The sequence below is a fragment of the Pseudonaja textilis genome, chromosome 7 (assembly GCF_049901715.1).
Source record: "Pseudonaja textilis isolate UNSWEBS1 chromosome 7, rPseTex1.2, whole genome shotgun sequence".
Lineage (NCBI taxonomy): Eukaryota > Metazoa > Chordata > Lepidosauria > Squamata > Elapidae > Pseudonaja > Pseudonaja textilis.
The window spans coordinates 56,068,536-56,140,624 of NC_141996.1; the positions used below are offsets into that span (position 1 = coordinate 56,068,536).

General features: G+C 37.0%; 1 protein-coding gene across 1 annotated transcript; it reads left to right on the forward strand.

The window, feature by feature from the left end:
- Positions 1–1,460: 1,460 nt before the first annotated feature.
- On the forward strand, positions 1,461–51,039 carry EFHC2 (EF-hand domain containing 2). Its single transcript, XM_026713651.2, has 15 exons — positions 1,461–1,698; positions 2,913–3,101; positions 5,904–6,054; positions 11,209–11,432; positions 21,805–22,056; positions 22,849–22,959; positions 23,427–23,565; positions 30,852–31,017; positions 31,809–31,951; positions 33,237–33,433; positions 34,891–35,024; positions 38,452–38,649; positions 39,582–39,674; positions 46,652–46,757; positions 49,783–51,039. The coding sequence occupies exons 1-15, from the start codon at positions 1,513–1,515 to the stop codon at positions 49,876–49,878; spliced, it is 2,385 nt and encodes a 794-aa protein (XP_026569436.2). The 5' UTR covers positions 1,461–1,512; the 3' UTR covers positions 49,879–51,039.
- Positions 51,040–72,089: the final 21,050 nt, after the last annotated feature.

The window sequence follows — 72,089 nt, forward strand, 5'->3', positions numbered from 1 at the left end:
GCTCCACATAATATTTAGTAGAATGGAAACACCTACCCTCCTCCCAAAATGAACTGGTAGCCAAAAAACATGTAAAAGCCCCCACACTGTTAAGGAAATTCCACCTGAAATACCCTCACAAACTATCCTAATCCTTAATATATTACATGTTTTATGTCTTCCAGGTGGGTTTTCCATTTTTCTGAGGAGGGCAATATGTCAGATCCATGTATCTCTCATTCTTTGATGGAAGAACGGGATGGGTCCCTGGTGCCAAAAAGGTTGGGGACCTCTGAATTAGACCATGCAGGGTCCCTAGAGGAGAGCCCTTATAAGGATTATGTATTAATAGAAAAGCAAATAACTTAGCTCTGATCCTAAATGCTAAAGCTGCTGCACAAAAAAACAGAGGAGCTCTGATCAACTATCACAGCCACAACCCTCCAGTGTTGGAGCACCCAGAACTTCTGGAGACAAGCAGGTCCACTGGTTAATTGTTCTCACTGTCAAGAAATTTCTCCTTAGTCTTAGTTTGCTTCTCTCTTTGTTCAGTTTCCATCCATTGCTTCTTGTTTTGCCTTCTGCTTCTTTGGAAAATACATTGCCCCCACCACCACTTCTTTGAGGCAGCCCCTTAAAAGCCTATTGCCTATCACACTCTTGGGCAAAGCATGTCAGCCATTTCCTCCTTTCAGTGGTCCATGAAAGTACATCTATAGTATGTCGATAATAAAGTCAAAAAAGGGTGAACAACATTCTTACAGAACTATAGATAATGTTGAGGCTGGGTGTGACAAGGAATGGCTGGGAAGGGAGGGGCAGGTGAAGCACCTCTTGACGTGAGTGACATTGAGTTGGTCACACCCAGTCAGTCACATGATCACCAAGTTACACTCACAAATTAAGCCACACCCACAGAACCAGTTGTTAAGAAATTTGAATCCCACCCCTGGGGAGATGCCTTCCAAAATAAAAATTGAAGGAATCAGAATTTCTGAAGTGAAGTCAGCTGTATTTTATATACCAGGTTATATACTGTAATACCGTGAGACACCACATAAAGTAACTGTAAACGTAACTGTAACACAAGGATCTTCAAACTTGGCAAGTAAGACTTGTGGACTTCAACTCCCAGAATTCCTGAGCTAACATGACTGGAGGAGGAATTCTGGGAGTTGAAGTCCACAAGTCTTAAAGCTATCAAGTTTAAAGACCCCTGCTGTAATATAATCAAAGGGTTACCTGTTGTTATGTTCGTTTTCAACAATTGGCCTATGTCAATAAAGATGTCCATTTAATTAATTTTTGACCTGGGATGGTAACAATCCCTTGGGTATGCACGATGAAAAGGAAGAAAGACCTTTCGTAGCAGTCCCGTAGCTGGAACTTCGTCTACCTCAACAGAAAAGCACTAACAGCCCAGCCGTCCCGCCTCCCACGCAGGTTTTGCGGCAGAGTCTTGTGTCTGCAGGGGGCAGCATAGAGCAGGGGCGAAGCGAACGCACTATTCCCCGCTACCCTATGTGACGTCAAATGGGGGTCTCCAGGCAACTGGACTCCAAACAGCGCGGGTGCGCTTCCTTCGGCCTTGGTAGCGCGGAGGGCGACCAGCCAGGTTCGGGCAGCAACACCAGCCCTGAGGCGGCGGGGGGCGCGGCAGGCAGGACCGGCACAACTATGGCGCTACCGCTCCTGCCCGGGAACTCTTTCAACAGGAATGTAAGTAATGTTGAGTAAGACCCAGGGACCACCGGGAGCTCACCTGGTTTAGGTTTACAGAATGTTTTGCGGGGATGCCTATGCACCTGTGTAAATTTCGTTCGTGAAACTAATTCTAAATGCCCAATAACTGCCGTCCAACCAGAGATAGAATCTCTTCCCTTCAGAAGGCAGACTCAAACTCTGTCTTTGATAAGGTCTCAGATTACTTATAGAATTCTTCAATGTTGTATAATCTCGGCTTGCTTCCTGGACCTGCACCATCTGGGCAAAGAAAAGGCTAAACCTTATTGGAGACCCTTTCTAGAAAAATGGGTGACATAACAGGAGTTCTGCACCCAGGCGGCAGAGAAGGTGGATGAATCATTTCCCCCCACTCTTTTTTCATTGCTAAAATTGGCAGAATAATGTATGTATACCCTGCCTTTCTTAGTGTACAATGCTTTCTGATATAAGGACATGACTAAGTCTTATATTGAGAAGGATTTTACAACTGATTGGCATTACAGGTTAGAGATTCAGCCAATGTCATTCCTTGGTCTGTTACTCATTTATGCAGATATAAAAAACCCTTATATTTTAAAAAGCCAACATGCTCCAGTAGTCCTATCCTTATTTAATATTTGAATTTACCCAAAGTGTAGCTGTCCACTTTTTCTTCTTTTTTTAGAGCCATGGTACAATTAAACGTTTCAGAAATACCTTAATAGATTTTGCCTCTTGCATCATCAGTACTCCATAACTTTAGTAGTTTCTTAAGTCACTGGTATTTGTGTGTGTGTGTGTGTGTGTGTGTGTGTGTGTGTGTGAGAGAGAGAGAGAGAGAGAGAGAGAGAGAACATTAAAATACATATGTATATTTTCATATCCATTCCCATTCATATCCATTCCCATTGTTATTAACAGAGGTAGCACTTTAAATCTGCAAAGTCTGGTCTGTTTTGTTACGTGATAAATTTTAGCACTGGTTTCCTAAACTAAGGCATAGTATTAAGATGAACTCTTAATATTATGCAGTCTTGCCCCACCTTTATCTTTAAATGTGATTGAAACATACAATATTTCAACACTGATGATAGAACTGACTGCTATCAGGTTATTTCAGAGTTTTATGGATTTGAACAATTATGGTATAAATTATTTTGTATATTTAAAACATTTTCCTTTCTTTGTTTTTTAATAATTGTCTTCTATTTATTTCATTTTGATTGCAGCTAGGAAAAGAAAAGTTCCATAAGTCTCAACATTGGAGTTACTGCAATAAGGTTTCTATGTTGGTGGGAGAAGACAAACCTGGAATAGGAGGAGAACCTTTGCTTGGACAAAAACTAAAACCAAAGTATAGTGTATTTCCTAGAGGTGTTGGATGTGATGCACCTTCATGGGTAGCATTTGATAAACAGGTAACTGATTTGTTTATTCACACTGATCTGCTGCTGTGGGCGTTTTTGTTTTTGTTTCCATTTTCAGTAATTAATTGGATTCTAAAAAAAGTTAACTGAAAAAATGAAGGAAGAAAGTTTATTGCACCCCATAAAAAGCATTTTGGGAGAGCCAGAGATTGGCCATTGCACATCAGATGAGATAAAGTGGAGGAGTTTCTAATAAGGAAGATAATAGTCCAGAACTGGTGGAAGTCTTTGCTATTAAGTTATTAAAATTTGGCCAGGCTGCTAGACAAATTATGTGTGATTGAATTAAATACACAAAACATTTTGGAGGTTGGACAACATGTAGAAGTACCTGCAGAAACAGTTAGAAGTCAAATTTTCTAAAGCTCTTCAACAGTTTTGAACTATATATAAATAACTTCTAGTCTGTGTGGGTGGGTGTTGTTCACAAATCTTTTGTATAATTAGAGAACTGTACACCCCAACATTGCAAACTGTTAGATGAAATTTAACAGATTTATTCAGAATGAAAAAGATGCCCAGTCCAATTAATAAGAGATTCTTTCTTCTTACTTGCTTCACCTCTGTTATTTATTTTACTGAATTTGTACACAAATAAAAGTTTTGTTATCCTGGATACTCTATGTGCAAAAGTACACTTGGCATACATTTGCTGTTTTATAGATTTTATGAATTTTATAAATATTAGTTGTATCTCCAGCGTTATCTCCTCTTGTGCAATAAATATTAAGGATACGTCTAGTTTGGGGTTTTGACTGTAAAGTTCTGACAGAAAGTAATCTAAATTATAAGAAAATCTCACTGTACCATGAATGCATTTAGTACCTTAAAAATTGACTGTCTCTCAGTCTCTACTTCCTCATCTAGAAAATTAAGGTATCACAAATCATATTTCTGTACCTTCACACTCTAGCCTGGATGATTGGAAACAGACTGTTATGCTTCCTGTGATTAGCAAACCCTCTAATCTAGGATTGCCAAACACAGTTTACTGTCTTGCTTTTCAGATCTTGCTGCAATCACACACTCTAATTACAAACTACTAGAAAACAATGGAAAAGGGCTATCAGCCTCCTGTCCATGCTTCTTTCCAAAATGTGTTTGGTTGACCATGTGTTACACAGAATGCTGGACAAGATAAGCCTTTAGCCAGATCCTGTAGGTCTTTTTATTTTTATATAGACAGAAGTATTCCATTTGTAATCCAGCATTTAAGAGTTTGTATCATGAAATGCTCACATACTATTCTTTTTACTCCTAATTTTATATTTTCAAAGTATACAAATTGAAGGATTATGATGATTAGAGAAAAGTTTGCATTTCATGCATTATAATAATACATAAAATGATGATCTTAATTTTCTGTTTGTGTAATGCTTGCCGCACAAATGTAATGTTTGCAGCATTGAATGTAATGTTTACATTTACAAACTAGTTCAGCCAAAGTGCTTTGCAGTTAAATCATTTCCCAGTCTGAAAAAAATCCCCTATGGGACAAAATTCATATAAATCCAAAAAAAGTGACTTCACTGCACTGTGTATTAGGATATTAAATAGTTAAGACACATATGGGACAATTCATGCTTGAAAAGGTTCCTTATAAAACATGTTCATTAAACTGTATTGTGGAAGCAAGCCAAACATAATTCAGTTTCCTGGAGTGTCCCCAGGATTTGGCTAATCTCCATTCTCCCTGTTTCCCACCATGTTTTTTCTCCTTATATAGAATTTCTATTAATTTTATTGAAAAAGAGAGAATTAACATCAGCACATACATGCCAAACACCAGGCAGGTGGTGATAAATTGTTTCCAAAGCTCCATACTTAAAAGAAAGAAAGAATATTTCAAAAATTCAGAGATTTGAATTACCAGAAAGTATCATCTGCAATGTTTTTTCCTTGCTAATATGAACATTTTTCTTGATGAGGCTTGTGATTATTTTCATTTGATATTGGTAATGCTAGCTGCACGGTGTTTAATTAACTATGTACAGCCTGTCTAATTAGAAGATAAAATCTATCATTAAGGGTAAATTCAGACAAAACTCTAACTTTCATAATCTTTTTCTTGCCTACATAGCTGCTGTCCCTCTTATCTTGGTAGCAGAACATGCTTTGGTATTCTTTCAGTAAAGCATTCTAAAGGATTTCTTCTTTCCTGCAGTATGCCATCCTAATTGCATGCACTACAAAAATAAAATGCCATCATATTAAGAGTTTTTAAAATAATTTATTTTCCAATGAATATTACAAAACCAGAAAATTTGCATAGCCATGTCTTTACAGTATCAGGGCAATCATACAGTGACATTCAACAGAGTTCGTTTAATTTTTTTATAATTTCTGTTGTTGTGTCCCTGACAATTAAAAACATTGTTGACATGGGAATTTTATGTTGATTTTACTCCTTCCTTCCTTCCTCCACTCCCTTCAGAAATAGGAAGATGTAATACTGATTGTCATTCTTAGATTGTTGAGCTGTTATTTGTGTTGTATCTAAATGTAAGAATCTAGATAAGTAATCAATTGTATAATCTAATCAATTCAAGTGTTATGATCCTGTATAAAAGATCAATACAACTAATTAAAATATCTCCATAATAAATACAAAATAGTATAGTTCTTTGTTACAATCCAACTTTTCCACTCTGTGTGTGTGAGTGTGAGTGTGCATGTATGTACTTACTGTATATCTATGCATATACTCTGTGTTTGTGTTTGTGTGTGTGTGTAGTAGTAGTAGTAGTAGTAGTAGTAGTGGAATTTATTTTGTCTGTCTGTGCTTTTATGTAGGTATTGTCTTTTAGTGCTTATTTTGATGAAGAAGTTCCTGACAAAAATCAAGAGCTGTATAGAATAAGACATTGTAAAATATATTTCTATCTTGAAGATGACACAATTCAGGTTGTTGAACCCCAAGTGAAGAATAGTGGAATTCCACAAGGTATTTTATAACATTTTTATTACAAATGTTTTAACAGAATGATAGATTTGGAAGGAATCTTGGGTGGTCTTCTAGTCCAATCCTCTGCTCAAGCAGGACACCTTATACCATTTCAGACAAATGGTTGTCCAATCTCTTCTTAAAAACCTCCAGTGATGGAGCATAGACAACTTCTGAAGGCAAAGCCATTCCACTGATTAATTATTCTAACAGTTATTTTTTCTGTTCTGAGAGTTTTTTTCTTTTGCTTGCCTAATAAATTTTCTCAGAGTCAAGAACCACTTAATTATGTTGAGCTTCAGCCACAATATAAAATTTAGTGGTATAGGCCATAATTTGTTGCAATATACAGAATATAGTTTCCCAATATAATTTTGTGATGATCCTGTGATTAGATTCATGTGTGAATTATAGAAATGATATTTCATATGAATTATAATTGTGTTTTGAATCTGAAATTGAAAAGATAAAGTTTAAATTTTATTTACCTTTCAGAGTCAACAATTTAAAGTTGATGACATCGGTTAAAAAAAATGCATCATACTAAACCTAATAGGAACAGATTTATGTTTATGAACACAAAAAAGGAAAGTTGCATGGTTTTTTTTCAGGAAAGCAATCCCTTTTTTATTCAGTTATAAAGAAGAAAACCATTTTTGTTTATTGGCTTTTTAGTTTTTAGTATAAGGTTTATAGAAATATTTCTGAGTTTTAATACAGCTGTAATACCACCTTGTACGATAGATAGATAAGTAGATAGATAAAAAAACTAACGAAGAATAGAATAGAATAGAATAGAATAGAATAGAATAGAATAGAATAGAATAGAATACTTTATTGGCCAAGTGTGATTGGACACACAAGGAATTTGTCTTGGTGTAAATACTCTCAGTATACATAAAAGAAAAGATACATTCGTTAAGAATCAAGAATCATAATGTACAACACTTAATGATAGCCATAGGGTACAATCAGCAATCAAATCCTACTAGGAAACAGTCAATATAAATCATAAGGATACAAGCGACAAAGTTACAGTCCTACAATTACAAGTGGGAGGGGATGGGTGATAAGCAGTGATGAGAAGATTAACAATAATAATAGTGCAGACTTTGTAATAGTTGAACAGTGTTGAGGGAATTATTTGTTTAGCAGAGTGATGGCTTTCGGAAAAAAAACTGTTATTGTGTCTGGTTGTTCTGGTGTGCAGTGCTCTATAGTGTCGTTTTGAGGGAAGGAGTTGAAACAGTTTATGTCCAGGATGTGAGGGGTCTGTAAATATTTTCACAACCATCTTTTTGACTTGTGCAGTATACAGGTCCTCAATTAAAGGCATGTGGGTAGTAATTGTTTTTTCTGCAGTCCTAATTATCCTTTGAAGTCTGTGTCTGTCCTGTTGGGTTGCAGAACCAAACCAGACAGTTACAGAGGGGCAGATGACAGACTCAGTAATTCCTCTGTAAAACTGTATCAGCAGCTCCTTGGGCAGTTTGAGCTTTCTGAGTTGGCGCAGAAAGAACATTCTTTGTTGTGCTTTATTGATGACGTTTTTGATGTTAGGTGTCCATTTTAGGTCATGTGATATAGTAGAACTTAGAAATTTGAAGGTCTCTACTGTTGATTCTGTGTTGTCTAGTATTGTAAGAGGTGGTAGTATGGCAGAGTTTCTTTTAAAGTCTACCACCATTTCTACGGTTTTGAGTGTGTTCAGTTCCAGATTGTTCTGGTTACACCACGAGGCAAATTGTATAACCTCCTGTCTGTATGCAGATTCGTCATTGTCTCGAATGAGACCAATCACTGTTGTGTCATCAGCAAATCAGTAGTTTAACAGATCGATCATTTGAGATGCAGTCATTGGTATCTAGGGAGAAGGAAGTGGAGAAAGCACACAGCCTTGGGGGGCCCCTGTGCTGATTGTACAGGTATCGGATGTGATTCTGCCTAGCTTCACCTGCTGCTTCCTGTCTGTTAGGAAGCTTATGATCCACTTACAAGTGTGTTCAGGTACCGCTAGTTGGTTTAATTTACTTAGAAGAGTGTCTGGAATGATGGTATTGAATGCTGAACTGAAGTCTACAAAGAGGACCCTTGTGTAGGTATTTGGAGATTTAAGCATCAGGCGGAGGAGTCTGTTGGTCATCTGGCTGAGGATATCCCAGAATTTCTGCTTGCAGCAGTATTCATCCCATGTTTTGGGTTTTCTTTCCTAATCCTAACTCTAACCTGAACCTAATCTCAATTAATGTTTACGGTTTTGCTAAAGACAATGTGCTAAGAAACTGAGACACCGAGGATCCTAGGTCCAAAATGATATGGTGACTTAAGGTCAATTGCTGTCCCAGTCCTAGGGAAAAGGTAACGGCAAACTACTTCTGAAAAATGTTGCCAAGAAAACTGCATGGTTCAAGTACTTATTACAATCAGGACTGATTTGAGGATGCACACTTTAGACACAAAAGGAGAGGGTTGTGAGGGTAAGTAAAGCAGAGCTATTTAAATCCATTTGCTGTGCTGTACAATTATATAATTGTGTTTGAATGAAATTTGAGAGAAAATTGTTCAGCTAAGGATAGTTTTCTGGAAAAAGTTTTTAGGTGGTCTTCTAATTTCAGAATTTGATATGATTGCAGAAAAACTTCTGTATTGTGTATTCTGTATTGTGGTTTTATGTGTATTTAAATAAATCCCAATAATGAAGTAAGATTTGCTTTTAAATAAATACGCACAGGAGCAGAATAACAGTTAAATTTAACTACCAAGAAACAAACCATCAAATTTGTGGCACAAATAAAAAACAAATCCATCTAGAAATCAGAAGACATAACTTATAAGAGATTTAAACTGACCTGATAAGACAACTATGACCAGAAAGCAAGGATTTATAGTGCTATTTATTGGATTTTAAGAAAATAAATGTATTTAAGAAATATGTAGTACAGGTAATCCTCAACTTATGACCACAATTGAATCCAAAATTTCTGTTGCTAAGTGAGAAATTTGTTAAGTGAGTATTGCCCCATTTATGACTTTTCTGCCACAGTTGTTAAGTGAATCACTGCAGTTCTTAACCTTGGTTGTTAGTGAATCTGGCTTCCCCATTGACTTTGCTTGTCAGAAGGTTGCAAAAAGTCATCACATGATCCAGGAACACTGCAACTGTCATAAGTTTGAGTCAGTGGCCGAGTGTTTGAATTTGATCACATGACTGTGAGGATGCTGCAATAGTCATAAATATGAAAAATTGTCTGAAGTCACTTTTTTCAATGCTGTGATAACTTTGAATCGTCACTAAATGGAATATTGTAAGTCAAAGACTCCCTGTATTGCATTATCATATGCTCCCTTTTGAAGAATTGCTTATCCCAAACTACTGATACTCAGAATTGCAGTGAGACGTTAGTAACAATTGATTGTGGCAAGTGTGGACATCTGCTCTCCTTTGAAGCCAGGAAAGGAACAGAGGGATCATTTCCATTTTTGTCCATACTATATAAGCATTAAAATATATTAGACAGATTAAAAAATACTCAGAAGTATCCTTTTACTTATTCTTCCCTAGCAACAGGTTCCTCTATGTGCTATAAGAAGCTAATATATTAAATATATGTGGAATTATAACTAAAATTTCATCTCCAGTTAATTATTATTTCACCAGGAATTAAAACAAATCACTCCTGAAATATTGAAGAATAATATGTTTCTATTTTATACTTAAAAACTCAGTTTTATGATAACCGTTTCTATAAAAAATATATGTATTATTAATTTACCATAATAATATAACTTATGCATACTTATCTACTCTAACTGCATTTCCTGGGGTTAAAAGGGTATGGGTGTTGGCCATATTCCATGAATGTTAGAATGATATACAAAGGTGAAGAAAGGAAGGTAAAAGTAAGTTTTGACTTGTAACTATTATTTCAGTAGAGATAGGGATAATTCTTGCTCAGGACAGGATCCTGAATAATATTTTTGTAGAATATGCAGCACATATATGCATCCTGTTCAGAAATACAACTAAGCTTCAGGGGAAGAGAGCTAACAGGTTCTTATATGCATACTCATGGTAATTTTTTTTTTAAAAAAGGCTTCTATTACTTATTTTATTATATACTGAATCTTTTCTGGGAATTTTGACCTTTTCCCTTAAGACGTTTGGTAGCTACTTTATCTGAATTTTGCTTTAAAGATAGTCATAAGTAGTAATATGCTGTTGGATATTTATTTTAATAAGGGTGTTCTCTATATCTTCCCCTAATCTCACAGATATTAACCACAATACCAATTCTCCAAATGATTCTTGGACAATTTAACAGACAGGATAAAGACTTGCTGTTATTTAGGCAGATAGGAATTATAGTACCTCTTTCCAGCCTGATAAAGGGTTTCAAGGGGGCTCCAACTACATTTGAAAAACATAGTTAAGATCATACACTTTAATTAGAAACCAAACAAAAAATGTATGAGAGCAACCCAGTACAACTTACAACCACAACTGAGCCCAAAATTTCTGTTGCTAAGCAAGACATTTGTCAAGTCAGTTTTTCCCCATTTTACAATCTTTCTTGCTACAGTTATTAAGTGAATCTGGCTTTCCCATTGACTTTACTTATCAGAAGGTCACAAAAGGATCACATGACCCTGGGATGCTGCCAAGTGTCTGAATTTTGATCAAGTGACCATTGGGATACTGCAACGGTTGTAGTTGTGAAAATGGTCATAAGTCACATTGTAACTTCAAAATTACAATGTAAGTTGAGGGTAATCTCAAGGAATGCTAAAATAATTGTTTGAAAAGTTACATCTTTACCTAGTAAGCTACTGGAATCAGAGGCAGGAAATTCTATAAGTTGCATGCAGAGTTCTGAATGCATATAGAAATAATATATCAAGGAACAAAACCCTGATATACTGTTTTTATTGATGATTTTCTGAGAGAAATCCTCAGATAGGAGTTTCAAGTGGCATAGTCCAAAGGGGGTTTCAATAATTGATGTTTTGATGTTTTAATTCACCCTATATAATATTTCAGGCAAAATTTCTATTACCATGTAACTATTTTGAGATTTCATGTGAATAATGTTAATATAAAGTTCCAGTTTAGTAAGTTATAGTAAGTAATATTAATTGTGCTTTTCTTCAACATAGGAACACTTCTTAGGCGCCATCGGATTCCACTCCCGCCTCCTAATGAAGATCAGTTTTATACTGTTGATTATTTCAACCTTGATACTGATGTCATATTTTATGGCCAAAGATATAAAATTATAGACTGTGATCAGTTCACTAAAAATTTCTTGAGAAAGATGGGAGTCAAAGTAAATCCCCCATTGGAACGTCCAGATGATCCCTATACGAAAGGACGCCAGAAGGTTAGATGAAAGAATGGTTGACAAAACTATTGTTTGTAGGGTAAAATTAAGAACAACTTGTACATAACAAACAAGGAAAATTTCATGTTAGGAAAGAAATATTTTAAAGAATCCTTCTTAAGAAGAGGTCTTCCGTTAATAATCCATATTTTATTACATTTCTTGTATTGGTTTGCATATATTCCTTATTAGATACTTATTCCCTCAGAACATGACCAGAAATATAGCTTAACATTGTGTTTACCATCACTATAAATAGTGCTATAAAATTTAGTGCTTGTATCAATGAGTAAACCAGATTAAATTGCAATATCTTCATACTTTGTCCATAGTTTTCAAAGAATATCAAGGATATGTTAGATAGCACGTAAAATCTCTTGTAAAAATATTAAATGTTGCCAAGGATGTTGGTGTTCAAAAGTACTGCAGATAATAAAGTCCCTTTAATACTTTTTTAAATACTGCAATCTTAAGGAATGATTATATACAGTGCAACCTGTTTAAACGAAACTTATAATGTACTATAAATGTTTCTTTAATTTTGTTTGATTGGAAGGCCCATGCATACATTTTCCCCCAACACATATCAGCATGGAATATAGTGAGCATAATAGCAAGCCTCTCTTCAATTGTAGCAGTAATTATTTTACTTTACTGATAAAAGGCACTGATTGAATCTTTCTACTGGTAGTCTACATTTTCTTTGAGAATTTTCAGCTAACACCAATCAGCTATGTAGCTTGCAGGGACTACAGTGTTTATTGTGTGGCAGCTGACTCTGTTTTAAGATATTGTTATTCTGCCCATTTTATATTTCATATCTCATTATGATATGTGCCCTGGTTGTTCATTTGTATAGCTAAGGCAGCAGAAATATCTGGCAACATCAAAGGCAACTGGGCAGACCTTCTAAGATAGCAGTGATCACCTTCATATAAGAGAGGGGGTTAGAAAAGGCATCTAAACATTGCCTGACCCTCAACAACATCTGGCTAGTTAACCATAGCTAGCTTTCCTCTCAGCAAGTCCTGATATATAATCATTATCAGCAGCTATTTACCAAGTCTCACCAGCACATTTGAAGACAAGAAAACTTTCTATGAAGATGAAGGAGATGAATACCTAACCACATCGCTGGAGACAGGGAGTGGGGTCTGGGGCCAACGGAGCCATGATCTACCTCAACCAGGACTGTCGGAAGGTTTCGGAAGGTTCCGAGAACAGAGAACTTGTGGGTAATCCCTAGAGTGAGCAGAGAGACTGAGCGGAGAGGCCAGGACACCATCCCGAGCGGAGATCCCAAGACTCCATTCTGTAGGACGCCATTCTGAACGGGTGAGATTTGAAAGAAACGAGACTGGCAGATAGTGAACAGTGCGATTCCATGCAGAGAGCAGATAGTGCTAAGAGCCGGAATGAGCTGTGATTAGATGAGAATGTGATTCTGACACTTACAGAGAGACTGATTCTGAGAGAGAGCCATTTTGAGCAGCATAGAATGAATGGCATGGAATGAGCTGTGACTGGTGAAGAGGGGGATTCTGAACTGCAGAGAACGAGACGGAACTGACAGAGGGTGATCCTAAACATCTGAAAAAGAGCCGGGACTGAGGAGAGCAGGAGAGTGTGATTCTGAACAGCCATGAATTGCAGAGAACTGAAGAAACTCATGGAGAATCAATAGACACTATCTAAGAGGAATAATCTCCTAAACAATCTCCATTTAAATCACCTAGCTGATTAGTCAGCCTGCATTTAAATTCCCACTCAGCTGATTGGAAAACCTCCACTTAATCTCCACCCAAATCTCATCCATTCCAAACTCCCAAGTACATCTACTTGGGAGAGTTCATTCAAATCTTCTCCATTCAAATCTATCAAGCAGCAACACTTCCTCTTTAAAAACAAAAACAAAACAAACAACGTGGCTTTTAAGGAAAGACAAATGAGCTTTTCACTATAACCCTCCAATACTTCACTACCTCCACTATTTCGTTACCTCAAGACCAATTATTGATAGATAATGCTTTGTCTAAAATAATTGATTTATCATTTAATAGAATAATAATTAATTGTTAAATGACCACTAATTTACTGATTTATTGAATTGATAGAGATTTAATATTATATCATTGATTATCTAGTTGATTGATTGATTTTTAGTAATAAGTAATCTTATTTTTGATCTGTTCTCTTATCAATTAACATTAATTACCAACATTCATTAAGTAACTGTCTACCTGTCACATTAATTAGCTATTGTAATTGTTTAGTGTACTATTGTCATTGACCATGCCAGCCAAAAACTCCAAACCCTCCACTACAAAACAACAACAAAAGAATAATATCTCTACCAATGACCTCCCAGACTCCTGCACATGCTTCAAATGTCTTGAAACCATCAATGAAAATGAAAATAACATTGAATGCCATCTATGTGACAATCAAGCCCACCTTGCCTGCTTAAACTTAAACAAAAAACTAGCTGATTTCCTAAAAACATCAGATACATTCCCTTGTCTATGTCCATCATGTTTACCTAAGCTAAACAAACTAAGTACCCTGCCTGACAGAGTTGAAAACATAGAATCATTCATTCACTCAATAGAAGAACGCTTAGCAACACATTTTGAAACAACTATACAAGCAAGCCTAATCTCTCTTGAAAAAAATATACAGCACAGATAAGTGAATACCTATCAGCTCAAACTCAAATCCCAACTCAACAACCACTATCACAACTACTACCTCAACTACAATCATAACTACAACCAAAAATAACCACTAAACTACAGCCACAAATAATCACTATCCCATCAAATAATTCCACAAATGCTATCCCCTTACTCATCAGAGACATCATGGAATGTGATCAGAAACGTCCAAATGCCATCTTATTTGGTCTTGAAGACCCCAACGAATCAGATGATATCACCAAAGTTCACAATATCATAAGCAACTCAAATAAAAAAAAACATCTCTCCTGAACATATCATTGAAATAACCAGAGATGGCCCTGAGTTCAAATACAATGAAGGCTCGGTGGCCCCAAGATTTTGTAGAGTGGTTTGCAAAAATGAGTCCAGCAAACGTATATTCATTCATACAATAAACACCATTGCAAAAACCAATCCCACCCATAACAAACTCTGTTCAAGACCAGACTTATCTATACTGCAAAGAATCCGCTCCTGTGAATTCCGCACAGAACTCAAGAAACATCTAGACAATAGAAAGAAGGACCTGTACATTGACTACTGTGCTAAGTCAGACAATGCACAACTCCCCATCCAACCCTACCTCATCCAATCCACCATCACTCAAAACTAGGCACGCACGCTTCTAACTACCTCAATTCCAACAACAACTGGCCTTAAATGCAAGCTACTCAATGCAAGAAGCCTTGTAAATAAAATACCTGAATTTCTCCTCTTACTAAATATGGCTAAATTCAACATCATTTTTGTCTGTGAAACATGGCTCAACGCATCTCTCCCTGACTCCATTACCACAGTAAGAGACTTCAATCCAAAAAGAAATCACTTTGGCGGAAAAACAAATCTGGTCACGTTGCCAACTTCAAAAACTGATACAAAAATTTATGCCACCAGATAAAGACTGAATGCACCGATTATCACATTAAACAAGAAGAAAACCAATTCCTCCTGTGCTTTCTACAATTTTGTAAACAACAAACGAAAAGACTCAAGGTCCATCCCACCCCTGAAAGGACCTAATGGTAAAGACTGCAACGATGACACTATTAATGCCAACCTCTTTAACATATTCTTCGACTCAATATTTGTAAACAGCAATGGATCATGCCCAGTATTTCCTAGTCGAACCACAGACAACTAATACGTATAGATTTTACAGAAGAAAATGTTGAAAAAGCACTATGCAATCTCAAAACATCTATATCTATTGGACCAGATGGAATATGTGCCTACTTCTTGAAAAAGCTATCCACTGCCATAGCTGAACCTCTAAGCATAATCTTTGAAAAATCTTTCAGGACAAAAACTATGGTCAAAAGCCATGGTCATCCCCATCTTCAAAAAAGGAGATGTCAGCCTAGTTGAAAATTACAGACCAATCTCTTTATGCTGCGTCACCTGTAAAGTCATGGAATCAATTATTAACCAATCCATCATCCTCCACTTAGAAACAAACAAGCTACTCTCTAATAAACAATTTGGTTTCAGGAAAAAACTATCATATAATCTGCAACTCTTACACTGCAAAAACATATGGACTACACAACTTGATCAGGGCAAAGCAATAGACACAATCCACATAGACTTCTGTAAAGCCTTTGAATCAGTGGTACAAGCAAACTACTCCTAAAACTAAAATCTTACGGTATCTCTGGACACCTGCATAACTGGATAGAAGCATTCCTGTCAAACAGACAACAAATGGTCAAAATTGGGAGTGTCCTATCAAATTCTGTACCTGTCAACAGTGTGTCCCCCAAGGCAGTGTTTTAGGACCAACTCTTTTCATACTCTACATAAATGACTTCTGTGATCATATCAAGAGCAACAATGTTCTCTTTGCTGATGATGTAAAGCTATTCAACACCACAGACAATACTGCTACCCTTCAAAAAGACCTTGACTATGTATCAGAATGGTCAAACAAATGGCAACTTCAAATCTCAACAAATAAATGCTCTGTCTTACATATTGTTAAAAAAAATCAGAAAATAAAATAAAGGCTGAATAGTCAAGACCTTGTTGATGGATCCAAACTCTGTCAAGGATCTTGGAGTACTCATCTCTAATGACCTAAGTGCTAGAGCCCACTGTAACTACATAGCCAAAAAGGCTTAAGAGTTGTTAACCTAATCTTATGTAGCTTTTTCTCTGGTAATATTACACTACTAACTAGAGTATACAAAACATTTACTAGACCAATGCTCGAATACAGCTCATCAGTCTGGAACCCACATTACGTATCTGATATTAACACAGTTGAGAAAGTCCAGAAATATTTCACAAGAAGAGTTCTCCAGTCCTCTACTTGTTGCAGAATACCTTATTCCATCAGACTTGAAACTCTAGACCTAGACAACCTAGAACTACGCTGCCCTCGTTCCGATGTAAGTATAGTACATAACATTATATATTGCAATGTCCTTCCTATCAAGGAATACTTCAGCTTCAACCATAACAATACAAGAGCACACAATAGATACAAACTCAAGGTAAACTGCACCAAACTTGATTGCAGGAAATATGAATTCAGCAACAGAGTGGTCAATGTCTGGAATACTCTACTTGACTCTGTGGTTTCTTCCCCAAACCCTAAAAACTTTAACCTTAGACTGTCTACTATTGACCTCACCCCTTTCCTCAGAGGTCTGTAGGGGGTGTGCATAAGCACACTAATGTGCCTACCGTCTCTGTCCTATTGTTCCTTTTTATTTTTCTTATATGTATCCATTTCATGTATTCATAACTATGTTTATACTTATACCTGTCATCTTATAATCGCTTGACAAAATAAATAAAATAAATAAAGATCTGAATCAAATTATTTGAATAAGCTTTGACAGTGACAAATTCATCATTTCGGGTGATTTCAACAATAGGTTGAAGATAACTGGGCCAGATTTCTTGTTACATTTATTATAGGAGAAAATGTGGGCCAGTTTATATTAAAGGGAAGCAGAGGGAAAATAGGCACTGGAGATGAATTAGATTAAAAAGAAGAAAGAGCTGAAGGTTTCTCTTTAAGACCTATTGCCTAAAACTGAGTAGCTGTTGATTCAGGGAAGTTGATTCAAAAATTGTAAGAGGAATTTGCATATGTAAGATACTGCTGAATGTTTATAATTACTTTGTAAAACATAACGCAACAGAATCCCCGTTATATGAATCTGCTCAAATGTTGTGTTCTTGTATATACCCCCTTTGAGGCAATTTCATTTAAATTCTAATCTTGCTGATACTTTTAAACATTTTGGTAGTTGTTTTATTGTTCTGGAAGGGATTGTAAAATATGTAATATATTCAAAGCTGCTTGGTTTTAAACCCTAGAACTTAATAATAAACATAAAATAATAGCTACCCTAAGGAGCGATATCATGAAATAAATCAACTGAACAGACATTTGTTGGGCTACCCTAACCTACTGAAAACCCTCAATGCTATTTATCACATGGCTGTGATAGCTGTACTTTACATTACTAGAATGAATGTGCAGAATGTTTATAGTTTATCTTGTAATACATGTTTGAATCAATATAATAGCACTACAACTTTTTACACAGATTTTTAATTAGGATTCTCCTAGCTTAAATGTAACTGCACTATGGTAACTGTCAGATTAATTTAATTCCAGTTTCTGTTATCATTTGTCCTTTCCTATGTTGCATAACATTTCCAATAGAACAAAATGAAATAAAACTGATGGAAAAGAGTAAACTTCAAGATGTTTTCTTAAGAGGCAATTGGACTTTTTTTTGTTTTTCTTTGAAGACATTTGGCTTCTCATCCAAGAAGCTTCTTCAGCTCTGACTGTATGGTTGGGAAATGGGAGCTGAAGAAGCTCCTCGGATAAGAAGCCAAACGTCTTCCAAGAAAAACAAGAAAATCCAGTTGCCTCTTGGAAAAAGCACCTTTGGGACAACCATGACCTGGATGACTGAGAATTTCCATAGATACTCCTTTATGCTACAGAATTGTAGATAAGGAGCGTTATAACAAGGGTGGCTGAACATATAGAGTTCTGCGGTCATCATAGTAAATGCCAAGAGATTATGAATTAATTTCTGAAAGCCATTGTTAAGAATAGGGGCAGTGGATTTAATCTAAGTTTTTTTTTAAATCAAGAATTATGGATTATTCCTAATTATACCTTTAACACACAAAATAAAAAAGCAGCTGTTAGGGCACTGAAATATAGTTTTATCATATATTTTTTTTGGTCTGGGAAGGGTCAGTAGTTGCTGATTGAAAGGCTTTTTTATGCTGAACTTCTAACTCTACTGAGAGTTTGCACATATGCACATACATCTTTATTCAGTTTCATACTTATTTATACTTCTGTGATGCTTGTTTTCTCTTAATTATATTTTAACGTTAACTCAACAAAGAGCAGAAACTCTGCTTCCCTAAATGATGTTTCATATACACATAAATAGCACAAATGATGTATCTGGAAATCGATGTCCATAATTGCTTATGCACAGGGGCCAGATAAAAATACATACTGGGTTGACTAGTAATATTTTCACTTTATCATCTGCACACTAGGCTTCTCTTTTCAATTGGTTAATTGAGAATGCATGATCATTACAAAAAATTAAATAGTGGCAGCTGACCATCCTTTTTTTCCCTAAATCCACCTGATTCTGCACACATGCATGCACACATACACACAGAATCTAGAGAATGTTTTAGTACAATTAAATATTAATATATTCAAAACAAAAATATAACCTTGTAAATATCATTTTAAGAAGCAGGGAAATGGCAATTGCCTTAGCTGGCCATTTAGATTAAGTAACTCTTGTGCACAAATATTTTGTGTACTCTATTTACAGCACAATCCCATACTAAGCATCTACTCAAATTATCACTGAAATAAATAGTAAATTTACTCCACAGTAAATGGTTGTAGGATTGTTGCTTAAATGTCTACAGTCTAATGACTGGGAACAGTGGATAGCAGATTTGAGATGGAAATTGTTCTTAATTGATCTGCACATATGTAACCTTACAGAATACATTTGTTTACTATTGCTAATGTTAACATACCTACCGTGTTTCTCCAACAATACGGCCTCCACCAATAGGAACGCCCAGCATGATTTCTAGGCATGAGGTGAAATTAATCCCCGCCCCTTAAATTTAGGCCTATTCAAACCATGCTTTTCCCCGCCATTTCTCACACCGTTCGTTAGAACTACACAAGGTGAAGAGAAATGGGCGGGGGAAGAGTGGGGGGGGGATGGGGAGAAAACCTGCCTTTAGGAGTGCCCTGCAGGTAGCCTAGGCTAGAATACCCCGATAGCCGATAGAAGCTCTCTGAAGGCAGAGTCCCCAGCGCTTCAGGGCGTGGCATGGCTACCCGTGTCCCCTCACCTTTAGGGCAGTCTCTTTCGGGCGATGGAAGCTCCCCAAGTGCAGTCACTAGTCACTTCGATCGGCCGGTAGAAGCGGCCTCAGGGCGAGTGCACACACACACACTCCCCTCGCCACGAGGCTGCTTCTTTCGGCAGACGAAAGCTCCCTTGAAGGCAGAGTCCCCAGCCGCTTTGGGGCGAGGCGTGGCTGCCCGTGTCCCCTTGTCTTTAGGTAGTCTCTTTCAGGCGATGAAAGCTCCCCAAATGCAGTCACCAGCCACTTCGATCAGCCAGTAGAAGTGGCCTCGGGGCGAGCACACACCCCCCTCACCACGAGGCCGCTTCTACCGGCCAATCGAAGTGGCTGGTGATTGCATTTGGGGAGCTTCCATCACCCGAAAGAGACTGCCTAAAGGCGAGGGGACACGGGCAGCCACGCCACGCCCTGAAGCGGCTGGGGACTCTGCCTTTGGGGAGCTTTCATCGGCCGATAGAAGTGGCCTCGCGGCGAGGTACGTGCATATGGGCCGCTCTAGGTGGGGGAGGAAATTAAGTCACCCCCAAAAGACAGCGTAGCCGTTTTTTCAGGGGTCAAAAAAAAATAAGGCCCGGCCTTATTTTGTTAGAAACACAGTAGTATTTTATGGAGCCTTGGTAGTGCAGTGGTTAGAGTGCAGTACTGCAAGCTATTCCTACTGCAGTTTGGCAGATCGAAACCCACCAGGCTCAAGGTTGACTCAGCCTCCCATCCTTCTGAGATGGGTAAAATGAGGACCCAGACTGTTGGGGGCAATATGCTGACTCTGTAAACCGCTTTGAGAGGGTTGTAAAGCAGTATAAAGCGGTATATAAGTCTAAGTGCTATTGCTATTGCTATTTTAGCTGGCATATAAAATAATTGAGTGGCAATATAAATATTAAACTACCTAAATCTGGCAAACTAACTGATTTATTTTCCAAGATAATGATTATATTAATCCATGGAAAATTTAGAGACTCATTAGAGTTATTATAATAGTACAGTGTAAGCTTTATGTGTATTTAATTGATAAATGCTATATCTATTACTGAAAGGAGAATTTACCATTTCCCCCTCACAATCTTTTTGATCTTGTCATTTTTGCCCATTTATTCATTTTATCTCTTATGTTTTGTAAAAGGATCTTAAGGTTCTTCCCATCCAATGATCATTTTATTAATATTTTAAAGCCTGGAATACTATGGTTGCTCAGTCATTGGTAGGGGCTTATAGAATAATCGGCTCCCCCCCTCTTAATTCCAGCACCCCCTCCCACTTCTTCCTCTCTACTAGTTTCAGTGATGTCATAATGTCCAAGGTTAGTGTTCTGAAGAGACAGGGATATTCATCCTGTTTCTTTTAGGTGTTTATTGCTTGAATCCTCAAATTCAGGTTTCAAATTGAAGGTAATATCATTTGCACTGTTTCTAGGGTATTTGTATTGGCTTTCTAGCTTTATCTATGAACAATTTGGTCTCTTCAAATTTTTATCTGTGCTATCTTTTTCCTCTTTGCTGCCATTTCTTCAGACCACTTTCTTCCATTCAAATTGTGTTCCTATTTTCACAAACTGTCTTTTATATAATCTCGTTACCTCCAATATTCACCTAATGTGCTTTTCAATACAATTATTTATTTTGTCTGTGAACCTTCCTTACAGGCATATTGTAGCAAGTTACTAATACTGAAATAATACTAATAGATTTTGAGAACAACCATTTTACTTTATTTTATTTTATAGGCATAATATAGCAAGCTACTAGGATGAAATAATACTAAAAGGTTCGTTTTGAGAACAAGAACCAATACCTACTTGGATAAGAAACTTTATACTACTACTTCAGAAATATGAAAAAAAATGATTACAAAATGAAGAAAATATATCTGACAAAAATGTGCCTGGGACACATTTTTGCATACAAAAAATGGGATTGTGTATTGAGATATTGGAAGATAGTAATGATTTCCAGTTTTTAGATGTAAAAGTTCTTCATAAAAAGAAAAAAATATTGAAACTTGATATTTGGGGTCACTATTGAAATTGTTCCTGGATGGTTACTAAATGTAGCATATATTTCATTTGCTATAAACAAAAGTGAAATATGTATCTGTTATACTGAAATAAAATGTATAGGAAAAAAGAAGTATTAGAAAAAAATTATGATTTTAGCTATGCAGACTGGTCCTGTGGGGTATTTTTTAAAGTTACTGACACACTGAGATTTTTTATGGTCATAACTATAGTAATTTAAAAAAACATTTTCTTTTTTGATCTGCAGTTGATAGATAGTATGACACCATTGCGTCCCTATGAGCGCTTTGATACACTTCGTCAGTTTCTAGAACATGAGGGACATGTTTTACGTTTTTACGGTGTTTGGGATGACACTGAAACAATGTTTGGGGACATTCGAGAAGTGGTGCTACATTATTTTTTGGCTGATGATACGATTGAAATAAAAGAAGTGATACCTATAAATTCTGGCCGGGATGCTGTACCTCTATTCCTCAATAGACAGAAACTACCAAAGGTAAATGCGTATGTGAAAAATATGGTTTGATATTTGGCAAGGTTGGAACGCATTTATACATTTATTTCATTTGCTGTCCATTTCAATGAAATAAAAACATATGTAGTTAGATGGACATAAAATGTAGCTTTTACGTGAAACAGACGTTTAATATCTTATAAAATTTCAGATGCAGGTAGTTTTTGACTTATAATTGGGACAGGAATCTTGATGGTTGAGTGAAGTGGTCTTTAAGTAAGACATGACATGACCACTTTGCTGAATAACTGTAATTCTGGCATTCACAGTTATAATTGTTAAGTGATCTCATGGGTCATTAAGTGAATGAAATCCCAACTAAATAGCATTGGTTGCTTCAGAGAGAGTGGGAAAAACACTTGGACGCCAAATGTAGGCTGAGGATAAGATGGGGTCTTGCAGCACATGCAATTCTGCCATGGCCTGGGAGGCTTCAGCTGGCTTCAGACAGCCTATCAGCATACATAAACATTTTTACATATTTGCGTAGATTTACATAGGCAGGTGGAGGGAATTGCAGTGCCCCAATGGTTGTAAGTGTGGCTGAGCTGCCAAGCTCCTGAATTTTGAGCACATGATCATGAGGACACTGCAACAGCTGTGACTTCAGGCATGGGTTGTAATTCCATTCAATTAGCACCAGTGTAATTTCAGTTGCTGAATGAATAGTCATACATCGAGCACTCTTTGTACTAGATAATCCTGACTGCTCTCTTTAGTTAGTCTGGCAATTACATATATTAATAGCCTGTGTCTTTTTTACCTGAACCCCAGTTTGCTCCAGTTGGAATATATCAGCCTGGTACAATTACAGATCGGACAGTCTTGAATGTGTTTGGAGGGCTAGTTGGAAATAAAGGTCGTTATATTCTGGATAATCGTAAGGTAAGCTATTTTAGACAATTATAATTTACAAAGTTCACTATATTTAAATTGTCTTTCTATGACTGTTATTTGAGTAAGCAGATTGGGTGAAAATGTGAATTGGTAGAAGATGTATACAGTAGGTCACAAACATTTCTGACCACAACCAAATCAGGTTCTGACCCAAAAATTCACAAAATTTTTGAATCTGATCACAAACACATACTTGGGTGGCAGTCAAACGTGACCCTTGACCCAGAAATTCCTGAAGATGAAACATTAGAAGACGAAGAAATCGCCAAAGTTATGGAACAAATTATGGTCATGACCAGAGGTTCTACTGTAATGTAATACAAACATATAATCTCATTCAAAAAGATATTTCTCAAACTGAAGCTTCTCAAGAAATTTTTCAAAATAAAATAACTGTTATAATCATCAGTGTATATATTTCCCTCTTTCTCCTCTCCCCACTCTCCAATTATTAGACAGGAGCTGTGTATCAGGAATTTTATAAAGACTGTGACCTTAGAATAGGAGCAACAATCAATGTTTGGGGACGAAAAATAATTCTCTGTGATTGTGATGAATTTTCCAAAGAATATTATAAGACAAAGTATGGAATCAGTAAGTAAAAATACCAATATTTTAATTTTAAATTGTGTATTTGTCAAGGTTGGTTTTTTAATCCATTGAGAACATTATTGTAATGCACGTTTTAGCAACAACATCTGTATAGGAGCTTAACCAATTAGAGATGAATGCTTTTATCAATATCCTTTAAGGCAAAGATTCTGCCATATCTGGATTTCATGATTGGCAGTTTGCAAGCTCAGATGTGGATAAAAGTCTCCAGGTTTGGAATGGTGTGTGTGTGTGTGTGTATGCGTGCACACACACACACACACACACACACACACACACACACAAAACACATTAAAGAAGATGTTTTTCTCCCAATCCCAGACATCATTGGAGTTTCCCTGTTCAGTGCTCCCTCCCAGCAAAGCAGGAGGTGTAGGATGATACTGCTATGTGTGGAAGCAGAGGAGAAAGTTTGCAGGAAGCAGTTTCCTCTGAATCCAACTTCTGTCTTGACAGATCTCTGGAGAGCAAGAGGAGGAGGCAGGGGAGCAGCACTCCCCAGTCCTGCATGAGAGAGGGAATCTTGAAAGGGAATCCCCATTTCCAATTGTGTGGTAAGAATGCTGGCTTGTTGGGGCAGCCTTCCCTCATGCAGCTCCCCCACCACCCCTCCTCCTCTTCAGAGATCTGTCAAGCAGAAGTTGGATTTGAAGGAAACTGCTTCCTGCAAACCTTCTTCTCTGCACTTCCACACTCAGCAGTGTCATCCTCCGTCTCCTGTGGGAGGCCAGTGAAAGCTGGGAGAGAGGATCCAGAGGTCTCCAGTGGAGGAAGGCGAGACCAGAGTGAGCACCAAAGCCTTGTTCACCAAAGGAGCCTTGCTATCCCTCTCAGGCCACGCAGATTGGGTCTCCTTGCATGGATGGCAGCGTGGGCTGATCGGAGCTCTGCAGCAGAGGGCAAGCGACCAGCTTGGCCCTCGAGCTCCTGGGGCACTGGGATCTTGCAACCCAGCCCCACTTCTTCTTTGGCATGTCCAGCCGCACTTACTCCTTCCTTTAGGCTGCTGATGCTGTGCTCTCTCTCCTTGGCCAGGTTGCTCATGGTGGATGCAGGAGAGCAAAGTGCATGGGTCAGAGGGATTCCCGCTCCCTCTCCATGTGAGGAGATCCCGCTTTGTAAGCAAAGCATCCTCAGTGATAGAATGGGAGAACACCAGGACAGATCAAGAGAAGGGGACAAGGGAATGGCAAAAGGGCAGCTGGGCTGCTGGTGGCCAAGTCCTAATGCAGGACTTTCTTCAGACCTTCCTCCCTCTCATTCCAATCTCCCTCCTCCCTCCCCAGAAAGGCACGAAGGGAGGGGCAGTGGGTGGCAGCGCTGCCAGTGGCCACAGTTTTCCTACACGGGGGGTGGGGGTGGGCTGCGAGGCCAGCTTGCAACTCTGCACCAGCAAGCGAGCCATGGAGACAGCTGGTGGTAGGCGCTGCACTATTGCTGGCCCCGTGCTGATCTACATCAACTTTGTTGCAGCCCACCTGGGCCTTAGATTTAGCCCGTGGGGCCACCCTGGCTGCTAGCCCCCATGCAGTTGCTGCCTGCTGGGCTGGGGCCAGGCTGAGGCCAAGGCGGCAGGGGCTGGTCCCTTGCTGTCTCCAGGCGGCCCCGCAGACCAAATCTAACCACACTGTGGGACGGATCTGGCCTGTGGGCCTTGTGTTTGACATGTCTGCTTTAGATCAATGGGTAGCCCATAGGCTCTGTGTGGCCCCTATACTTCCTTTGGAGCAGTCTACTGAAATGATTTACTATGGCAAAGTTTTTGATGTTTTTTATGATTGAAGATTTGCAGTATACATATCAAGATATTTAATACTGAAACTTGCAAATATGTTCAAAAATAAAGTCCCAGTCATAACATGACCAGGCTCTCCCCATGAGTGCTTTAATTAATTAAGTAAATAAATGCAGCTTCTAAGGAGAAAACAGTTTTGAGTGGTGTTCTGCTCCAAACATGGACTTGAATTTTGACTCCTATTTTATTCTTCAGATGAAGTAAGAATTAACCAGCCTTTTTTTAACTGATTCACTTTTTTGTTTATTCAATGCTAGACAAACTGGTGTCTGACTATCAGATTATATCAGATTGTAATAAAACTTGGTGATGGGAACTCTATTAGAGAAACAACAGCCATTGCAAAACCTAAGTTCAAGTCCTTTAAGTTTGAAATGATTTCTCTTGGAGAGTTAAATGTGAATTTAAATAGCCTGCTGCATTGAGAATTATTATCTATACCAGTAAACTATTTGTTTGAGCCTGATCATCTCTGCATTTTTTTTATTTCTACTGGGCACTCAACAACCGAAAACAATGTGTTAATTATGAGAAAGATTTATTTTCACATCCTACCCAGCAGCAATGCTTCTGAGAGAATGAGAAAAGCAACAGAAACAATTGCTTCTTATTTATTAGAATCTGCAGACTAGAGCAACAAAAATATCCAAGTAAATGAGTAAAATAAATGCATTTGAGAGATTAACACAATGTATTGCTTTCAGCTTTCAGCTTTCAGTTTCAAGCTGAGCTTGTTGTCTGCAGTTGCTGGTGCGAGGGAAGTAGAAGAACTGGCTTTCCATTTTTACTATTGTTCTCTTGGAAGAACCATTTAAATGTAGTTCCTGTTAGCCCAGCTTCAAGAAGTGCACTAGGTGGCACTGTTGGTATGCAAGGAAGATCTTAATCAGCCATCTATTTGTTATGCAAGTCCTGAAATTCAGATTCAGGAAGAAGATAACTGCACATTAGAAAAGTGTTTGTCCTCAAGGAAAATATCCCATTTATTGTTTGAAATATGTTATGTTATGTTTATACCTCTTGGTATAAACAACATAATGCAAAGAAAATAAAAAGCAGTAAGCAAAAGAAATTGAAGTCAGGAGACAAGAAAAGAGAAAAAAGAGCTCTTTAATTTATATAAATCCTGTTCAGTATAACTTCACATCTTTCAGTCTTGGGAAGCTATTCTTTCTTTCACTATGTTCATTTACTGATTCATGCATTGTCTTTTGTTTGTCAGATTTCTAACCTCTCTCAGTCTACACCAGCTCTATTTAATCACAATTTTCTTGGCCTTCTTCCTTTCAAGCCACTCATTTGTTTTGTGATTTAATCTTTATTTATTCTCTTTACTTGACCAAACCATGTCATGTACTTCTTTTGTACTGGGTATTAATTTTTATATTCAATCTTTTCTCACTCTTTTGGATATCTTTACTAATCACATTTTTAATATATCCAAACTTAATGTTACTCAACTATAGAATCCCCAGATATTTGGAGGTTTCATCCTGATGGCTCCTAATGGTTCGATTTCAGTTTCTAATTTTCCATAAAACTTCAGATCATCCACCTAAAGCAGATGTGAGAATTTATTATAACTTTTTGCTGATTTGTATTCAAGATTCGATTTTTTTTTCAAAATCACTGAAAGTGGGATCGCAGCAATGACAAATAATAAAGGTAATAATGAGTCACCCTGGAAGATGCCTTTCCTAATGTTGACAAACCCATATTTTTCATTTCTAATCACCAGTTCTGCCTTCCACTGCTTCATCATTTTTTATAGACATTCTAATGTTTCTACTGACACCAGTTGTTTGCAAACATTTGATAACCCTATATAATAATCAAATGCCTTGTTATAATCAATCCAGACCATATGAAAATTTGCTTTTTGCCTTTTGAAATTCCCCAAAACAATTTTATGAGTCAGAATTTGATCTTTTGTGTCTCAGCTTTTCGTTTTATTTCCTTTTCTATTGGAAGGATGTTATTTTCTTCTAAATAATCTTTCATTTTGCCTGCCATCATGCTGGTGAGTAATTTAAACATTGTTGGCGAGCATATTGTTGGCTCGTAGTTTCCTAGCATGTCGTTGGCCTGTAGTTTCCTTTTACTGGGTTGTTTTGAATCAAATTAGGCTTTGCCAATTATCACAATAGTTCATTAGACTGTTTAACTATAGTTTGCTAGTCAACTATTTGAGCCAAAAGCTATGCAATTGATAATTTCCAGGAATTATCTAATTTTTAATCATTTTCACCTGATTTTTAACAATTTCTGCTCATATTATTGGCTCTTCCATTTAATTTGTAGTAAATTTATTTTCAAATTCTTTTATCCAACTTGAATTCTTTTTGAGTTTCCCATATGTCTTTCCAAGATGATTGTTTCCTTTTTAATTGGTTTTCTGCTTTCAGAATTTCTGTTGCCATTTATACTTCAGTAGAATCACTTCTGGTCTGATTGAAATTGGTGATTTTAGACTTCCAATGTGATGTTGTAATGTGATTGGTGCAGGGGAAAGGGGCTCTGCATCCCCATGCCGAATCCTCTTTGTTGAAGGGGTTCCAAGGGGCTAAAGTCACCGTGTAGGGGTGACAGATAAGGAAAGACACCTGCTGGTCATGAAGAGCAGTGGCTCTCCTGCTGGACCCAGGGTTTTTCCCTCTTTGCCAAGGACGAAGACGAGGCGACCAAAATGGCCACCGCAAAGCTGGGGCAGCCGAAGAAACTAAGATTGTGCAGGAGCAGAATCAAGTGGACAGTGACTGGTGCTGGGTGAGGAGACTTTTGAATTTTGTCTAGGATTTACCCTAAAAGAAAATTAATCCTGAAAAAGAGGCTCTCTGGAGTGCTTTCTAGCGGCGACTAAGAGAGGCAGAGAAACACAGCACCCTGAAAGGAAATCACTAAAAGCTTAAAATATAGAAAGACTGGATGTTTAAATCTTACTGGCAAGACCTAGAATAGTCATTTTAAAATGCTGGACAATTGACTGGCTTTTGGATATTTTGTTTGAAACAATTTGAAATAATACTTTTAAAGTGGATTTTTAATGGTGATTTTCAACCTGAAGGTGCCATCTACTGGTGAATGATATATTCCATGTTATACTCCAAGCATGATAGCAGCCTGGGAACCCTGATAAGAAAGAGTGACACCTGGAGGTCTGCTATATTATTTACTGCTCTATACTTACCTACTTTATGGTGACCAGAGGATCAACCTTGAAAACCTGGAGGATAATTAGTGGAATGACCTTTGTATATTGGAACTATCTAGCAAATTAAAAGGTGGATCTAAGAATTATTGGGAAAATCCCCTGGATTGTATAAATGGAATTCATTGACTAACTGTGTGATATAAAGAACTATAACTACTGTAATCCCTGATGGACAATACTAAGATTAAAAATCTGCTGGCTTTGGGAAGTCAAAAAGAATAGACTCTGGAGTGGTGACATTGATAGAATATTGAATATTACTTGGACTTTTTAAAACAAGGCAAGATGGCCCATCAGGAAGAATTGGAAACAGAAAGAGAAATTATGATGTTACTCCAAAACATTTATGACAGGATGATGAGGAATTCCAGGGAGATAAAGGACTTATTGCATGAAATAACTGGAAAGACTGAAAATGAGCAGCAAAGAACAATGAAGCAAGATAATCAAACCCGGGAAATAAGGGAGATAACTGTAAGCTTAGAAGATGAGATAGAGCAGACGACACAACAAATAGAACAATGAGAAAAGGAGGAGAGACTTCAAAGTTTGGTGAAATAAAATTGGGAGAATATATATTAGGAGATAGAAAAATGGAAATGAAAAAATGGAAAGATATTTTTGGAAAAAAGAGGATTTGGCAGACCTATGTGTGGACGGGCAGTGAAAAATAGTGGGGTTGGAATAGGAAAGATGTAGATAAGGACCCAAGGGAAGAGTATGGAAGGCAAGTCAAAAAGAGAAGAAGTGGAATTTCCAAGAGAATGAGAGACGATGAATAGGAAGGATTTTTATTAAAAACCAATTGGCTGTAACAAAAATTAGAATAGGGAAAAAATAATAATAGGAGAATATTGTTATGCATATTTTTACTTAATATATTTAAAATTAATGTTAGAGGATAAGATCAGATTTTGAAAGAGGATCTTTGCTCAATATGCTATTACTATTAGAAGGATGTAGCAAACACTGAATAATTGAAAAAGGAAGGATTGTGTGTTAATACTGATATGTATAATTACATTAGATTATGTAAGTTTCAATAATGTGGTAATTTTTATCGGTATATTTTTATACCAAAATGAATGATACTCAGACCCTACACTGTCCATGAAATGATATGTTTAAAAAGAAAAAAACCTTTACATTAAAAGAATGAAATAGGTTATTTTATTTCAGTTGGATGATCTATCCATCAGTGTTCCCCACTATTGTTGTTTGCTGCTTTATGATTTCTAAAAAATTGATTTCTTCCATTTTTCTTGTGCTAAGACAATATTTTTTATTAGATTTATCTTGTTCCTTACATTCTTCAGGTTTTACTCTTTCATATTCTTTAAATTACTCACATCTGATCTTAATTTCTTTATTTTGATCTCCACTCTGATCTTCCACTTTGGGATTGCATTGTGATTTTACTTTTGATATTCAAGTTTTCTATAATTACCACTGCTGTAATGTAGGCAAACTGATTGGTCTGTTTGATACATATTATTTTAATCTTTGCAAGGGTCTTATTCACATCCTTCATTATGGGTGCCAGATCTTTTGGGGGCATTACTTTCAATGCAGATAATTTTGTCTTTTTACTGATAATTCTGCATATGTCATACTGTTCTTTTTTAATCCTTGTTCTCTAGGGGAGTGGATCAATTCATAGGTTGGTTCTGATATTTTACATAATACAGATATTGTTATTATAAGTAGTGATAGTAGTTTTGTTAGTAGCAAAACTGCCTGACTCCCAGTAACTCTTTACAAATGTATAGCTATAATATAATAGGTCCTTGGTGCTCTTTGAGCTTGATTGTTTTCTTGCAGACGTTTTGTTGCCCAAACTAGATAACATCATCAATGCTAGTAGGATGATGTCCATCTTCTAGAATAATGTATAGTTATTGTTAGTAATGTATAAGTTTTTCCTGTCTATAAAAAATAGCAATAGCACTTAGACTTAAATACTGTTTCATAGTGCTTTTTAGCCCTCTCTTAGCAGTCTAAAAAGTCAGCATATTGCCCCCAACAATTTGGGTCCTCGTTTTACTTACCAGGTAAAAGAACAGGAAGCAAAGGGAACTATCAATGGTGATCTGTAGGAAAAAGTTTTGCAAAAATTTCTGTTTAGAGAAATGTCTTATTCTTAAAACTTATACTTATCCCATGATTATTTTATTTCAATAGATGTATGGTATATATAAAATCTAAGAGCTAATATTCTAGAACTAGTCTGAAATATGTTGATTTGCTACTTGTGTTTCACAGAGGATTTTACTCCAGTTCCATACAAGACAGCACCTTCTTTGAAAATAGAAAGAATGATTCCTCCATACAATGGTTTTGGATCTGAAGAAGACTCTCTTTGCTCTTGCCTTAGCTTACTTCCTAAACCTCCCCAAAAGGACTTCAGGAAATTCATGGAAAAAGACAGGTATCTGAATAAAAGCGATATTCGGAACCCCTTTTCTCCATTTGAATGAGAGACAGGAAGAGATAGTCATTTTTTTCATAATTACAAATGGGCAATTGTAGCAGTCATATTTCTGTCTGATAGATAACAAATCGTATTAAAAAAGTTTTTATTACCTAATATTGATTTCCTAATATATTTTCATTAATCTCAAATATGAACCATCATGATCCATTTATCTTTTCTGGCCTCTGTAATCATTTATATATCCTATATCATGCTCTATTTTGCAATGTAGTCTGGGATTTACAAAACAATTTTTGAAATTAGGACATCTGGATCATTGTATACTGCATGGATAAGTTTTGTGAATTAATGGAGAAAGCCTTGCTATAGAATTTCCCCATTTGAACTCTTTCTTTATAGAGGACAATTACAAAACAGTATGATTCATGACCATCTCCCCAAAACTTCAGTATCTTGGCTTCTCTAGGAAGCATTCTTAATAATGGGGTATGAGAGTGCGCTTAGTGCATTTGAATAGCATATGAAAGACTGGAAGCTTTCCTAGGAATATTTTTTGAGCAATCAAACGCCTCTTTTCAAAGATATTTATATTATGTAACTATCCCTAAACTCTGAAGGGCTCTAATTTTATCACACTGCAATGCACTTCTCATAGTAGTTTTGGAGGGTCAAGATTGAATTACTATAAATCCTGACTATGGGATGTTTACAAATTGAAATTATCTGTTTCCCCAGGAAAAGAGAAAATGAACCAATTTTGAAAATATTTTCTTCTGCTTTTTCAGACAAGGCCTTGAAAGTAATATTTTGCGGTTCCTTGCACAATATATTACTTCTGATCCCATCGCTAAAGATCGGAAGTTCATTATTTCTTATTTTCTAAGTGATGACACAATATCAGTGTTTGAACCTCCCCAAAGAAATACAGGTAAAAAAGTAATTCTATTACAAGCAACTCTGATAAAGAACAGGATAGAGATTGTCCTTACAACTGTTATTGGGATTGAATTTCTGTCACTAAGTGATGCATCACTTAGCAAAAGCAAACCTTGCAATCCTTGTTTTCTTTGTTAAATGAATCTCACAGTTGTTATAGTGGATATAAAAGTCTACACATCCCTCTTAAAATGTCAGTTTTTGAGATGTAGAAAAAAATCAGACCAAGAAATCACTTCAGATTTTTTCCACCTTTAATATAATGTATAAGCTGTACAATTTAATTAAAAAACAAATTGAAAACATTTAGGGGTGGGGGGAATAAAGTAAAAATAAAAAACTTTACAATAATATGGTTGTATAAGTGTGGACACCCTCTTATAAATAGGAATGCTTTTGGTGGTATGTGAGCTCTTATTATTTGGTCATATATGTTTTCATGGTTTTGGGGGAATGAAATTTTATCATATGTATATACAGATATATAGGCAAATGTTTTCAAGTTAAAGATGTCAGAGTTATATTACATCATTTATTTTAAAAACATGGAATCTGACAATGGAGGGAAAATACTGATTATATCAGGCATGAGAAATAGTCAAGAGAATTATACTCAATGACTGGAAATGTATTATCAAAGGCTGGTTTTAAGAAATCTGTAACATTATTATTTTAAAAGGCTGTTTTTTCTACTAATTAAAAAAATGACACAATGCATTGCATTGGCATAGATTTCATAATATCTTACAAACACATATATAGTATGTATAATCTCACACATTGTTATTAAATTTAATGTTAATTTTCCATTTTTATTGTATTTTTTATTTTATTTTTGTTTAGATATTATAACTTCATATATTTATTGAATATGTGTATTGATTTCTATTTTTTTTTACTTTGCAATAAAATTATAAAATAAAATTAAAATCATCTGAGTTAATATTTTCCTAACTGCTTATGAATCCAGCCTGGTGTAATTCTAGTTTCTCCCAAAGGGATGGTATGATTCTCAGTCTCTCATGAAAACTTCTAAAAATTGTGAGTTTGATCATTGTGGTGAAATAAAAGAAGAATGTTGTTTGATTATGTTAACATCGTGAATATAGGAGGAAATCTGGGGCAAGGAGGAAATGAATGTTAATGATTATTACTTGGGCTTGGCTATGGAGAATTCAGTGTGAGTGAGCGAAATGTATGAGTCTTGTTTCATTTTAATGTGTATTTTATGACTTATATTCAAAAGATCTAGTGTGCTCATGGTTTTCTCATTATAGGAGTAATTGGTGGGAAATTTTTGGAAAGAAGTCGCATTAAAAAGCCTGGGCAAGAGTTTTATAAAAGTGAGCCATCTGAATACTACACAGCTAAGGACCTGTTTGTTGGAGCCAAAGTGTGTTTCCATGGCCATGTCTTTCTTTTGGTGGATGCTGATGAATATGCTTTCAACTACATGGAGAAGCATACAAATGAGGCAAGCTATGTTTGCTAATGCTTATTTGTCTTCGAAGGCATATGTGCTTTTATTATTTTGCCTAAATTAGGATGACTCTGAAGATCTTTCTTTATGTGTTGAGGATCAAAACAGCCATCGCTGTTTGATTTTGTAAAAAAATAATATGCTCTATGAGTAATACATGCTACATTGTGAGTTTGATAAATGCCATGGGGTTTATTTAGTGCCTGAGGACTGAAGTTTGCAGACTGATTTTTCATAATGTTCCAATCCTACCTTTGTTTTAAGAAAGGAATAATAATAGTAACAAAAAGGGAACTACTTGATAAGTCCTATATTATACAAATTTATTTTCCCATACAAAATACAAAGGAGCTAACGCTAATCAAATGAAATCCCTAAGAATATTTGATCATTTTTATGACTGCTTGTTTGCTATAGTATTCATATAATCTGACAAACTGTCTTGCTTTTACAGTAATATTGCCTGGATATGTTTTGTTGTCTTAATTCTTCACAGAACAAGCCAAGAGTTATAAAAATACTAAGTTTCTAAAATACCTTCTCCCGAATACTTGGGGGGGGAAGGTGGGCTTCAAGATGGTTTTTGATTTTTGAAATGGTTTGCCATTGCCTCCTTTCTAGTGTTGACAAGAGTGGCTGGCCCAAAATTACCCAGCTGGTTTCATGCCTAAGGCAGGATTAGAACCAATACTCTTTCAGTTTCTAGCCTGATGCCTTAACCTCTCCATTAAATTGGAACTCCACTAATACTATTGTCCATGCTAAAACTCAGGAAAGAGCAGTGGTGAGATACAAATTGAAACTGCTTGCTTTCCATATAAGGAAAGTGGGAGAGTACGTGTACAGTATATTGGCACATGACTCTCTGAAGTAAATCCTGGCATTCTGAATTACGTAGGACAGAACCGACTGGCTATCAGGGTTCTGACAGATACCCTAATTCATGAGCCTTGAGCTAAGTTTAAAAAGAAATCCAATTATTTATTAGGAGCAACATGTTGTCATTTTCCCAAAAAGGGGTCTTTTGCAGTGGGCTCTGCCCTACGTAATTTACTGCCCACCTATGATTCTGTTTCCCCCCCCTCCTCTCAGGGTGTGTCATAAATCACATTCTCCAATGAAACACTTTCACGGGCTGTAGAAAACATGCCTCTCTGGCTGGCTCTGTAAATCTGGGACACAATCTGGAGAAAGGTATGCATGGAATGTGCTTCTGGTCATAGCAACTGAACTGCTCCATCACATCTCCCCCCCTTATGGCAACTCGAGAGCAAGCCAGGAATGCTTTACAAGTTGACACATTCTTCATAAGTGGTAATTTGGAATTTAATTTAATGGATATATGTCATAAGAAAAAAATAACTTGATGTCATTAGAATTCAGTCTTGCACTATATTAGGTTAAAGGATATAACAAAATCAATGTTGAATCTCTCTCATCTTTTTTTCTAGTATGCTATGGCCAATATCAACATAATCCTGAACAAATTGAAAGTTATAGGAGAACCTCGGTCAAGAGAGATTAAACAGATTTTTGCAGCCGCTGATCCTCAGAACACTTACATGATTGATTATGATGAGTTCAGGTAGGATTCTAAACATCCAAGCAAATAGAAATTTATTTCATTTAAATTTTAATACAGCATATGTGAATTGGGCTGAGAGAGTATTTGACCCAAACTCACCCAGCTGGCTTTCATGATTGAGGCAGGACTTGAACTAACTCGTGGTCTCCCGGTTTCTAGCTGGGTGTCTTAACCACTAGACTAGCTAATCAGGCTTTTCCCATTGACTTTGCTTGTTGGAAGTTGGCTGGGAAAGTTACAAATGGTGATTACAGGATCTTGGCACAGTGCGTTTGTCATAAATACATGCCAGTTGAGTTGAAAAGTGCCTGAATTTTAATAACATAACTATGGGAACAGTGCAACAATTAAATATGTGACAACCAATCATATATCACTTTTTTCAGTGCCGTTGTAACTTCAAATGGACACTAAATGAATGGTTGTAAATCAAGGATTACCTGTATAGAATTGTATTCCAAGGGAATCAGAGATTTATCAGAAGATATTTGATGAATCTATATTGATTATGCTGCTATAGTGAAATAAAGTGTGAAAGTCATGTGTGAATATTATTGAAACTGTGAGGGTTCCTTTTTATTGGAAAGTCATACTGTTCTTGAGCAAATGTGCAAAATAAATCTTTATAAAATAATTGTCCCCTGTTAAGAGTTAAAACAATCTTATTTACAAATCAATACCTTTCAGCAAGACACAGTGCAAACAATTTATCACTATTGGAATACAACTTCTAATGTAGGAATGCAGCTTCAGTTATTGAAGTTGACCATTGTTTGGTTTATCATTCCTTACCACTGCAGAGTTTTAAGAAAACTAGAACTTTGCTTCATCCCTTTTCCTTAGAAGTAGACAGAATAATTTTGGAGACAATACCATCTCCCAATCACCCTGATTCAGATGTTTTGTTGTTTATGATTCAAAGAAAAATCATTTGAAGTGATCCAGAGAAAATAAAAGATTAAAAAACTGTTCCTATCCTCAAATGTGCACAATCTAAATATCAGTAAATAATATATAGTTTAGGATTCCAAATTCAACCAGTGAATTGCGCAAGTTTTAAGTGTTATTCTTGGTTTATTAAACTTGCATCTTTATCTTTATTTGCATATTATAATTCCATATATTTTATCAATATTCTGAAAAGCAATCCTAAACTGAGTAGGTATAAGTTCAGAAATTAACATATTGCCTTGATAATTTTTGCATCTTATTATTTTATGACACTCATGGTGAAAAACAAGCAGTATAATGTGCAGCAAAAAATAGTCAATACTAATTTCAGCAGTATTTCATTTTAAGTAATTTTGGATCGGATTAATGCCTGATTTGACAGTCAAAACTTTCTAGAATGCTTTGCAGGATGGCTGTTTATGGACTATCATATTCTTTTTAAATGGTTTCTCAGTTGGGTTGAGCTTTAGGAATGGAGTATTGTGGTTGCTTTAATCCTATCTGGAAGATCTATCTCAAAAATTCTGGGATTTTTGCTGGGCCCTGTGACCTTTAGTTGTACAATACTTATCTTCTGTGCTATTTAATATCTGTGTTAAACCACTGGAAATGATCTATAACGTTTTTGCTACAGTGCTATTAATTTGAAGAGTTCAAATGGCTGTGCCCCTCTTTTTCAATCTATAAATTCTTAGGAAACTGAAAAAGTGGTGGTAGTTAGGGGATAGGTATGGTTGAAAGACTAAAGTTTAATTAGGACAAAGGTAAGTGTTTCAAATAAGGAATTATTGATTTGGAGAGGGATTCAGTTACTATTGGATGGAGTAATACAATTTGGACCTTCCATCAGTTTAGGCTTATACTTCAACTGTGACTTTAGTTAAGAGAAATGGAATTCATCTCAGTAATATAGCCTATATACATATTTTTTATTCAAAAAGTTCAGTTTATACCAAATTTAGAATTTTGTAAATTTATTTTTATTGGAGCTGAACAGTCAGATTGTATTACACTAATTCAGGACCAGATGCATCAGTCGACAGTACATTACAAGGCACTATTGAAATACTAGTACTTTCTTAAAAGCGCTGAAATTATTGGAGTGAGGTTAGTTAAAAGTCCACACAAAAATCTGCTTATGTTATTTGTTTACTTTCATGTTTATTAAAATCAATAGAGTTGAGAGGGGTAGCAGTAAAATAAGTGTTATCCAATAGAATTTCTTTTCTTTAGGTATACAGATATCACTATCAGTGATTGCTTATAATAGCTTTTAAAGCATAGTTGCTCTCTGTGTTTTGAGGTCTGAATGTTTTCCTCAAAGAAAATTAATCAGTGTGCTCCCTATCTGAATAAAAAGCCATTGTGAGAAATTTAGTCCAGTAATATATTAGTAACGAATATTTTTAAGCAAAATACTGCACACTCTCTCATTGTGCATTTTAAACTAAAAACAGTTTTTTAAATTACCAATTCTAATCCAATTTGTATTTGGGAAATTAAGTTATAAGAACTAAAATGAATAAATATATAATAAGTAAGCAAGCAAGCAAGCAAGCAAACAAATACATGCGAATATATGTAGGTTACTGTTGAAGCTTGGTGTTCAAACAAACCAGCCATCAATCCATGTTTGCACATCATTCATAAGAGATGGTAAAATATCTAAGGCAAAAGATTACAAAAGGCATATTCACTCAGCAGCCAACACCCAAATTAAAAGGATTAACACCAGACAAGCAATTAAGCAGTAAACAATACCCTAAAGAAACTAAATTGAAGAATACCTAACTCCATCAACACTGTCAGGGCAAGTATGCTGTACATATATAGGGAGCAAGCCCTACACACAGTAACACTGATGATGTTACCTAGTCAGGTAATGAAATTTCTGCAAGCAAACAACAAACCTCTTAGAACAACTAGGATGCCACAAATAAACAAATACTTTTTGTATTGCTACATGCTTCCTTCTTTATAGAAAACCAAACATGATACTTTTTACACAATAGTCATAAATATGTTTTAAGTGTCATGGGGGGGTGGCTCACATGGTAAGACGCTGGGCTTGCTCACCGCTGAGGTCAGCAGCTCATCAGTTCTATTCCCGTGAGCAAATAAATTGCGCAGGGACAAGAAAGGAGCCTCCCCCAGCATTCAGGCATCCTATGGGTAAAGATAACACTGCCCAATAAAATCCCTTTCACAGAGGCAGCCAGCCACCTTGGTGATCCCTGGCTAACACGTGCCATATGCTAAATAAATAAATAAAGTGCCATTGTGATACACATAATATAGACATTTTCCACTCCATTATAGAAATAGATATTCTTTCATTTCTGCTGGCATTAGAAAGAGCTGTATTTTATTGCTGGATGATACACACCTAACATTCTGTATATTATACATATACTATTCTAGAAATGCCATTGGATGGATGGATGGATTAATGTTTTATTTTACTTTTCTTTTTTAGAAATGTGTTATTGAATATCTCAGATGGAAAATTATCAGAACATGAAATTATGACTATTGGGCGATATTACAGTGTAAGAGAGGAGAATGAAATGGATGCCACTTATCTTCTGGCAGTGTCCCAGGAAAATCTGAAGAAAAATAACTTTGAAAATTTTGGCCAGCTGTTAGCAGCCTTGGCATACAGTGATCGGGAAAAGTAAGACCTTCTTTCAATATCAAATCTGCATGGTTAATTCTTATTAACCCCAATCTAATAAAATAGGAGCTGTCTTTCGCTCATGTCAAGTCAATGTGTGTTGTGGAAAGTTTAAGTCTTCTACTCTATGTTGGATTGGGCGGATGAGGAAGGAGCGGACCCAGGATAGCAAGGAAATGTAGCGTCATGCATATTTAACACTCTATATCTCAGAGGACTGACATTGGAAATAGTTTTCTCCATGTCAGCCTTCCTGACATGGGAGAAATGAACAGAAATCACTCTCATTCCTGCCACCCTTCCCATTTAAATTGGGCATCATGGATTACAAAGAACTAATAGGGAAACTCTCAGAAGCACAGTTACAGTGGAATAATCACCCTTTCTTCATAACTATACTTCATCACTCAGCCTAAGTGATTAGAGAACAATTGTCAATGGCAACCCTTTGGGTATATAAGACACATGTATGCATAATATAAGACCTTCATAACTGTAATCCATTTGGATTTATCAATACACTGATTTAGATAACTGAAGGTTTTTTTTTTTAACTTTATATTGAACCAAAGCAAAAGTTGAGACTATGAAGGTACTCCTCCCCCAACAAATACATCATATAAGTGATGATATATTATTTGCTAATGCCTGACTTGGGGATGGTAAGATGGGAGGAGTCTTGGCAGGAGATTGTTGGTGGGGGAGCCAAGTAACTGCTTGGTGAACATCAATTTTCTCTAGGGCTCAAAACCTTTAAAGACAGAGGATCAAAAGAAATAGCTGGCACATTTGAACAAGTTTTCCTTTTCCTTTTCCATCCTTTTTCCATTCCTTTCTAGCACAATTCTAAGCATTCTTTTAAACTGTGCTTAATGATTGCTCTTAATTCCAATTTTAAAATTTAAAAAAAGTCATTACTTTTGTTTGTGCAGATGTGGACTGCTGGCCAGTGACAAGTGCAGGACTGTTTGCAAATCCTTCAGGCTACCATTAGCAGATGATCTTCTACGTGCTTTACTGGCTGCGTAAGTCATAATTCCAATGTAATAATATGAATAAGAGTTAAAGAATTTTTCTTCTTCTTCTGAGAGCCACATTCCTTTTCTGATAATGTACCAGAGGCTGTTTCAGGACCATCTCTTTTCTTTCTATCTGTCCATCAACCTCTTCTTCCTCTTCGTTGCCTATTGGGATCAGGACACAGGGCTAAACTACTTGATTGGAGAATATTTTTTTAAACACAAAAAAAGGCCCAGAACCACATAACATTTGATTGATCTTAATATAAATGCTTCAGGCAACATGTCTGAGATGTGATGCTGAAGTAATTCCATTGTAAACTACTAATTTTTATTTTGAAGTAATTTCAATGAGAGATGGACTTTGAAAAGAGGAATGACTGCCTGTGCTAGCAAGCCATAAGGTTCCTAGGGTTCTTGCTCCTGTCCTCCAGTTATGAGAATCCTACCTCGTCTTAATCTATTCAGCAGGAAACATCTAAACCTTCTTGTCAAAGATAAGTCACTTCAGCACCACTCTAAGGAAAAAAAGTTTAAAAATGTGAAAATAGCAGGAATGGAAATTTCATTTTCTTGCTAAAATATATATCCAAATGTTCAGCCTCTCTAAACAACAATAGATGATTATTTGGAAAATGGGAGAAAAAGAAATATTAAGGGAAAGCAACAGTCCACACTTACAGAAAGGTTTCCAAGCAAACACATAAAAACTGGTCCCATGATTCTCAGGAACTTATTGTTTATGTTTTATTGAAACCAGCAAGGTAATCAATGTTTAAGACAAAATGGTGAGGCTACCATTTATATCTTCTTCTGTCCCAGATCTGTGGGAGAGTCTTTTGCACTCTTACAGGGTTCAGTTCCTTCTTTTAAATCAGAGATTGATAGGGAAAATGAAGAATCTACTATATGTCTAAAGAAGATTTCAAATGATGCAAATTTCTTTCCAAAACTGAGAGGTAGTCACAGCCAGTTTATAAAATAGTAGCAAAATATACAAAACTCATTTTTCTTTAAGTGGGAATGGAATTACTGATCATGTCATCCCTTTAACTAAAACCCCTTTTAATTCTGAGAAAAACTATTAACAGATTAACAGAGTTGGAAGCAACCTTGTACGTCATCTAGTCCAACCCTTCGCCCAAGCAGGAGACCCGACACCATTTCTGACAAATGGCAGTCCAATCTCTTCTTGAAAGTGTCAAGTGATGAAGGTCCCACAACTTCCAAAGGCAAACTGTTCCATTGGTTGATTGTTCTCTCTGTCAGAAAATTTCTCCTTATTTCTAGGTTGAATTCCTTGTCTGGCCTACTGGTGCTTTAGAAAATAGCTTGACCCCTTCCTCTCTGTGGCAGCCCCTCAAATATTGGAACACTGCTATCATGTCTCCCCTCGTCCTTCTCTTCACTAGACTAGCCATGCCCAGTTCCTGTAACCGTTCTTCATCTCCAGTCCCCTAATGATCCTGGTTGCTCTTCTCTGCAGTTTTTCTAGAGTCTCAACATCTTTTTTTATAGTATGGTGACCAAAACTGGATGCAGTACTCTAGGTGTGGTCTTACTAAGGCTTTATAGAGTGGTATTAGTACCTCACTTGATCTTAAGTGTATCCCTCTGTTAATGCAATTTAGGATTGCATTGGCTTTTTTGGCTGCTGTTGCACACTACTGGCTCATATTTAACTAGTTGTCCACTAAGACTCCAAGATCCCTCTCACGGTTACTGCTATTAAGCCTGATTTCACCCAGTCTATATGTGTATTTTTGGTTTTTCTTGCCTAAGTGTAGGACTTTACTTTTCTGTATATTGAATTTCATTTTGTTAGATAGGGCCCAGTGTTCAAGTCTGTCAAGATCCATCTGGATCTTGAGCCTATCTTCTAGGGTGTTAGCTATTCCTGCCAGCTTAATATCATCTGCAAATTTGGTAAGTTCCCCTTCTAGTCCCTCGTCTAAGTCATTTATCAAGATATTGAAGAGTACTGGGCCTAAGACAGAACCTTGTGGCACCCCACTGTTTATTTTCCTCCATGTAGACTACTATTAAAGATTATCGTTGAGTATTGTTTGTCAGCCAGTTGCGAATCCATCTAGTGGTGATGCTATCTATCCCACTTTTTTCTAGCTTACCAAGAAGTAGGTTGTCTACTTTGTCAAATGCCTTGTTGGAGTCTAAGTATATTATGTCCACAGTATTTCGCTCGTTTACTAATTTAGTCACTATGTTGAAGAATGAAATAGGATTGGAATGTTAAATCTATTCAGTTTGGATGAAATGGCAATCTGCAAGCAATTCTGCCCTTTGTATTGTTTATATTCTAATGTTGTTTCTCCCCAGAGATTCTTTTGCATATTAATGCTATTTTCATTTTGACTACAGCCTCGTTATATCTCTGCTTAATATTTTTATTATTCAGATGGGTCATGTGTGTATATTGCACTTTAATATGTTAGCAAAGTTGAAACAAATGAGAATATTGTTTAGAAAAATGTGCTATTAATACAGCTGCTTCAGAAGAAAATAAACAATGTAAAAACAGCTTGAATGAAAACGAGGCCTCATTATTGAACTTGGGCTATTTCGGCTGAAATTAGTGCAAGTATTAAAGCTATATATCTCTCATCACCTATTATTTTGAGCATACTATGTAGTGGGGGATATTCAACTCTTCAAGGCAACCCAATTTGGGTATTCATTCAGAACACCAAAGTGCTGTGATGCATGAGATAACTGTTGGCTTGTTACATTTCAGAAATCTCCCTTGTACACTGTGTGCACAATTATTAGGCAAGTGAGTATTTTGACCGTATCATTTTTACACATATTTTTCACTTCCAACCTGTATAAACTTGGATGCTTAGTGGATATAAGCATATCAGGTGATGTGTATTTATGTAATGAGAGAGAGTGTGGCCTAAAGAGATCAACACTCTATATCAAGGTATGCATAATTATTAGGCAGCTTCATTTCCTCAGGCAAAATGGGCCAAAAAAGAGATGTAACTGACTCTGAAAAATCAAGAATTGTAAAAAATCTTTCAGAGGGATGAAGCACTCTTGAAATTGCTAAGATATTGGGTGTGATCACAGAACCATCAAATGTTTTGATACAAATAGTCAACAAGGTCGCAAGAAATGTGTTGAGAAAAAAAGACACAAATTAACCGCCAAAGATTTAAGAAGAATCAAACGTGAAGCTACCAGGAACCCATTTCCTCCAGTGCTCTCATATTCCAGAACTGCAGCCTACCTGGAGTGCTCAGTAGTACAAGGTGTTCAATGCTCAAAGACATGGCCAAGGTAAGAAAGGCTGAAACCCAACCACCACTGAACAAGGCATATAATTTGAAATGGCAAGACTAGGCCAAGAAATGTCTGAAGTCAGATTTTTCAAAGGTGTTATGGACTGATGAGATGAAAGTGACTTTTGACGGACCAGATGGATCTGATTTGTGGCTGGATCAGTAATGGGCATAGAGCTCTACTTCGATTCAGACGCCAGCAAGGTGGGTACTGGTATGGGCTGGTAGTATTAAAGATGAACTAGTTGGACCTTTTGGGGTTGAAGATGGACTCAAAATTAACTCCCAAATCTACTGCCAGTTTTTAGAAGACACTTTCTTCAAGCCAGCGGTACAGAAAACAGTCTGCATCTTTCAAGAAGACTATGATGTTCCTGCAGGACAATGCTCCATCGCATGCATTGAAGTACCCCGCTGCGTGGCTAGCCAGTAAAGGCCTTAAAGATGAAAGAATAATGGCATGGCCCCCTTCCTCACCTGACCTAAATCCTTTTGAGAACTTATGGGCCCTTCTTAAATGGGAGATGTACAGTGAAGGAAAACAGTACATCTCTCTGAACAGTGTCTGGGAGGCTATGGTTACTGCTGCACAAAAAGTTGATCTGCTGCTGAATGGAAGACCTATGGCTTTATTGAAAAGAAGGGTGGCAATATTGGTCACTGGTGGTTTGTTTTTGAAATGTCATAAATGTTTATTTGTAGATTTTGAGTCATTTATTATTCTCACTTTAACAGATGCAAATAAATGACTGAGATGGGCAAATTTTCATTTTTCATTTAGTTACATAATAATTCTACATACTAATAGTTACCCAACTATTGTGCACACATAGATATTCTCCCAAGAAAGCCAAAACCTCATTTTTAGTTTCTTAAATATTCAGGTTTGAGGTTTATTAATATTTTGGATTGACCGAGAGCACTGTAGTTATTCAATAATAAAATTAATCCTCCAAATACAACTTGCCTAAATATTGTGCACACAGTGTAGAACCATGGATGACAAAACACTAAGTTTAGCCCAAGAGAATGCTTTTTTATACAAGATGGAGAAAATATTAGTAAAGTAGTAAAGCACTTTTTAAACTATCTCTTAGTAAAGTAGATTGGTAAAGGATTAACGAAGTGGCTAAGTGTTAGAACAGTGAGGAGTCCTATTTATGTAAATCCATGTTGGGAAATTGCAGCTTTATTTCTAAAGTATCTCTCAAATCACAGCATCATCAGGAATTATGTTAGAAGCCATAATAATTCAAATCTGAGCCCATACATTTCTTATAGAAGAAGAAAGTTTTTTAGCTAGGACTTAACCTTAACTGGATTTGAGATTCATTTCTAAAGATTAATTTTAGCCAGTACTTTAATTGGAAAAACTTTATAGGAGCCTCCACAGGGGATTTATGTGCAGAAGCACAGTTAATATACACCAGGGGAGTTCTTATGAGTTCTAGTTCAGGTTCTTAGTTTCATTCCAAGCATAGGATTCTGTTTCATGAAAGGCAAGACTCAGTTCTGAATATAGGATGACACTTTGAATATAAAGATTAATAGAGTTTTTTTATTTCTTCACAGGAAATAATCTTTATCTGAAATGTCTAATGAGTACTAAAATGCTAGTGAAAAAATTGGTTCCTTCATAAAATAAAATAATTTCAGGGACTTCACCAGAGTGGCAAATGGATAATTTTGGCAATTTTCTGCATATTCATCACTTACAATACCTGGTCATGAGCATTAAAAAGAGGAAAATAAACCACTTTAGTCTCTCTATTGAATGGTTAGAAAGTTAGAACAGCTAAAATCCTGGAATGAAAAATTATCTCTGTTCTCTAAATCAGTAATAAAAGAATTGTATCCAAGGAGAATTATGATAAATGTATTGAATATTTAATATGAGTCCTTTGTATAGATAATATAGAGGAATACAACATAACTTTTTATCTCTGTGTGTGTTATGTGTATATATGTGTATACACACATACATACACACGCATGCTTATATACATATATCAGTATATGTGTATGTATAAAAATCTATCTAATCTATCTATCTAGATCCTGAATGAATTCCACAATGTTACAATTTTACAATTACAATTACAAAACCCATTAATTTGTTATATAAAAGCTAAACTTTCTCTGAATTAAATATTATACATGTGTTAACCTGAAAATAATCCACAAATTTCATATTATGAAATATAAAATGGGCCACAGGAATGTATTACATCTGAAACAAAACCAATAATTCAGTTGCCATGGTTATTTGATAGCAATTAAGGAAGAGTGCCTACAGAGTTTCCCACAATCTTATAGCATATTTATTGGAATCTTTTTTAAAAATTTGATCCAACAACTTGAAAATTGAAGTATGTTCCCAGTTATTTCCTGAATTATACAATAGCACTTTTACAGCAGTGGAATGAATATGCGCTGTTTGTTCAGATGTTGAGTATAAAATAACTTTTTTTTAATAGAGAAAGTCCATCTCTGTGTGCTGCAGTTGTTATTTTATCTAACACTATAACAACATTTATTTCTTTAGCTTTAGGCTTATTACTCTTACTTTTTTTCCTTTTTTTTTCCTGAGCCAAACAAATACTGAAAACACAAAAAGCTAAAAATCTATTAATTAAATTGCAGATTGTTAATATAATGTAGCAATCCCAATATTTCTCTATAGGATGATTGCCCCTAATCTTTACTGAAATAATACATGTTATTTCAAAGCACACATGTAAAATTGGTTTAATACCGGTTGAATTTTATTGAATGTATTTGCTATTTAAACAAAGGTTTGGGAATTATTGTCCTTTCAGATTTAATCTTTTAAAATATGGTCATTTATTGGCTCAGTATTTCTGTATGATAAGTAGTTGTTTTTCACAAATGGGAAGAATAAATGTAATAATGTAAAACACGTTCATGGCAGTTGACCAGATTTCCCATCAGCAAACAAAATCAGGAATATTACTTGAGTTAATTTGTTTTTGTTCAAAGGCCACTACCATAATTTACTTCATTTTGATTTTGTTGGCATTTCATTATCTGTTCTTGTAATACATAACTGATATTTCAGTCTTTCTTAAGTAAAAGGAGAATTCTACCATAAAAATAAATTTCTGTCCACTCCTTGTGGTCAAATTATTCGAAGAAACACTCCATGAATGTGCACCTGCAAAGTAAACTCTGCCACAAACAGGGGGCCTTTAAGCTTTTACATAAAATACTCAGACTCTTGGAATTTAGTTTCTGAATTCTAAAAAAGCCTCTTAAGTATCATTGCCTCACTGACAGACCAGTCCTCTCTTGTGACAGCTACGTTTTGAGGGCTAGAGGCCTATGTCAAGATGGTGCTTTGCTAGTTAAATCGGGAATAACAAATTATCTAAGAAATAATAAAAGAAAAACAAGAGGGCTCTGTAAGCAAGCCTGTCTTAAAATAGGGAGATGCTTTCACTTATGTACATATATAATGAATATTTGTTTGCTTATAAGACATAAGTGAACACAGGCTAAAACCACGAGTCTCTTTTTCTCCTTACATTTCTTCTTTTTCATGAGTTCCAGCTATACTCCAAAGATACTTGAATTATTCATTATATCAAAATAAACAATAGGTTAAACCAAATGATAGAGGGAGAGCTAAATAATGAATATATGCACACAATCTGTATTTAGGTGTGAAGATTGCAAAGAACATGTAAATTATAAGAAGTTGGTTGATGGGCTGAACTGGAGAGAGCATCCAATTCCAGCTTTCCAAACCATCCTGATGCCGTTACAGGTAAAGTAAAATATGTATCCATAAGTTTCCAAAAATATAAATCATGATAGTTCAAGTTCTCAAACAAGAGTACAGAATGGTTTGGCTTTACTGCCCAAACATTGCTACTATTTACAAGGAATTTCAGTTTTAATTTTGCACTAGACAACTTGTAACCCTTTGGGTCATCATTTGAGAGATATTTCCTTACCAGATTCCTCAGTACCTTCAAAAATGGCAGAGCTTCTAATGTATTTGAAAGAATACTTAAAATTTCAAGGAGATATTCAGAGATATATGCCTGGAAAGTACCCCTGTTGAACTGTATAGCGCTGTCAGACATCAGGAGTTGATCATAGGAAACATTTTATGACATTTTGTATTGTATCATAAAATGCTTTATGATAATTTTTATGTCAAAAATGTTTCATAAAATTTGTAAAATTTCAGTTGCACATATGTCATGGATTTAGGACAAATTCTATACATCAGCTCATTTGGGTACCTTGGTTGATAATGTTTTCCCTATGCTGCACCCTTTCACCCAATTAAAGTTTACAGGCATGAGAGTTTTAGTAGCATATAGATTTTAAAACTTATTTATTTTGGCTTTATTACAGTATCTTTCTCTCTGTGCTGGACTGTTAATTAGCTCTACGTGATATTAATGTTTATGGCCTCTACTTGTATACCTAGTTAATTTATACTTTCATAGGCCCTCCATTTTAAAGGTAATAATCCTATATAGTGAGGATCATGCCCACATAAAGTAGCTTCTCTTTCCATATCTCTGTTGATTTTAAGTTGCTGATTTTAAGTTGCTAGCAGGCTTAATCAGTGTGTAAACCAGGCAAGATTAACTTAAGTTGATTAAGAAAACATATGTTAGGTTGATGAAGAGGTACCCAGCAGATTGCTTTGTTCCAAAAACTATGTTGTAATTTTGGATGTGAAGGTCTATCTATGATTACTTCAATCTGTTCAAACCAGGTCACTAGAATGCAAACCAAAACATGTCTAAATATTAACTGAGAATGCAGCCTACCAGATCTTATTTAAAATTTCTTATATCTGCTACCATAATATCATGGCAGTGCATCACATTACATAAAGATATAAATAAATAATTATTCAAGTATTAAAAATCACCTTCTACTTGATGAAATATTAATGAGTGTCAGATTTAAGCAGAAATGAAGTGGCCTAGATTAACAAAAGATATGAAACCGATAACTGCAGATTAGGAATCTTTAATTTGCATAACTTTAGTACATTTTCAATCTCAAATTCAGTTTACATATTAATTTCTTTTTAAAGTCAGTATGAACACCCGTATAAACTTTCATGCTCAGCAGCCAGGCTATCAGCATCCTGACAACTGCCTGGCCTTGCTACGGCAGCTCAAGAAATCCCTTTCTAGGATCCCATGTGGCTGCTGGCCTGCTTCTCCTTGCTCGCCGCAATAATGGAGCAAGAGGTTGAGCAACATGTGAGGTTCTGGATGGGGTTGCTGGAGCTGCTGCAAGACGAGGTAGTTATCAGGATGTTGATGGCCTGGTTGCGGGGCGCTCAGATAAGCCGGTGGAGGGCATGGGGGGGAAGTTCCAAAACCCCCACCTTGTTTCACCACCCACCACCCACCGCCTCGCTTTGTGGCCACCGCACTAGTGTGTTGCTCAGCCTCCTGCTCCATTACGGCAGCGAGCAAAGAGAAGTGGTGAAGAATGAAGTGAGGTGGTTGGGGGGGCAGAGGATGAAGCAAGGCAGTGGGTGCAAAGCTGCCTTACCCGCCCCACACTGGGTTACCCGAGGGCCCTTCAGCCAGGCCACCTGTGTCAAACCTTCAGCCCTCCAAACCTCCCAGGGCAGCCATATCCCTTCACTAACCTGCTTTCCAGCTCCGTTCGCTGCTGCAACGTGCAGGGCAACAAAAGTAGTCTAGGTACATGGTAAAAAAAATAGTTCAGACTTTCCAACTTCTCACCAAAAAAAAAAAAAGATCTCACGAAGTTGGAAGGGCTGAACTATTTTTTTTTTACCGTGTGTCCATAGACTACTTTTGTTGCCCTGCATGTGGCAGTGGAGAACTCGGTCTATGTGCACATGCCCCCCCCCACTTTCTTTGTGCACATACGCACACTGGGATGGCATGGGCCGAAGAGACGCGGCCAATCCCTTACAGTTTCCAGGATGACTGTATGGGTTGCATCTGTCCTCATCACAGGCCGCATCTGACCTCATTGCAGGCCAGATCCGGCCCGCAGGCCTTGACTTTGACACCCCCAATTTAAAGTGTAGAAATCTATTCACTTGCCCCTTGATATTTTCATTTTATTTAATTATCACGTTTAGAAACTGCACAGAGGAACTATGCAAGGAGGAAATAAAAATCATACTGTTTCCAAATTAAACATTGCATCACCCAGTTATTTAATAATTTGTATTCTACTTTAAAATAGAACATACATAATGTGTCTTCCTTATTAGTATTTTTCCAGGGAACTCTATCTGATTGTCTTGTTCTCATTTTAATTTTTCTTGGATGGAGATCAGTCTTTCTCCAGAAGAATATTAGATTGAGGAATCCCACTGGCAGTCTGTTTGTCTAACAGAGCATTCCCCGCTCCCAATTATTAAGAAGATTGGCCAGCACTGTCCTTTCCCTAAGCAGGCCAAAGAAATATACAGATAGTCATGATGTCAGGGAATTGCGCAGCTGGCGTCCAAATGAGGTTGAAATGAACTTGTAGTTTTATGTAATTAAATACATTTTGCATCTATATTTACATCAAGAAAGATAGACACATCACTACATCATGAGTAAATCATCAGGTAAATCAAAGAGCACACAAAATAAAAAAGCAGAAAAAAAGGGAACCCCCCCCGCCTCCATCTGGAGAGCACTGAAAATTATAATGCAAATATGTGGTGTATAGTTTTGATAGAAACAAAACTGCAATGCTTGCTAGTATTCAACATCATTTCTAGTTACTGTCAATTTCACATTGCAGTTCTATACCTTCTTACCCTTTGCTTATGCTTTCAGTATGAAGATCGATGGAGTGGGGAGCCACCAGCACGTCCAGTGAAAAAAATAAAATACCTACCATTAATAGAAGATGTCTTTGGCAGCAAAGATTAGCCTTAGTCCATACATCATACTTCTTATGGATAAACATTGCAATTTTCTCTTTCTCGACAGTTACTGCATATTTTTATTTAAACAAAATAAAAGAATCACAGCTACAGATTTTTGGGGGGGATGTAAGTTTTATATTTTATTTTATTGTAGAAATATAATACACATACTTTGTAATTCTTTGAAAAGCTTATAATAATATAAATGTATCTTTATTTTCAGTTCTTACATATGGAATGGATGCTATATAATTTAGAATTTTGTTCTTTTCCACTTGAACAATCAAGCTGGTTCCCTTTGTTTTTTCAAATAAATCCTTCCAAACTTTGGGATTAAAGCCTGGCCCTTTAAGAGTTGCATAGAAGAGAAAAATTGACTAGAATCTCCCACCCTAGCTTTTTAAGTGTTGTTAATCAGTAACTGCAATTTAACTTCCACATGAAAAGGAATGGGAAATGTATATTGGCATGTCAAAGCTAAATAATAGTTTGAATGACCCCAGGCTTGTTCTATGATTATAATAAGATAATCTTTTTTTTTTCAAAATTCCCAATTGATAGTTAAAAACAACCACAGGAAAGTGTAAGAAATACCAAGAATAAAAATCTATTGATAGCAGGTCACGGATGTGCTTTGTGAAGATATGGATTGCTCATGGAGTAAGTTTAATAAAATGTAAAACATGTTTTGTTCTAAGCTGTCTCATGACAAAAGTAACTATCATTCTTCATCCTATTTTGTTAAGAGATGCCTTATGCTTCTCTTAAATATAGAATATATTTATATGAGAGATATAGATAACAGATATGGGCACAGAGATAGAGATGTAATAGGGCGGGCAGGTCTCTTACAAGTGTGGTACAGTTCTGTTTAGCCAGATTTTGTTTGAGGGACAGATTTTGTTTTGATATACTTAAATACTATCTCAGGAAAAACATTTACATGAGTGATATAATTAATAACAAATTTATCAACCTATTTGGAACCTTTCTATCTTTGTTATAGCACAGTAGTCTGGTAATAGTGAGACATTCATAATCCTTTCTCCCATTTCTTTCTAGCCTATTTTGGAATACCAAATAATTCTCCCCTGTTGGAAAAGAATTTGAATAGATTTGTTAATGACTAAAATAAATTTGTAATAAAAAAATTGTACATTCCTTTAACTGTTGTCTTAAAAATTCTCCTCTTTCTCACAGGAATGCATGTCTTTGCTTTAAATATGGACATTGACAGCAATCTGAACAAAAAGTCTTTAATACAAGATATTTTCTTTTTGTTTGGAAAAAGGAAAGTGATTTGTGAAATAACTGGAAAGATTTTTTTAAAAATACATCCCAATTCAGAAACATCAATACATTTTGTAATAGTTCATGACTTTATTGCTCCAAATAGGAATGTGCCAAGAAATTCTCATATAGAAATTTTCATTTATAATATCCCTAGACTTAACAGAACAGAATAACAGAGTTGGAAGTCTTCTAGTTCAACCCCCTGCTCTATATCGGTAATGGCGAACTTTTTCGGCACTGTGCCCAAAGAGCAAGCACGTACAAAATGCAACATGCGCCCCCATGCATGTACACATAGCCCCACACATGTGTACCCCATGCAAGCGCTCCACCCCTGCGCATGCACCCTGCCCCATGCATGCATCCTGCCCCCTGCGCATGCATGGCAGAGACCCAAAGACCAGCTGGCCAGCAGGAGGTGCATACATGTGTGTGGCAGAACCAAGCTGGGGCAACAGTGTATGTGCCCACAGAGAGGCTCCTGCGTGCCATCTGTGGCACGCATGCCATAGATTTGCCACCACAGCCCTATATCATTCTAAACAAATGGCTGTCCAGTCTGTTCTTAAAAACCTCCAGTGATGGAGCACCTACAACTTCTGAAGGCAAGCTATTCCACTGATAAATTGCTCTAATGGTCATGAAGTTTCTCCTCAGATCTAGGTTGGTTCTCACCCTAATTGGTTTCCATCTATTGTTTCTTGTCCTGCTTTCTGGTGATTTGGAAAGTAGGTTGACCACTTCTTTATGGCAAATGGGGCATCTTTCGAGTCTTCACTACTTGGATGTGTGATTTAAATTATAAAGTTGAAATGCCTCTTTATTTAATTCTGTTCCAGTTCAAACTCTTTCAGGTGTTTATATTCTGAGAACAAAATATGTATTCCCAGGAAATGATGCAAATGGATCTGAATGCTTTAAATACCAGCAAATATTGTTTTAAGTCTTCTAACTTACTTTGCAAACCTTTTGAGAGGTCCCAGCCTGAAAATAGTGAAATGAATTCATTGACTTGGATGAGATTTCCCTTCATGTATGTGAATAATACCACTAACCAACTCCTGGTCCATTAACAATGAATACTGTCTCTTATATGACACTAGAAATACAACAAAAATTGGTATGATTAAAAGTCAGTCAACATTTCTAGTCAACAGTGAATAATGATTCTTACTGTTAAAATTGGCAGATACATGTTTATTGCTTTATTCAGCAATATGCTTTTTATGGGTCTGTGCTGTTTTGGGATATTTGGTGACTCAACAGGGCAAAGGATATGCAGAGTGGGGATGTAAATCCTGACCAACATTTTTGTTACATGGGGATCATAATTATTGGTTTATTACAAAAATGTGTATGTTGTCTGATTCACTAGAGTCTGTGGCAATCCTATATTGGCAAAAATAGAACATTAGAAAGTAGGCAGTGGAGAAAATGCTGTTTCATCAGTCCAAAGCCCATTTGGTCCTGCATTCTGCATCACAAAGTGAACAACTAGATGCATTCAAGGAACCATAACACAGATAAAAAAATACTGGTCTTTCATTATTGATGATCCTTTGATGATGCTGTCAATGAGTGTAGAGTGTAGTAAAGAGTAATCAAAATTCATAGCAATTTATAGTATAATCTTCCATGCTTTGATTTTATAAATTTATATAGCTACCTATCTCATGAAACAAAAATCTAGGCAGCATACAACATATGCACAGTTAAAATCATGATTTGAACAACATAAAGGATAAAAAACAAAGAAAGTGAGACAATACAATCATTCAGCATCAGATAACCATCTTGCAGGCTCACCATGGCTGATGACCCCCAAATGAAATCTTAAAGGCCTTCCAGAAAGTAGATGGGTGGGTCGAGAATGATGTTGCAGAAAATTAGGGTATGTGTGGGTTACAAAGACATGCCATCTGGATCCCACCATATACACTCTAGAAGACAGGACCTGCAGCATAAGCCTCATAAATTATTATTTATGAGTATTTCAGTTGGCCAAAGTACATTTGAAAAGAGGGATAAAAATCTAATATTAATATCCAATATTTTTATTATATTAATTATTTTATTACCTTTATTTCCTACTGCAATTAAAAAAACTGTCCCAAGTTTGAATGAATGGGCCCTTACTGTAATATCACAGAGAAGAAAAGATTCTCCATATTTTCCATACTGGCTGTAGCTATATATACTGTCATAAATTACTTTAACTTTTTCTGCTCAAGCTGAAAATCACTACTGTAGTATTTGAGCATTTCTACAATCCACTGTTTCAGCTCCACAAATCCTTGAATAAGCAGTCTGAAACCAGCTTAGAGTTGACCTCATTTCCGAAGATTTGAAATTTGCAGGGAACATGATAAACAATCAGAGCTTTCTGTCACTAGGAGCACACAAAACACTTAATTTGAATAATGTCTTGTTTCCTTCCTCCCCTCCAAATTTTACCATAGATTTTTGAGCAACCCCCCCTCCCCCCCAAATCCTCTAAACCAAATCAATATTACAGGGAGCAAAATAAATTGGAAGCATCCCCATCAACATTTCAGCATATGTCCAAGTATGTACTACAAGGAAAAATGTCCTGGTGGCAAAAGATGTTATTACTTTGTTGCCTTTAAAAGATGCTACAAACTATAAAGATGGAACGATGGCATGGCATATTGTATAAAATTTGCTACTTTCCCAACCATGGATACATATTGCTATGCTGGTGAGTGGACAAGACACATTCTAAATTCAGATGGCAACCCAGCATCATATTTGTCAACTCCACTTTCTTGAGATCTGTGATGATTATTTTTCAAGGATAGGAATGGAAATCAAAGGTCTCTGCAAGATCTTTTGGCCAGAAACCCCAAGGAATAGTGAAATAGGTGCATTTTATAGAATTCAAGGGGTAAGAATAGAATACGAACTTGCACTTCCAATCTTAAATTCCTTTCCTGCCAATTGTAGTATTCAGCCGGTTCACACCGGTTCGGGCGAACTGATAGCAAGGATTTAGCGTGGGTCACTGAACTGGTAATAACTTCTGGCTTGCCACGCCCGACGCCTAGTTGCCGCTCACTCACTTGCCCCACTCATCCAATGCTCACGCACCCTGCCCGCCTGACACTAGGCAGCCCAGACACCCCTTAAGCTATTTCTTTTTTTCCCCTCCTGACAATCAGCTGTTCCTATGATCAGCTGTGCCAGGATTCCCCTCACTTACTGCTTCACCCAGGAGGCCCAGGAACGCAAAAATAAAACAAAACAAAACCCTCCACCCCCTCCATTTTTTTGCCTCTCTGAGTCCTAGGGAAGCCTGGGAGCAACCCCCTCCCCAGGAGGCTTCCCTGAGAAGGCCCCAAAATGGAGGGGGAATTTGCTGCAAAAAGAAAAAAGTCACACCCACCTAGTCACATGGATATGCCCCCTAGCCACACCCGCAGAACCAGTAGTGAATTTTTTTGAATCCCACCACTGCTTCCTGCCAAAATGGACTGAAAATGTTCAGCCCTGCCATTTTCTGTGACATCATCACATTCCTAGATGACCTCCCAGATTGTGCTTGGGAGGTGGAACAGCAGCCTGCTCAAATGCCATCACTGTCCTATGACAAGTGATAGGCATCAAGAATATAAACATGCTAGTGTTGGTCTGTAGCTCCTTCTGAGTCAGGAGATCTTTGTGTGGAAGCTGTTTTAAGTTTTTTTTTTTTTTTATCATTTTGGACTCTTTGGGGCTCCCTTTCAACCTGACATTCTTTTTGAGATGTGATGACCAGAATTGTATATCACACTCCAGATGTAATTTAACATAGGTTTACATATGAACATTGCTAAACTGATTCCTTGAGTTTAAATTCTCCTTCTTATACTATAATTCCAATAATGGAATGTGTTGTTTTTGTTATACAATAATCACATATCATGTCAACATTTTTATTTTGTTGATCACTATGAGGCCAAAATACTTTCTTAGTCAGTGCTAGCTGGAATCTCATTAGTATATATGCAAATATATTTTTAACATCTATGAATTACTGTCAGATGTGCCTCTGTTCAAAACCCAAGAAAGAAAATCCCCAACTCCATGTTTGTAGAGAAGAGGTACTTTTACTGAGTTTGAAATGATAGCAATGAAAAAAGAGCAAGATCTGAAGCAAAAGGCACAAGTTACATATAGAAAGTTTTCCCAATCCTCTCCCCCCTAGGGACCCACAGTGAATAACCAATCCCCATTTCATGTGGGATGCATCTTCAGGAATTTTCACCCATCTGGAATGCTGAGGCCATTGACCTTGACTGGGTATAAACAAGTCCATGCAGCTGCACAGCAGCAATCACCCCTTTTGGTTGTCTTCTCTCCAGCTCACTTCCTCACCCAAATGCCAGTCTGGTTCCCCCTGTCCCCATTACTATGACAGCTGACAAAGCAAACATCAGGGAAGCTGACATTTGGCCCTCCTGCAATAGAGGTATTAGCCCTGGAAAAAAAAAACATAGCAGAAAACAGGCAAAATAGGAACAAAGCAAAACATCAATAACATCAATACATTAAGGCTTATCAGGGTATTTAGAGCGAAACAGTTGTACATGTTTAGGGGCCCTGACATTACACTCATTCACCCATTCAGGCTGAGAAGGAGGAAAGTGTTTCCAGGCAACCGAATATTGAATTTCCCCCCTATGTTTCCTAGAATCTAACATCTCTTTGACTTCAAAATGATGCTCACCTTTGATGAGGAGGGGAACAGGAGGGGCAGGTCAGTCAGGCCAAAGAAGGAAGGTCTGTTCAAGTTTCAGAAAACTAACATGAAATACAGGATGGATCCTTTGAAGGGTTTTAGGCAGCTCTAACTATACCGTGACAGGGTTTACAATCCGCACAATGGGGAAAGGACCTAGGTCCCAATTTCTTTGACTTCTGTGTGGTCTGTAGGTACTTAGTGGACAAGAAAACTCTATCTCCAACTTGGTAGCCTTTCGGCAGAGCTCTTGTCTGCCTGTTTCTTATGAGCTTGATGAGCTTTGTCTAATGCTTTATGAGTGACAGGCCATATAAACTGAAACTGCTCAATCCATTCCACCAGTGAAGTGGTTTGGGGCTTTTTCCGAGGAAGCTCAGGAATGGGTACAAAATCCTGACCAGAGGCTATTTTGAATGGGGTAAATCCAGTGCTACTATGGATGGAATTATTATAAGCAACTTCAGCGAATGGTAATAAATCAGCCCAGTTATCTTGCTGATAATTTACATAACATCTAAGGTACTGTTTCAGTACCGAGTTAGTCTGTTCAAAAGCCCCGTTAGTTTGAGGGTGGTGGGAGGAGTTTAGGCCTTGGGCAGAGCCTAACAACTTCAAAAACTCCCTCCAAAAGTGGAAGGTGAATTGTCCCCCACACCATCTGAAATTATGCATTCAGGAACACCATGTAACTTATATACATGTTGAATAAACAGTTTAGCCAACATTTTAGCAGAGGGAATCTTCGAGCAGGGTGACAAAATGCACTTGCTTGGAAAACAAGTCTGTAATCATACAAATGAGTGTATTTCCCCCCACTCTCAGAAAGTTCAACAATGAAATCCATGGATATTTCTTTCCACAGAGCACTAGGCCTCGCAACATTTTGGAACAGTCCAGCCAGTTTGCCAGGTGGCCTCTTTGCAGAAGCACAGACAAGATAACTAGCCACATAGGCTTCTATGTCTTTTTTCAAAGAGGGCCACCAGAATTGCCTAGGGACATTTCAGAACATATAATTACTTTAGATTTGCCACCCTGAGCAGTTTAGTGATAAGAAAACTTTATGACTAACTACTGATTTCAAACTCCAAATCATTTATAAAACTCCCAATATTGACTCTTGATAGATCTACTTTGAACAACTGTCAAATTTTCCATTTAGTTCTACATTTTTGGCTCCAGTTTCCAATGCATGAGTGCAATATCCCTATTATCCTTTGGGAGCTGGGTTCCTTTAAGCCTCTTTAATAAGGTTCTTGTTCAAGGCTTTTTGAAAGTCTTATGTACAGCATCTATTATGGGACCTCTACCTACATGAAACAGGAGGAAGAAAACTCTGGCATCAAAATATTTGTCCTATTTTAGGGGGGAACACAGTATTAAGTATTAAGCCTGCACACAGTAATATCTATCAACTCGTGAAGCATCCCTGATCTGCTCTCGAGTTGCCATAGGCAAGGGGGGTGGAGAATCGAACCTTGCAGCTGCATAAAGGAACTTGCATTTCAGTCAAAACAAAGCACATTCCAGCCAGCAACATGAGGTCATCTCCACAGGAACCCACAGTAGCCAGAGGGAGTGATTTCTACCACCCGCAAAATTGCTTTGTTGGGGAATATGACTGATGACACATCTTGAGGGGAGGGGGAAACAGGGTCAGAGCCAAAGTGCAAATTAAGTGAGGTCAGAATTGGCTTCACTTGGTTGGTGCCAACACGAAGCTCCTAATAAACAACTGGATTTCTTTTGAAGCATGGCCTGAGGCTCATGATTTGATTTGGGCATCAGTTGGAACCCTGGCCACTTGCTCATGGCCTCTGTTTCACCCTCAGGGGCCCTTCAGCCAATAACAGAGCTCCAAATCAATCTAAGCAAGTGGCAACAAGCAGCTGCAGCAGTGGGCTAACAGCAGGCTCCTGCTAAGCAAGGCTGCCATTGCCATCACCAGAAAATGTGTCAGTGGAAGACAACCCCCCAAATAAGACCTAGTGCTTTTTTTGGTGGCAAAAAAAATATAAGACCGGGTCTTATTTTTTGGGAAACACAGAATTAAGCCTGCTATCATCCAGTCTGTATGTGTAATTTTGTTTTTTCTTGCCTAAATGCAGGACTTCACTTTTCTCTACATTGAATTTCATTTTGTTGGATAGGGCCCATTGTTCAAGTCTGTCAAGATCCATCTGGATGTTGAGCCTATCATCTAGTGTATTGGCTATTCCTGCCAGGTCTGCAAATTTGGTAAGTTCCCCTTCTATTCATCTAAGTCATTTATGAAGATATTGAAGAGTACCAGGACTAAGGTGGAACCTTGTGGTACCCCATTGCTTACTTCCCTCCACGTAGATGTAGTACCATTAAGGACTATTCATTGAGTATGGTTTGTCAGCCAGTTACAAATCCATCTGATGGTGATGATGTCTATCCCACTTTTTTCCAACTTTCCAAGAAATAGGCTATGGTCTGCTGCTACTATTATATGACTGTCCTGCTTCAGGTTCACACAAAGGGAACTTTGTAGCTCTATCATTATTTTCATTCTTGGATTGTTCTGTGTAAGGTCACTTTTCTTAACCTTCAAGAAGAATCTACCTTCCTGTAACTTAAACCCATTGTTTACTATCCTGCACTCTGGCACAATAAAGCACAAGACCTGACCTTCTTTCTATGATACCTTCTTTATGAACACCCTTATGCAATCATATTTGTGCAGGCTAAAATGCTTGGTCACTCCATCTTTGTTATAAGCTTTGTTTTGCCACCAATCCTCAGTTTTTTTCTCCTCTGCCTATTTTAATTTATCTAAATCCATCCTACATTCAGAACCGAGCCCTATATTTGAAGTGGGATCTAAGCAGATCAGAATATAATGGAATAATGATTTCTTAATGGAAATTTTATTTCTATCAATGAAGCCTGAATCTACCATTGTATTTTCAGAACATTCCATCTTCAGCTAGATATCAAGTCGACTTTCAAGGTTCCTTTCACAATATTATTCTTAATCCAGATCTTTTCCATGAACTATACATCACATTCAGGGATAGGATCTGACTGGTATAACTACCAGTTCTTTTGCTCTGTGTTGCTCGTGCATGTTGCGAGTCGCACAAGTGCAATTTATGACCTGCTGAGCTGCCCAGACAGCTGAGCAGTGCTGTGTGTGGGTGCGCAGCGGTTGGAAAAGCCCTTTTCTCCTGCTTTTTCAACCACAGCTGTTCCTGCTTGAAAAAGCAGGAAATAAAGGACAGATAAGAGTCCGGGTGGGCAGGTTGGCCAAAACAGCAGCAGACACAAAACAAGTTCTGTGTCTGCTGCTCGTCAGAGCTACCGGTTCTGTAGAGCCAGTCAGAACTGGTAGAATCCCACCCCTGATTACATTTCTTTCACTTTTCTCTCCTTAAAATTTATTCTTTTATCTTTAGCTGATTTTTCTAACTAGAAGATAAATGTTGTTTCTCTATTCTAGTATTAGCTATTTTATCCAGTTCATAATGATAATCTGCAAATTTGATAAAGATGCCATCCACATAATCAAAATAATTGAAATATTGAAGAATACCAATCCAGGGCAAAACTCTGTTGTACTCCATTTCTACTGCATGCATCTTATTTTTATGTTTATTTGATATACGCAGCTCTTACTTTCATATAAGAAATTAAGCAGAAGTACTATTTTATATACACTCATTTTCCTTAGACAAATGTTCATCACAATGTATCACATATATTGCCTGCTACCTTTCTACCAATATTTGCACCTCTCAGAAAGTTACTACCAAGGAAGGCCAATCCCTCTACTTGCTCCAACATTTCCCCACATCTACAGAACTTACTCATTCCAGTTTCCCTATAAAAAACAACTACTTTGGTCTTGTATATTAATTTTGAGATCTTTATTCATCATTACATTTTAAGACCCTTCATCTCAATACCACTCTTTGATATATTACTATCAGTCCCCTTAGGATTAGATGAATATATATGAAATATTAAGAATTACCATAACACCAAACTTTTCATAGGTGAAATTTACTTTTCCCAGAACACCCTGAAAGTGTTTCTGAGGCTGTATCAGGTTAACCAAATTTTTCATCTAACCTCCTTTTTATTGTTAAAGCAGTCCTTGTTCCAGTAATCTTGGAGCAATGTACAGTATTTTAATACTGGCAAGTTACCAATCTGAAATATTTTGCACACCTCCAGTTTGTACTTACATCCATGTTTTTTTTAAAGTATATTTTTTAAAAAGAATTATAAACTTTAGGGCAGGAAATGTCTTTCCCACCCACCCTTAAGCTGTTCTTGGTATTTTTCAGGCTGAAAAGTAATGAATGTTTCCAGTAAATACATAAATAAATTCTATGCAGTTAGCAAATCCATGATAAGAAGATATGCACCCCAAATACCCAATACATTGGTGTATTCTTCTCCAATTATCATTGCCGGGGCTGGAACAAGAATGTTTGATAATCTAATTTCTTGAGGAAAAAAATTATTCTGGAAATGTTATACTTCCAAAGAATAGTTCTAAACCGATTGGCACTTATGTTGGCAAAGACTTTCATGGACAGGCATAAAAGTAGCTAATTTAAGCTACTCCCCACCCCCAGAATTTAGAATTTCATTTGAAGTGAAACTTTTTTCAACCTAGAGGAAAATATTGAGAGGAGAAAAAAGTAGGAGAAACTCTTTCTTACCTACATGTAAAGTCTAAATCAAAATAAAACAGTAATTCTTCTTTCTCAACTTTTTTTAAGAATCATGTTTATTTTGGGAAATATGCACTTTTCCCTTCTGAGCAAATTAAAACCAGCTGAAAACATTTATTCAAATGTTTCCCCATACACTTTACTTAGTCAGAGATAAAAGTTTTATTTCACTCCCATTAAGAACTTTTTTCAAAGAAAGCAAATGACAGAAAACTTGTTATAATGCAGATCATGTTTTATACCCTTAAGTTGGATTTAAGAAATTTATGGCATTTCTCAACTATTTGCTTGCCTCTTGGGAGAGAATAGACTTGCTTTATTAAAGCTGGCTTCTATCGAAGAATAAATAAACCTTCTCCCTGGCAAACAGGATTTCCTAATATCCATAAAATTCTATTCTAAGTATGTAACTGAGATGTATGTCCTACAGTTTTCATTGAGATGTATTCCTTAGAAAATATGCATAATGTATATTTTTAATTATTATTAATTTTAATTATTATATTTTTAATTAGAAAATATGCATAATAAATCATTATTTCTTGTGGAAAGTGCTGAATTCTTCAAAGGGATCCTTACAAAAGTAGGCTCTATTCATATTGTATACCCTGAAGAAATCTCTCTATTCAGGGATACATACTGTAAGTATCATCAGAATTCTGCACTGGCATGATAATTAAATGGCAAATTGCATAAGAAAAGTTGGCCCCAGCACCAATTATCTGTTAATTCTTTAGGAAGACTCAGCAAATGAAGCGTACAATTTCAGTTTCCTACCATTCTAAGGTAGGAAATATACCAATCTTGTAATGTAAATATACATTAAGTTTAACACACTTCTCCCAAGGCACTAAAATTACAAACAAACAAAAATTTGACCTCCACTTTTGTGTAGAATGTAGCCCCATCAATAATACATTAGCATCTCGCTCAATGCAATCTCACTTCGCAAGATGCATATCTGAAAATTTTCAGTATGGTGTCTAGTTACTCTAATGTTGCCCATTGTGGTGAAAATGATACATTTAGTACATTGTAAATTTTAAAAGATTTGAGTTGGGCATATTTGAGTATGTGTGACAGATTGAGAAATCTTTCATTGTTCACTTTTATCAAATCTCTATTCCCATTTTGAAAAATTAATGTCCAATTTATAGGCAGAAGATTAGTAGTTGAACAGTAAAGCTGCAGTTAAAAATGAAAATGGAGGTGTCTAGACCTCAAATTCTCTGGAGAAGATAGTAGTATTTTTTTCAAGATCCTCTTGCATATACTGAAGAAAAGAATAGATTTGTTTGGAATAATGGCTCATGGAATAGGTGTGCACTGCTCAGCAGTGACTAACATGAAGGATAACAATTGGTTGATTTGCAAGACATTAAAACTGATTTGATCTTTGGAACAATGCTCGTGTCCAGAAGTGCTTTTTGCTATGCATGAGGGGAAGCGTTTATTTTCTTCACATTATTTTAATTTCTCACTTTCAAGGATTTTACAAAACCAAAATATGATTATCTTTGACAGTTATACTTTTTCAGCTTCTGCAATGCATTAAAAAGTTTCACAGAAGATAAATATTAAGGAGAATAAAAGGAAATGAAAATGTGTTAAAGAAAATGATTACAATACTTATATTTGTAGAGAGAAAGGAAGATGACCTTGATGGAGATATGCAAATTATATCATGCAGAATACCTCAGGTCTACTACTGATCAATGCATTGGTGAATGAGAACTGGTGGTTTGAAATCTATTTTAAATTAAAAAAACAAGTAATAATGTAAGTATTAAAAAAACCTGATCAATCTTGTGAGCTTCTGGTTTGAATCTCTTCGGCGACAGACCGAAATCCGTGATCGTGCACGGTTTCAATCTGTGCTCGCCGCCAGAGCGCCCTGAGCCGGCTGGTTTTGGGGCTAAGCCACCCCGTAGAGGTGGTGAAGAAGGGGGAGACTGCCAGCAGGGTCGAGGAGAGCTGCATCTCTCTTCCCCAGCTGGCCATTACTCCCTTTCCCGAAGGCGGTTGCATCGGTGGTCAGAAATGGCCACCTCAAAGAAGAACTGAACCGGAAAAGAATGTGCAGGAGGAAGGTAAGAAGAGAAAGTTTTGGTTGACCAGGTTAAACCAAAAAAGCAACAACGTAAGGTACCCTGGAATTTAAATTAAATGACATTGTTCCCAAAGAAGATTTTGAAGCTGCGAAGGAGAGAGAGAAGGGAAAGGATTAGGGATTTTTTTCTTCCCTTCCTTATACTGACAGCTAAGAGACTTAAGCAAGAAATTGAAAAAATTCCACTTTGACATTAATAGGCATCTAAGCTGAAAATAAAAGTCAAAGGGATAATAAAGATTTCTGGATATTTAAAAGTTTTTAAAAGCAGGAAAGGAGAAAAATAAAAGAAAAGGGCAGGATCTGGAAAAATGGAGAGACTGCCTGGAACTAAGGAATGGAACTGTAACTAAAAGGAATTTACAGTGAAATCCTAACAAGATTACTCAAAGATATATTTTAACTGAAATTTGGTTACAAAATAATAGAACCCCAGGAAGAGAAAGTGGAAAAAAGAAGCAAGAAGAAACAGCCTTGGATTATTTGGTGATTTTTGGTTTTTGCATCAAGATGACTAAAATTAACCGGGTGGTTGTTTAAAAGTCTTTAAAATGGTATCACTCTTAGAAGAACTGAAAATGGAACTTAAAAAATGGAAAGAAGATGCACAAGAAGGGAGAGGTTGCTTTGGCTTCATATTTCAATCCTTAGAAATGGAGATCTAGAACTATGAGAAACAACAAGAAACGCTTGCAGAACAAGAAGATCAGGATAAAGAAGAAGCCATCTTTAATGATCAAATAATTTTAAGTGAGGGGAAAAGAGAAAAGGGGGGGAAGAGAGTGAAAGGTTTAAGACTAGAAAAACAACCAAAAAGAAGAAGAATTTTAAAGATAAGTATAATATTAGAAAGCAATAGAAGAGGGGATTACAGATGAGAGAGTTAGAAGTAGAGAGACGAGGGGGTAAAAAGGGGAGGGAGAAGAAGAGGGGGAAGAAGGCAAGGAAAAGAAGTTGTAAAAGACAGAAACAAGAAAGAGAAACAGGGAAAAGATATAAGGATTGTAACCATAAGTTTGTTTAGATATAATGGGTGAACATTTAATTGTAAAAGGAATATGTAAAAGGTACATAAGATAGCATTGTTATATTACAAACAGAAATAATTTTAGAAATTATGACTAAAATGATGGATAAAATATTTACTGTAATGTTGTGGAAAAGATAATATGAAATTGAAACAGGACAGACAAAAGTATAAATATAATGATTTGAATTGAGATGAGATAATTAAAAGAAAGTTGAGAAAATTAAAAGAGGGGAAAAACTATGTAGAAAAAAATGGTAATAAGATATGGAATAGAATATAAAAATGAGCATGAAATTGAGTTTTGTGTCTGTATGAAGAAGTGATAACCTGGGACCATGCTATTTTCAAAAAAAGATGTTTTATTTGTATTTTATTTTTGTGAAAACCCAAATAAAATTTTCAAAAAAAAAAAACCCTGATCAATGTTGTGTGCAGTTGCTCAGTCCACATGTGCTGTGCCATATGGAACTGTAATCTTGTATTAGCAAAAAGAAAAGATTTGTGAGGAGATATAAAAACTACCAAAATCTATCAATGAAATTTCACTGAACTTAAGATCCACTTATCCCTGCCCATCTAGATATTTATTAATATCAGGGGTATCAAACTCAAGGCCCGGGGCCTGGATCCAACCCACAGGTTTAGATCTGGCCTGCAGGGCTGCCCTGGAAACAGCGAAGGACCGCCTGCAGTGTCTCTGCCAGCTCAGGAGGGCCCTTGCAAGCCCAATTTTTGCTGGCAGAGGATTGCAGGAAGCCGTTGCAGCCGAAAATGGAGCTCGGGAGCCTATTTTCACTGGCAGAGTGCTCGGGCCACCACAGGTGAAATGAGTGATATCAAGATAGCCACACCTACCTTGACTATAGCCACCCTGCCCCCTCCCCCAGGTCAAACACAACCCTAATGTGGCCCTCAATGAAATGTTCTAAATGTTTGTGCTCTTACTGCAGTGTGATATCTGATATATAAAATAACTGAAATTGTAAAAAAAATATAAATAATTAATTTAACAAAATAATTTTAGATTTTTTTTAAATACATGATTTAGCCAAAAAGACATTTTAAAAAGGAGATGGAAAGTCATGCAGGAAGGCAACTATAACATTATCTTGTTCACCAAAAGGTATGAATTTAAAGATGAACTGTAGGAAGGGATATTTATCTGGTTGGTCTGCATTTTCTGAGTATTTATTTTGTGTTCCATGAATGAAGAAAGTTTGACAAATACCAGATGACCCTAAATACCAAAAAAAAAAAAAATAGTGTTCTGTACTTTCTTTGCTGCTCTCTGGTGGTCATCTAGATTTTTGCAGTCTATATCTAGAAGTCCTAAAATATATAGTGGAAATGAAATAATTTCCCCCTCCAAAACATTAAATCAAGCAAAGATGTTGATATGTTATTACTGTTTTGCAGCAGTTTCTTATTCATTATTTTATATGAAGTTTGCTGGAGAAGGAAGCCAGTAAGATTATAATGCTAATTGGCACCCTGTTGCTTATCCCTGATCTAAGAAGTTGATCTTTTTTCTTGCATGGAGCTAAAGCATTTGTGTCACTGTCCATCTGCAGAGCCCAAGATTCAATCTTATAAAAGCTAATGAAGTACAGGGTGCCTTCAAAAGTTATAACTTGGCTGAAAATCAAAGTTTTCTTATAGACATAGTATTCCATAAAGTAATGCATGTTTTCTTATCTTTTCATGAGTAATATGTAAGATAATACAGCTTATCCATCTTTTCCTATCTTTTAGCAATACTAGAGATATTGGCCTATCTGGAACAGTTGCAAAAGCTGTCCATTTTCCAGTTATCAAATAGATTGCAGTTTGATTTTGATAAACCCTCTGGAAGGATAAAAGAGACAAATGTCCTTTCCCACAGACATTATTATTCCATTTAGGTGAATCACGGAATTAACACAACAGTAAAAGGGAATGAAATGTTTGCTGTTCTGTTTTTTCAATACCTCTTCCCAGCCATGGTTATTTCCTCAATATATCATATTGATGTGTTGCTACGCATTATCTAAATTACTCAACTGGTTCCATCAATAATTTCTTTTATTAACCTTTCAAAATGAAAAGTACAATTGATCATCAGGTTGTAATCAATGAATTACTTTAAAAAGTAATCCATTGCTGTATTATTTTAGCAAAGATCAAACCAAACCAAGAGTTTCAACTTGTGTTCACACTGGTAACAATTAAAGGACAGCCACTTCATTCTGATTGTATTTCTTCCTTGAAGAAACTTTAATGTGTGGATCAGCAGCTGATCAAGGACAACCATACAATCATGATTTTATATATGCAGATCAATACTGAAGAAGGTGACAGGTTTCCTCAAAGTTTTGATACATGTAAAATTAGACATGATTGATACTACCAGCAGAAAACAATATTTCTTTCTTGAAATATTGTTTATAACACTGAGTCCACATTTTGCTTCTGCACTGCTAACTGCAACAGCATTCAGTATTTTATTAGTTCTTAATATAGAACCTGAAACCAATACTTTTCATGGTATGGTTGTTTATTAATTTTTGGTTGACATTTTATTATATTAAGTAAAGTAAATTTGCATTAGCAGTTTCTAGTAATGATACAATTTTATTGTAGATTTGACTGACTTTCTTTCTTTCTTTCTTTCTTTCTTTCTTTCTTTCTTTCTTTCTTTCTTTCTTTCTTTCTTTCTTTCTTTCTTTCTTTCTTTCTTTCTTTCCTCTATCGCTATCTCTCTATCTCTCTATCATATATCTCTCTATCTACCTACCTACCTATCTATCTACCTATGTTCAGGGGTAGGCTGCTACCAGTTCACACTGGTTCAGGTGAACTAGTTTTTAATTTTATGGCCAGTTCAGCGAACTGGCAAATCCCACCCCTGGCTGGCCCTGCCCACCCTGCCCCGCCCCTCCCAGAATGGCATGAGCCTCTGGAGCCTGGGGAGATGAAACAGCCCCCATGTGGCCTTTTTTCACTCCCAAGGTGATGCAGGAGGCTGACTAGGCCACGCTCACCATGGCCACTCCTACCCAGCAAGCGGGCAGAGAACCAGTTGTTAAATTTTTTGAAGCCCAACCTGGCTATTGTTTATATATGTTTGGAAATATGCCTGTTTTACTGTCAATGTTTCAGCTTCAAAATCAACCATATGTTTTTTCCTATGCCTTATATCAGTGGTTCCCAAAGTGGGAGGTACTGCCCCCTGGGGGGGCGGTGGGATGCCTTAGGGGGATGCTGAGAGGCAAGGGGGCTGGCAGGGGGGCACTAAGAGGTGGCAGGGGGACACTGGAGGTGAGTGGCAGGGCACAATTCAGGGGTGAGAAAAAATCCTGCCATCACGGTGTTCGAGGCAAGGCCCCGCAGGATCATCCCAAAGACTTGCATGCTCTGGTGCAAGGAGCTCCGCCCTGAACACAACGTTGGGAATAGAGCCAGAACAAAGCCAGAGTGGCTTTGCTCTCCTTTTCAAACATCCCACCGCCACTGTGTTTGGGGCATTGGGGTGTCGCCCTGAATGCAGCATTGGGAAAGGAGAGCAAAGCCAGAGTAGCTTTGCTCTCCTTTTCAAACATCCTGCCACCGCCGTATTCCCTCCCATTGAGCCCCTTGCACCGGAGGCACCTGCCCAAGCAAGTCCGAACAGAATGGTGCATGAAGTCAATGGGGTGAGCTTGAGAGAGGGAAAGAGAGAGGAAAGAGAGAGAGAGAGAAAGAGAGAAGGAAGAAGAGAAAGAGAAAAGGGAAAGAAAGAAAAAGGGACAAAGAAAGGGGGGATGGAAGGAAAGGACAGAAAGAAAAAGAAATAAAGAAGGAGGGAGGGAGGGAGGGAAAAGAAAGATAATGAGATATCTATTCTAGTCCAAACACCTGCTCCAGCAGGGTTAGAAGGGAGTGTGTGTGTGTGTGTGTGTGTGTGTTCTCATAATTTACCAATACATTTTGGTTTTGCCTTCTTCAGAATTGGCACTGTAATACATTGGGGAAAAGTAATTTTTTAGGGTGGAGATCTGGTCCAATGGATCCTGTTTAAAGCCTCAACAAAATGTGAGAGCTTCCTGATAGTCTTGGCCATGTTTCGTCCACAAAATCTAATAGAAGCCAAAGATGTTTCAATGTGCTGGCAAAGATGTTTCAATGTGGAAAAGGACCTCTAAACTAGGTCTCATTTCAATCTGATGCATCATATCTCCCCCCACTCTCTCCCTCTCTCCCCCTCTCCCCCTCCCCCCTCCATACCTCCATGACCCCTTTCTTTGTCCCTTTTTCTTTCTTTCCCTTTTCTCTTTCTTTTCTTCCTTCTCTCTTTCCCTCTTTTCTCTCTCTCTCTTTCCCTCTCCCAGGCTCACCCCATTGATTTGGTACACTGCTCCGCTCGGACTTGCTTGGGCAGGTCCCTCCAGTGCAGCGGGCTCAATGGGTGGACCTGCGGGGCCGGCACCTAAAACACGGCAGTGCTGGCACATTTGAAAAGTAGAGCAAAGCCAAAGGTCGGTAATTTTTGCTGCAAAGAATCACAGAAGCTTTTGGGTTGTGCACAAGAAGGGACACACATGTAAATGCAATTCAGCAACATAAAATAAAGAAATACAAATAAAACAAATCAACAAGAATCAGTAAAGCATCTCTGATTAGATTTTATTCACTACTAGAATCTAATCAGAGATGCTTTGCCGATTCTAGTCCAATGACCTGCTCCAGCAGGGTTGGGAGGGAGTGTGTGTATATGTGTGTGCATGGCTGTCAAAACTCCAAAAACAGGTCAAGTAGCTCTGGTCATAAATTAGAACACTTGCTAAGCAACTGGCCATTAAGTGAGGACCACTTGTATTTGGTTTGCCAGTCACCAAACCACGCTCACCCAGTCACATGACCACCAAGCCACGCCACCAGTCATGTGACCACCAAGCCACACCACCAGTCATGTGACCAGCAAGCCACACCCACCCAGTCACGTGATCAGCAAGCCACGCCCACCCAATCACGTTACCAGCAAACCACCCCCTCAAATTAGGCCACGACCACAGAAATTTGAATCCCGGCCCTGGTTGGGGGGCATTGAGGATGAGTTTGTAGCACCAAGGGAGCGGTGGACTGAAAAAGTTTGGGAACCACGGCCTTATATGGATACATATCTTCACTTTCAGAAGTAAATTTATAGTTATTTTTGCACATGTTTTGCAGTCTAACAAACTACCACAGAAATCCAGAGAAGGTTACTGATAACTGAAATATTTATACTATTCCAATCTTCAGCAATCACCAATATATTGTCACCAAACACTTCCTTGGCATTAGTAAAGTTTTTTCCCTAATTTTTAGTGTCTTTATTTTCTTTATGTTTCACATCACTGTTTTCTAATTTTCTGTCTGCAGTTCTTCTTGACATTTGTATTGAACTTTTGGAACATCTAATGCTATACTGAAATTTAATATAGTATTTAAGTAAAAGGAGCTTGCTACAAAAATCATATTTGTCTTGTAGATTGTGGCAAGAGGGATTACTAGAATATACCAGGATCTCATGCTGTTGCTTTTCTTCTTGCCAGGATTCTTACAAGCCATCAGGTGGGTTTTGGAATCCTTTGTTATACTGTGAGGAACAAGATGGTCCATATTTGATTACTGTTCACAGAGAAGACCACCAATTATAGTTTTAAAGGTTTTATTCAACTTAGTATGGAATCACAACCCATGAGATATAATTTAGGAAGAAAAGAGAACATCCCTGCATTTGGGACCTTGGTTTAGTTATGAATTTAGTTATGACTAATATATCTGTCTGGCAAAGAACTAGTGAGGTGTAGTGGAGAAAGGGTTCCTATCATTCATCATTACTTACCTCAGTGAATTTTGTGAAAATAAAATTGGAGAAGTACCATAAATTAAGGTGTGTATTTTGAACATTATTTTATGGTGAAAAGATTTTGAAACTTGTGCTAACACAGCACCTCTGTTAGGTTTTGTCAGGGATGGGCTTCAAAAATTTCAGCAACTGGTTGTTTGCCCGGTTGCTGGATGGGCGTGGCCATGGTGGGTGTGGCCTAGTTGTCCTCCTGCACCATGGGACATTTTCACCCTCCCTGGACTCTGGAGGTTTTTCTCAAGCTTCCAGGAGGGCAAAAACAGCCTCTCCTGGGCTCCAGAGGCCCTTTTTTGTCCTCCCCAGGCTTTGGAGGCTTTCCCTGAGTCTCCAGGAGGGTGAAAACGGTCTCCCGCAGGCTCCAGAGGTCCTCCAGAGGCCGGAAACAGGCCCATTTCTGGCCTACTGGAGCCTCCGGGAGGCCCATTTTTCACACTCCCCAGGCTCCATGTGGGCCCTGTAGTTATCTGGCATCCAAAACAGGCCCCATGGGGACTCCTGGGAGGGGCAGGGCAGGGTAGGTGGGGCTAGTTAGAGGTGGGATTTACCGATTCACCGAACTGATAATTAAAAATGATAAAATTAGCTACCGGTTTGCCTGAACTGGGGGAGAACTGATAGCAACCCACCCCTGGGTTTTTATAAAGCAACCTGTGTTGATTTATTTGCTTTTGTTCAGACATCCAAGCTAATCTGCAAAATATATATTTATAAAGTTTTGATTCATAAATGAATGAAACTCTTAGAGCAGCATTTTGCAAAGGCAAGCCTGATAATATCTTTTCTACACTAGGTGAGAAACAGTATAATACCTACAATTTATTTTGCAATCAGATATGATTCCTGTGGTATAATAGTAAAAATTGGAGCATTCTGATGCATTCAATGCCAAATGCATATTTTGATTTGAAAATTTTATTGTGGTCATTAGCCAGCAAATAAGTAAGCAAGCAGGAAAGTCTGAGTAAGCATGCATGACATAGAGAGCTTGAAATGAATTTCAGATAAAATCCTTCACCACTTTAAATGACAATATGTTTTCAAAGTATGGAGCCCAATCTCATACAAATCTATTTAGACATTCCAGATGATACAAATGAAGCCCCTAATTGAGTTTCTTCACCCTGCAGCTCTCTGGATATGTATCCTGATGTTCATATCTTTCCTAGGAAGCATAGCTATTTACTATGGTGGTTGAAAATGATAAGGTTATAATCCAACATATTTGGTGGGAACCCAATTGAGCAATACTGTATTAGATATGCAGTGGCTGATATGATCACCTCACTTATGTTTCACTCTATACTTCATCTGTATTTCCAGATTTGGTGCTTAATTTGTTTAATCTGCTTTCCAATGTCAGTTTCATGTGTTAAAGTCAAGCTGCATTGTATCTGCTTCATAGATCACTACTAACACACCTCTAAAATAGTTATATGTTATAATGACTTTGTTTCTGCTAGAGGCCTTCCTGCTATATCCAAACAATGTCAAGATGTATTATATGTAAAAAATCCAATAGGGACCTTGGCTCTCACTTGGTATTTTGATTCCAATGTCTCCATAAATCATTATACGTAGTTCAATTTATAGACATGAACATCTGCTTATTATACAGCACTTAGGGTTGCAGGTGTATTTCACTAGTAAAATAAACACTCATTCCTCTCAATTACCCAGGCTAAGAAACATTAGACAGATGCTAAGGGGAGTTTATGCAAGGAAACATTTCAGATATGAACGCAACCATTCTGTCCATGATTGCCTTCCCCATTCTAGTACCTTCCAGAAACTATTGCAATCCTTCCTACAAGCATGGTCATTAGCTGTTGAAGTTGGGTGATAGAACTTCTATTCAAATGCATCTGGATGATGACAAATTGAGGAAGGCTGCCTTATGCAGAATGGAAAGTGGCATTCCTTTAGAAAAGATATACCTTTCAGGGGTTGAAGAATGTAGATGTAGGAGTCAGCTGAATTTCTTTTGGCTATGTTTCATGTTTTTATGTCATTATGCATCTCTTGTAAACTGCTGACAGTTTAACTGAAACATTGTAAATAAGTAAATGTGTCTTATATAAATGTATTTATTTCAGTCTGGGTTTGATTGTCTGGTTGACAACATATGCCAGGAATAAGAAAATGTGAGGCCTGTTGCTCCCTTGAATCTCTGAAATCAGCCTCAGGACACCTTTCAGCCATGCTTTACTAATTGACTGGGATTCAGGGAAATATGTACTTCTCCAACTATTACATTCCTCCATGGCAAATAATTTTCCAAACATGATGCCTGGAAGCTTCTGTTTGTCATTATGGCACTTCTGTTTTGCTGTTCCCGGAATTCTATTTTATTTCTAACACGATATTGAACATCAACATGAATTTGCTGAGTGTAACATCATCAATATAATGTTGGCCAGGCCCAATTCTGTATGTTTAAAGTATCAGTTTTATTATTGAGGGATA

Bases quoted from the DNA above. Each gene is read 5' to 3' on its own strand.
- EFHC2 (XM_026713651.2), top strand. From the start codon at position 1,513: ATGGGGGTCTCCAGGCAACTGGACTCCAAACAGCGCGGGTGCGCTTCC. The intron at 31,952-33,236 runs GTAAAAAAGTAA...TTCTCATTATAG, and splicing joins ACCTCCCCAAAGAAATACAG to GAGTAATTGGTGGGAAATTT. The intron at 35,025-38,451 runs GTAGGATTCTAA...TTTCTTTTTTAG, and splicing joins ATTGATTATGATGAGTTCAG to AAATGTGTTATTGAATATCT.